General features: G+C 37.5%; 1 protein-coding gene across 11 annotated transcripts; it reads right to left on the minus strand.

The window, feature by feature from the left end:
• Window positions 1-380: 380 nt before the first annotated feature.
• On the minus strand, window positions 381-55,942 carry myo18aa (myosin XVIIIAa). Of its 11 annotated transcripts, none has more exons than XM_051120755.1 (47): window positions 39,652-39,862; window positions 38,803-39,002; window positions 37,163-37,200; window positions 34,974-35,888; window positions 34,422-34,499; window positions 34,202-34,234; window positions 33,970-34,035; window positions 33,356-33,443; window positions 33,161-33,267; window positions 32,905-33,081; window positions 32,093-32,303; window positions 31,099-31,241; window positions 30,915-31,015; window positions 30,472-30,535; window positions 30,243-30,387; window positions 29,657-29,668; window positions 29,216-29,380; window positions 29,044-29,134; window positions 28,763-28,955; window positions 26,896-26,982; window positions 26,420-26,561; window positions 26,176-26,335; window positions 25,356-25,542; window positions 25,070-25,265; window positions 24,882-24,991; window positions 22,556-22,621; window positions 21,120-21,248; window positions 18,746-18,889; window positions 18,245-18,334; window positions 17,886-18,005; window positions 15,706-15,823; window positions 15,370-15,497; window positions 15,083-15,237; window positions 12,121-12,244; window positions 11,791-11,991; window positions 11,234-11,344; window positions 11,030-11,134; window positions 10,800-10,946; window positions 10,579-10,692; window positions 8,045-8,161; window positions 7,851-7,934; window positions 7,471-7,608; window positions 6,482-6,667; window positions 6,105-6,244; window positions 5,844-5,888; window positions 4,735-4,857; window positions 381-1,339 (listed from the first exon to the last, which is right to left on the minus strand). In XM_051120755.1, the coding sequence occupies exons 2-47, from the start codon at window positions 38,840-38,842 to the stop codon at window positions 1,204-1,206; spliced, it is 6,270 nt and encodes a 2,089-aa protein (XP_050976712.1). In that variant the 5' UTR covers window positions 38,843-39,002; window positions 39,652-39,862; the 3' UTR covers window positions 381-1,203. The 11 variants fall into 11 exon arrangements, with proteins under 11 accessions (XP_050976712.1, XP_050976713.1, XP_050976704.1 ...); XM_051120747.1 differs by lacking the exon at window positions 381-1,339 and adding an exon at window positions 1,365-3,632 and having other exon boundaries at window positions 39,652-39,976; XM_051120756.1 differs by lacking the exon at window positions 5,844-5,888.
• Between the last annotated feature and the right edge of the window lie 2,201 nt (window positions 55,943-58,143).

The raw sequence follows: 58,143 nt of genomic DNA on the forward strand, positions 1-58,143 counted from the left end.
GTGTTTGCACATTGCGTTCCTTCTAGTCTACTAGGACAGATGTTCTTTTAAACCTTGAAAAGTATGACACATTCTCAACACCAAATAGTAACCCAATAAATTTGCACTGTTGTTATTAGGGCAGCTGAGGATAATATATACACAAACAAGTTTTATTAATATAATATAATATAATATAGCATTTCAACCTTTTTCTCAGGATCAGATGGCACACCTCAAAACTACCCATTGTGGATTTAGTAGCAGTTTGTTGCATATGTCACAAAAATGATACGAGCTGGCTCAGTCGCCTGGCTATCTTCAGATTCCAGATATAAGGACTGAAACTAACTTACTGACACTCTTTACTCATCATCTGTCAGAAATCAAGTTCACAGCCATAAAAATGGATCAACATATTTTATTTACAATAAAACAAAAGCAAAACTCTTTCTTATATATATATTGCTTTTATATACCATTGCTTTTACTGCATAAGCCACTGAACACAAACAGTCTCGTTTGCATGTATTTTCATAATAAAAGTCTTATTTAATGCATAGAAAAACAGGGGAGGACACACACATACACACATGCACACACCACGCTTACCCACAGACACATCAGAAATTATTAGACTCCCATCATTAATTAAATTTGGCAGAGTTAATTATATAATACTAAATTATCTTAAATTAAGAGTTATAAATGTCATTTAAGGCCCAAATATGAAGCACCCCCAAGAAAATAAACTGAATCATAAAGGTTTAGAATTAAAATGCTGCCATTCAGTAAACCAGTGCTAAATTAACTTCCTCTGGTTAAACAGTAGTTCACCAGCTCATAAAGAAACAAAGGAGAGAAAGATAAATATCTTATTTCATTAACTGTGAACTACAGAAAAGCTGTGCTACACAGTTCACTCAAGCAAATCCAAAGCAATGAAGCAGACACTCTAACCAAACAAAATAAACATACATTAGATAATATATTACTTCATTTTCTTGGAGGGGTTGTTGATGGAGACATGTGAGATCTAAATAAATACAGGTGCAACGCAGCTGCAAAAAAAATAAAAAAATCTAAAACACATTGTATATGTAGACCAGTGGTGATAAACTTTACTTCCATTGTAGGCTATGAAGAAACCAAAGTGAATCAGTACTAGGGTAGATGAGAGGTAAACAGAGGCACTTTTCAGTGCATGTGAGCAGTAGATCAGGTCTATGCGGCGCTTTCCGAAGGTTGGCCATCACCATTACTGTCTTTCAGGATAGTACTTTCTGTTTGTGTAGTGTCTTTCACTGGTCCAGTGTTGTCTTCATCATGTGGCACTGAGTGTGGTCTGTAGAGAGGGGGGGCTAAAAACAAAACAAAAAAGACAAAAGATTTTTTTAGAAACAGGAAGAGAAGGTTATAGTCACACCTTCAAACTTATCCCTTGCAAGAGGTCACACGGGCAAAATGCCATGCAGAGATCGATAGCAGGACAAAAGTCAAGAGTGAATTGTCCCTGACTGGTCAAAAATAGACATCTACAGTAGTTCCCAAAGCGTCCACTCTGTTTGCAATAAGGTCTTGCTGAATTATCAATTTAAACTACTCCAGTATCTCTAACGCTTTGTGTACAATAACTGTTTTTCCTAAAACATCTTTTGTTGGTTCTGGAACAAAAATCCAATAAAAAACCATAAGCTTTGAGAACGGAAAGGACTTTTATGAAAAGGAAAGGACCGGAATTCGTGCTCTGCATTTAACCCATCCAAGTACACACACACACAGAGTAGTGAACGCACACCCGGAGCAGTGGGCAACCATACTGCTGCAGTGCCCGGGGAGCAGTTGGGGGTGCAGTGCCTTTCTGAAGGGTCAAGGTCGCTGATCATTCACTTCCCCCACCGACAATCTGACTGATAATTTATTGTTCCAGAACCAATAATAAATGCTCTACTTAACAAAATCAAGATAAGTATTTGTGTTAGTACAGTTCTCTGTGTGGCCACACTTTGAAACTCTGTGTCCAAACCCAAAACCATGTTCAGGCAACAGTGTCATGGCATGCTTTTTCAGTGATACAAAGGAGGTCATTAATGTTTTTACATTATTTAGAGTTTAACACACAGGAGAACACATCATGCGTTTAGAGAGAAGCTTCTTGAAAACATCAATCCTCAATCTGGCCCATTCAGGGGTCACCTGTTAATGATCCTTAATCACTGTCGGGCTTGTAGAGATACTTCATAACCAGACTGTCCACCTTCTTCTTCTGTTTCTTCATTTCTTTTCTGCTGGAGGGTCGTTCCTCGTCAGGACTTTCCAGACCCCCGTCTGAGGCTTTCTGTGCTGGGGTTCTCTTCACGCTGTTTGAGCTACGGTATGAAACTGTTGATGCAGAGCTTGAAGATGATGATTCAGAGTCAGATTCTGATTTGGACGATCCAGAGTCTTTCTTTCTTGAGCTTCTCGATCGTCTCTTTTCTTTCTGCCTTGAATGCCGCCTAGTACGACCCTCATCTGAGCTGTCAGACTCAGAGCGCCTGTTCTTTTTCTTGTTCTTCTTCTTGCTGCTCTTGGAGCTGAAGGAACTTAGCGAGCTTCCAGAGCGTCCAGAATCTACAGCAGAACCTGAAGCTGAGCGTCTTAGAGTAGACCCGCTGAGGCCTAGACCTTCATCATCCTTGTCTTGCAATAATAAACCTTTGATGCTCTTCCTGTCTTCTTCCTCTCCTGCACCGCCACCTCCTTCCTCTTCTTCATCGGAGTCTTCTAAGCTGCGGCGTTTGAATTTAATTGGCTTGAAGCTCAACACTTCATTGATCGCTTTTTCCAGCTCAGGGTCCAGGTAGTTGCGGTGGCTCACAGGCTTAACGTCAGAGGCGTCCAGTGGGTTCTCAGAGGAGCGTAGCTGGGCAGGCGTGGACAGACTACGGCCCACCGAGCGTGGACTGTATGCGGCCACGCTCACTGAGTCAACATCATCATCGTCATCAACCTCATCATTATTCAAACGAACACCAAATTCGCTAAGTCGGGTGCTGCGGGCCAGGGAGATTCGTGAGCCGACGCTGGTGCTTCCAGGACTGCGGCTTCTAGATCGTTGGCTCGTGGTACTTGTTGGCCCAAAATCGCTGTGGCTGTCATCCATCCAAGAAGTACTACGTCGCAAGCTGAAGCTACTTACACCAGAAAGAGCATCATCATCTTGCTCCATCCCGCGGCGTGTGGAAGCTCGGCTCGGGGCAACCGAAGACACAATGGACTCCTTGTCAAATTCTGGACTGCTTTTGGTCCACCGACGGTCTAGGCCTTTCCTGGCCCGAGAGTAAGCCTCAGAGTAAGCCTGGGAGATCACTGAACCCCGGTCATCCAGGTCATCACCAGTCTGAGGCCTGTCTGCGGATTTGCTTTTAGCTTTGCGCAACAACACTCGGTCAGGCATGTCCGGCTGCTCCCGAAGGGCACTGAAGAGAGAACTGTCATCCCCTGCACCTCCATTCCAGTCCTTCTGATGGGAGCGTTTCCTGTAGCTGAGCGAGCTCATCACAGACACTGGACGGCTCTCGTCTGAATCTTTCTTTACTTCCTCCTTCCCCTCTTTTCCCTCTTTCCCTTCTTTTATATCTTTCACATCTGCATTAGCAGCATTGGTGTGTCTGAGGCGGACAGAAAACACATTAAAAGCGGCAGAATTGCAGATGTCAGTGAATGAAACAGGATGATACCCGTGACAGAGATAAACATGAATTCAAAGAACGGAAGAGATTTGAGAGGTAATTTAGGAGCATATTTTACACCAACCCCAGAAATAAACTTAAAAGGATTAAACTCCTAATGGCAGTTATGTAACCGCACCGTACTAATACTACCGAGGAACAGAACAGTAGCAGCAGCTCCCGGTGAGACAGTCATGAATCCAGTGCCATCAAATGCTGTCTTGAGCTTATTAGCAGATGGAGAGGACATATGTATGTCTTGGCTCTTACTCTAGTAAACCACATCAGTAGCGCCCCCAATGTTTTTATCCTTTAAATTTAGCTACAAAAGCTGCCTATACACTTTGAACGATTGTTTAATCAGCTCTCCACAGAAACTTCACTAGCTTAAAGATTAGAACACTACAATTCACAAAACTATGTTTTCAAATGATCTCCTTATCAAAATAATTTATACTTGCAGAAAAAAACATACATTTTAACGTAAACAAACTCATCATTTATTTACTAGTTTCCTAACAATTTTAAGTGTGGTTTTATTTCTCCATTCTACATTTTTCTGGGGATTGTTAAAAAAAAAGTCATAAGACGTACAGGCATTTTTGTAGCAATAGCCAGCAATACATTGTATGGGTCAAAATGATAGTTTTTTCTTTTATGCCAAAATCATTGGGATATTAAGTAAAGATCATGTTCCATGAAGATAATTTGTAAATTTCCTACCGTAAACATATCAAAACGTAATCTTTGATTATTAATATGCATTGCTAAGAACTTCATTTGGACAACTTTAAAGGCGATTGTCTCAATATTTTGATTTTTTTGCACCCTCAGATTCCAGATTTTCAAATAGTTGTATCTCGGCCAAATATTGTCCTAACGAAAAATACAATGATGAAAAGCTTATTTATTCAGCTTTCAGATTATGTATAAATGTCAATTTAAAAAAACTGACCCTTATGACTGGTTTTGTGGTTCAGGGTCACAAATGATCTCAGTCCTTGAAACGCCTAGTATGCAACAAAAGAGATTCCCTACTGACCTGGTGGTCTTCTGGGTGCCCTCATCAGAGAGTGTCTTGACGGATACTTTGCTCTTGGACAGCAATGACTTCACCCCATCCACACGGTCCTCCACCTCAGAGTCCATATCTGATTCATCTCCACTGTCAACAAGAGAAGCTCAATCAAATATGGCAGCTGACTTAAAGGTCATTTTGGCTGGTCAAGGCAAGAGGGTTATATTTCAGTTAGTTGTTAGTACCACAACAACAAGCGGGTTCAGTAAAAAAAAATAAAGGAAACGAGGATTTCAATCCATTCCATTCCAAGAAGATAGCAGAGAGAAACATGTTGAATACTGAAGTCAGATCTTTTACTGCATTCTCTCTGTGGAGATGTCATATTCCAATGAGCTTCTGCAGATACTATTATGGTTTATATCAAGCTTTGATATTAGCAATATACATAAAAGCTTACACAAGCATATATCTGTCCACAAAATTTGCACAAACGCACAATCAAGGATGCCATGAGTTACAGTGGATTGAGGCTACAGATGTTTCCAGAGAATTTCAACTTACTGTCACACAATTTAAAAATTAAGCACACACACAGATCACATTCAAATGCTAATCGACTGTGACAATCTGCTTCTATTAGTTGCATATCGCAGTTCCACCCAATTACAGCAAATCAACCAAACGCAATTGATTCCCCTCTTTCCAAATCCAAGCAGTTACACTTGCACAACAACACACATGAACACAATACAACTTGCTGAGTAGATAAGTAGCAAGACGCACTAGAAATTCAGAGAACTCTTGGGGAACTTTATGCGGAAATTTAAAAAGTGAAAAATTATTTTCATATTTTTGTAGGTGTATAAATGGCTCTGATGAAAAAGATGGCTGGTGTAATGGGTAAAAACAGATGCGCAACACATAATTGTTAAACATGTTAAGCACATGCTTATGAAGTGAAATGAATGAAATGCTGCTGTATTAAATTAGATTTGGACTAATATTTCTTCCCATTTCAGTTGTTGGACTGCAGATTAATACAACAGCATTCTCACGTTCTTACAAATGAATCGCATTACAACCTCAAATCAACAAACAGATGAGAAACAAACACTATTTAGTATTCTCACGTTTTGTTCTTTCTTTTCTGATACTTTGTCACCATGTCTTGTAAACTGCCAAAAATAAAAAAATAGATAAAAATAGAGGGGGAAGGGAAAAAGAGATCATATTAAAATGGAGACGAGAAACAAAAGAAGAAGAAGTAGAAAAACAAAAGAACTTAAAAAGGGTCTATGTAAACGATAGTAACATGCAGTGGTCATCCTGATCAACTTCAGAGAATTGTTGCCATGGGAACAGTGGCACTGACAGGAGACTAATCCTCATACCTGTTGATGAGGTCATCATCATCATCCGTCTCCATTTCATCTTCCATAGCAGCCTGCAGGTCCCCAATCCGCTTAAAGGCCAACTTCAAATCTGCTTGTAAGCTCTGATTGGCTGCTTCCAGACTTTCAATATCCATTTCCTGTTTAAAGTCCAACCAAAGTTTGAAAAATGACCATCATTTTAAAACAGTAACCATAGTGTTTTTATGCAGTACCATTACATTTACCTGATAAGCCATCTATGGTTATACTATGGTTACTATGCAAGAACTATGTCACTTTTTATAAAAGATTCTTTGCTGCAGTTTCCCGTCATTATAGTTGCTATAGCAATGCTAAGAGAATCTTCATCCAGCAGGAGGCACTCTAGAACTCACCAGCTCGTGTTTTTTGCGACTGGCTTCTGCCTCTTTCTTAGACAGTTCAGTCATCTCCTCCTTTATGTCCCGGATCTGCCGTTGCATGCGCTTGTTTTGATCCTTCTCCCGGTTTTCGCTGGCAATACGCTGGTCTCTTTCCTCAGTCATCTTCTCCAGGTTTTCCTTCAGCCGTGTTACAAGAGACTGGAGGATGAACATGGACAGATGGAAAAGCCAAAGATTTAGAGCTCATAAAAAAAGACAGACAGAAACACACAATCTGCTGTAAATGAACTGTAGTTGTTTATCTGCAAGCGCCATGAATGTTGTTTTAGCAGCCAGTATACGAAAATAATTGTGCATGGAATAATCTTTGTGCTCTGTTATTGGATAGAAACAAAAACTATACTAAAATGAAATAAAAACTACTAAAACTATACTGAAATGAAATAAAACCACTAAAACTATATTGAAATGAAATAAAAACTATTAACATTAAAAGGATTGTTCACCCAAAAATGAAAATTCTGTCATTAATTACTCACCCTCATGTCATTTCAAATGCGTAAGACATTTGTTCATCTTCTGGACACAAATTAAGATATTTTTGATGAAATCCAAGAGCTTTCTGACCCTGCTTAGACAGCAATGCAGCTGAAATGTTCCCGGGCCCAGAAATGTAGTAAGGACATCAGTAAAACATACCATGTGACATCAGTGATGCATCAGAAAGCTCTCGAATTTCAATAAAAATATCTTAATTTGTGTTCCCAAGATCAACAAAGGTCTTATGGGTTTGGAACAAAATGAGGGCAAGTAATTATGACAGAATTTTCATTTTTGGGTGAACTATCCCTTTAAAACAAAATAAAACTAACTTGAAATGTACAACTAAAATACAAAATCTAATAAAAATCTAATATTTTTCTAAACTGTCACCCTGCTTTAGTTTCTTGCTATTAGTGCATCGTATTTGTATAAGCAGTATAGGCAGTCACATGACTCACCTCCAGACGTTTAGTCTGGGTCCTCTCATATTCTAGTTTGGTCTCCAGTTCACGGATTTTGGCTTCCTGACGGCTGACCAGCGATTTCTCCACCATAGACTGTTCCTGAAATTCAAGCTGTGACTGCAGGGAGTGAAGCTGTCAAAAAAATATAAACACACAGGTCACTCTGAGGTCATGTTTAAGACTGACTCATGTTTCAGACCACATTCGACCAGCCCTCTGCACCTCTCTCACTGCATGGGCCCTAACCATCTACAAATCCACCATATACTGTAGAAAATAATGATTGAGGGGATAGGAGGCAATTTTGGGTTCCTGCAAAGAATAAAGAGAGCATCTGCCTTTTTAGTGCATTTATTAGGGGATTTTTTTGATACCTTGTCCAGGATCTCTTGCTTTTCCTTCATGGCCTCCTCCACCTGGGCTTGCAGGTCACTGATCTGCGCCAGATCTCTTGTAGACTAAACACACACACACACACATATATATAATATAATATACATATAATTTGTGCTAGTGGGTATTTTAAATGACCTCATATATATATATATATATATATATATAAAGTCACCTGAGCCACTGCAGCTTTGTGTTTCTTCATGAGTTCGTTCATGTCCTCCTGATCCTCCTCAAAGCGAGACTGCAGGTCGTTCTTCTCTCTCTGCAGACGACTTATCTGTTCCTCCAACTGAGGGAGACAGAACAGACAGGGTTGAATGAGTACCTTGAATAGTTTTATTCATGGTTTTCGAGGATGAGGAAATGTCACGAAACCTGTTCATGTTGGGATCTGTCTGATTTGGCAGCTTTTTTACCATGTGGCAGATGAATAGCACACCAAAATACTGCAGAGTTTGATTGGATGCACAGAGTTTGACATCAGCAACCAAAAATGATTTCTCATTCTTTCTTAAAACTACCAAAACTACAAATATATAGCTATATCTAATAGTTGCATTTTATAATTTGCATTGTTTTTCTCTGTTCTCCATGACTAAACTGTCTAAATAACCCAAAAAGCATAACAGAACACATCCCATAATACAGCCACAGCAGCACTGCAGTGTTCTAACAACTATGTTCCTGGCATTTTAGAGTAAGAGTTTAGAGTAACATTTCAGAGTGGGACTAAAACACTGTCATTACACACAGTAATTGCATATTTCTAGTTGAGGCTGTGACGAGGAGATTATACCCTTAAACTCCTGTATTTGACATCGTCTCTTCTTCTTCATAAATAATAAATCAAATGCACACCCTAAGTGAACCATTTAAATCTGAGTACCATATTTTTGGAGTCCTGAAAGGGGCTGTAGTGTGAATGGGGGAGGAATCAGAAAAGAGTAGCTGCACTGCTTTTCATTTTATCTTCATCCTTTTTTTCTGTCGTCAGTGAGGTAAAATGTGAAATGACAAAATCAGAATATATTTAAGATATAAAATTCTGTGTGGATTAGGATTTGTGTCAATAGGATTTTACTGTGGGTGGAGCTAGACAGCATGACGCTGCAGGAATAAAAACCAAGCAAGTGTCAAAATGTCTTGTCGGCTGTCACAGTCACAGTCAGTTAGGACAAAAACTCAGATAAACATGGAAGAGACAGGATTTAACGCTTTACCGCGTCATGCTTGGTTAAGATACCATGATTCAGGGTTTCTGTATGTGACTCTGGAGGTTTAAATTTTGTCCCTCTGGAATATTTATTCTAAATGGTTTTTCCATCAGTCTGAGCAGGAAAATGATTGAATTGTGAGCACTTTATTTCTCTTTACCCAGCGGTTTGAGTGAATCTTGACATTTATTGCTCTGTTCATCTCAAAAGATGAATTTTGGACTCAAAACTAACACTTAACCACAAAAGCTCTGACAAATCAGGTGGACAAATTGAAAAATATTTAAAGGAATGGCAAAGTCTATCTGTTGTAAACTTCAAACTAAGGACCATAATAGAACTTCTTAAACAACAGCAAATAAAAGACGATAATCAGACAGTAACCAGACCATAAACTAACATCTTAATTAATCCGACTGTAAACGAACATCTTAAACAACTAAACAGCAAAACTAAAGATGATAATCAGACAGTAATCCGACTGTAAACGAACATCTTAAACAACTAAACAGCAAATAAAAGACGATAATCAGACAGTAACCAGACCATAAACTAACATCTTAATTAATCCGACTGTAAACGAACATCTTAAACAACTAAACAGCAAAACTAAAGATGATAATCAGACAGTAATCCGACTGTAAACGAACATCTTAAACAACTAAACAGCAAACAAAAGATGATAATCAGACAGAAATCCGACTGTAAATGAACATCTTAAACAACTAAACAGCAAACTAAAGATGATAATCGGACAGTAATCAGACCATAAACGAACATCTTAAACAACTAAACAGAAAAAAAAGATGATATCCAGACAGTAAACGAACATCTTAGACAACTAAACAGCAAACAAAAGATTATAATCAGACAGTAATCAGACCATAAACAAACATCTTAAACAACTAAACTGAAAAAATAAAAGACGATAACCAGACAGTAAACAAACATCTTAAACAACTAAACAGAAAACTAAAGATGATAATCAGACAGTAATCAGACCATTAACGAACATCTTAAATAACTTAACAGCAAATAAAAGATGATAATCAGACAGTAATCAGACCATAAATGAACATCTTAAACAACTAAACAGAAAAAATGAAAGACGATAACCAGACAGTAAACAAACATCTTAAACAACTAAACAGCAAGCAAAAGGTGATAATCAGACAGTAATCCGACTGTAAACGAACATCTTAAACAACTAAAGAGCAAACAAAAGATAATAATCAGACAGTCATCAGATGGTAAACGTACATCTTAAACAACTAAACAGCAAACAAAAGACGAATATAAGACAGTAAACAAACAACTAAAGGACAAACAAAAGACGATTATCAGACAGTTAACAAACATCTTAACTATAGGACAAACAAAAACATAAACACTCAAAAAACAAACAAGCTAACAGAAAATGCCCAACAATCAAGTATAAATAAACAATTTATGACCACTGAATGTTTTTCAAATTAAACAGAATTCAACTCACAGCCATCTTGGCTTTGGTGATGTCATCCATCTGGATATGAAGGTCTTCAATTTCCAGCTCCATAGACTTGCGTGCTTTTACTGCGGCTGTGCAGGCAAACTCTGACTCCTCCAACTAAACAAAATACACATACGCTCACATGAAGCAATTAGTCCTATTTGATTTATCGATCCAGTGGGGGATATTAATTGTCATTTCTACAGCTCTGATTGTGATTATACCTTATTTTTGAGTGCGGTGATCTCTCTTTTGCTGGGCACATTACTCTTTAGGTGGTCTAGCATCATTTGGGCATCAGCCAGAAGAACTTTTGTGCGCTTCAGATCCTTCCTGAGACGTTTCTCTGTCTCTACATCCTTTTGACCAACCTGTTATATGGTAATTCTGTTACATTTTGTTGAGTGTAGTATTGTGTGCTATCTGCAATATTTGTGTTTTGTTGTGTTAGTACCTGTTCCTGTGCCATCATCAGTTTGGACTCCATGTCTCTCTTTTCTCTCAGAACTCTCTGTTTATCATCATATTCCTCCTCTAACTGCACTTCCATCTGCTTCAGCTACACACACACACACACATTTCATAAGAGCCATTAGGAAACATGGAGGTATTAAATTGTGCGATTCAAACAACTGATAGAGTGTTCCTGTTTATTCACCTTTTTACTGCAGGACAGTCGGATCTCCTCCACTTCTTCATCTTTACTGTCCAGCTCTTTAGAGTGCGTTTGTTTCAATCTTTCCATCTCCATTTCCAAACGGAGTTTAGCCTAAATCACATATACACACAGATCAGATGAGGTTAACTGTTGATAATATCCTCAATAAGTTTTATTTTTCCTCTCTTTTGCAATAAACAATGTTATTTTAATATTGTTTACAGACTGTTATAGAATTCATTAATATTTTAAACTCGCTTTTATTTTTCAGTTTTAGTTTAGGTTTTAGTCATTTAATGTTTTTTTTTTTATCATTTTGTTTTTATATATTTATTTCTGTTTAATTTTATTTTTATTTTTGTTTCCATTATTTGGTAATTGTAGAACTTTAGCTTATTTTCAGTTACATTTTCATTTAAGATTTTAACAAACCTTTGTTTCAATTATTGAAAATGATTTTTTTTAAGTTTTAGATAACAATAACAATGGCACTGAAGAGAACAGAGCATAATCCAGAGTGGCTATCCATCTTCGATTATGCCGTTTTTAGCTTGTACCTGTTCCAGCATCTGAATGGTTCCGGCCTGTTCGTCAAGCTCCTCCTCTTGATCCTTGACCTTTGCTTCCAGGTCACGCAGTTGCTTTTTAACCTTCGCGAGTGAAGCCTCATCTTTCGACTCCTGAGAGGAGAGATCCTGGAGCTCGGATTCCAGCTGCTCTATTTTCAGATTGACCGTGCACAGCTCTGTGTCCTTCTCCTGTTTGTTAAATTATGAATTTGTCATTAGCTGATGTTTTTATCCAAAGCAATATACCATAGACTTATTACAGAAACAGTGTTGTGCTTCAAGAGGGAGCAACACACACTCTTCTATCTTTAGTCTCACCTGTAGCTGTTGTCTGATTGTAAACACCTCGCCAGTTAGCATATCTCTTTCTCTGCCCAGTTTCTCCCGTTGGTTCCTCTCCTTCTGTAGCTCCTCGTGAAACTGGTTCTTCTCCACATCAAACCTGCAAGAAATGTCAGAAGATAGACAGGTTTTGAGACACGTAATTTCAACCACAGTATGACAAGAGCAACATAATAATCTGCTTAAATCTACAATAGGCATATACTATCAAACTATGGAAGCCTACTACTACTACTACTGTTTCCACCACTAAATAAAAAATAAAAAAGGTAATTGCGACTTCTCACCTCACAATTCTGACATTTTTTCTCAGATTTGTGATAGAAACTCGCCATTCTGACTTTTATTTTTTTAATTGTGTGATATGAACTCACAATTGCAAGAAATAAAGACAGAATTGTGAGATAAAAACTTCTTTCTCACAAATGCAAGTTTGTATCTCACAATTCTGACTTTATTTCTGAGAATGGTGGGTTTATTTCTCAGAATTGCAAGTTTGTATCTCTCAATTCTTAGAAAAAAGTCAGCATTGCGGGATATAAATTCGCAATTGCAAGAAAAAAGTTTTGAGGGGGAAAAGACTGATATGTTCTCAGAATTTCTAAATTTATATAATTTATAGAGTTTATATTTGACCATTCTGACTTAATAACTCACAATTGCAGGTTTATATCTTACAGTTCTTAGAAAAAAAGTCAGAATTGTGAGTTTATATTTTGCTATTTTGATTTTATTTCTCAGAATTGCAAGTTTATATCTCACAATTCTGACTTTTTTCTCTTAATTCTGACTTTTTTATAAACAAGATTGCGAGTTTTATAAACTTGCAATTGCGAGTCATAAAGTCCAATTTTGATGGGAAAATTAAAATTAATTTCTCAGAATTGAGACTTTATAACTTGCAATTGCAATGTTTATATCGCAATTCTGAGAAAAAAGAGAATTGTTGGGGTTTTTTTTGTTCAGTGGAGGAAATGGGCTTCCATATGAAACACAAACTTCAGTCAGTAGGCATTCTAGCAAACATTTTCTCATCTGCTTCTGAGTTTGTCGATTTTCAGATCGCAAAATGTTAATCTGCATTGTTAGTAGAACATGGTTGGATTTGTGAGTTTTAAGTAAGCCTCTTTTTCCTTTTTCAGTGCTCCAGATGCTGGTAATTCTCTGAGCAAAATGAAGCCTATGCACTGAGGTTACTCATGAATTTTCAAGCATATTGAGATTTAGTTCTAGCTCTGATCTGCTTCAGTTTTTTAGCTATGAGCAACATCAGCCAAATACACACACACATACAAAAATAAAAAGAGTCCAGCAATAAACAAACCCAAACCCAAGCTCAAACAATCAGACAGTAAACAAATAACAAAACACTCAAACAGTAAACAAACAGCCCAAACAATCAGACAGTAAAAATACAGTGTAAACAACAAACAGTAAACCACCAAACAGTAAAGAAAGAGCTCAAATACAGATGAATCATACAATAAACAATATATTGAAATGTCTAGGAATAAACAATGAGTAAACAAACAGCCCAAACTATAAATGAACAGCCTAACTAATTTGAAAGTAAACGAACTGATGAAACAACTAAACAGCAAACAAAAGACAGTAAACAAACAGCCTTACTAAACCGCACACAAATAACAGTAAACAAACAGCTTAAACAACTAAATAACAAACAAAAGACAAAACAACTTAAAGGAAAAGTCCACTTCCAGAACAACAATTTACAGATAATGTACTTACCCCGTTGTCATCCAAGATGTTCATGTCTTTCTTTCTTCATTCGTAAGGAAATTGTGTTTTTTGAGGAAAACATTTCACGGATTTTCTTCATATGATGGACTGATATGGTGCCCCGAGTTTGAGCTTCCAAAATGTAGTTTAAATGCAGCTTCAAACGATCCCAAATGCAGTTGTAAATGATCCCAGCCGAGGAAGAAGGGTCTTATCTAGCGAAAGGGTTGGATATTTTCATAAAAATAATACAGTTTATATACTTTTTAATGTCAAACGCTCGTCTTGTCTAACTCTGCGTGGACTGTTTTTTTCCGGTTCATGACAGTTAGGGTATGTCGAAAAACTCCCATCTCATGTTCTCCCTCAACTTCAAAATCGTCCTATATCGCTGTTTTACCTTTTTTTGTTAAGGGTGTTTGATCTTCTTTGCATGTTTACTTTGCAAAGACTGGGTCGATGTTTCTGCAGCGACGTAGGATGATTTTGAAATGATTTTTGAAGTTGAGGCAGAAAATACAATCTGAATTTTTCGACATACCCTAACTGTCTTGAACCATAATACACAGATGTCAGGGAGAGCAAGACAAGACAAGCGTTTGAGATTAAAAATATTTAAATTGTATTATTTTTAATGAAAATAACCAATCGTTTCGCAAGATAAGACCCTTCTTCCTCGGCTGGGATCGTTTGAAGCTGCATTTTGGATCGTTTGAAGCCGCATTTAAACTGTAGTTTGGAAATTCAAACTCAGGGCACCATAGCAGTCCATTATATGGAGAAAAATGCTGAAATGTTTTCCTTAAAAAACATAATTTCTTTACGACTGAAGAAAGAAAGACATGAACATCTTGGATGACAAGGGGGTGAGTACATTATCTGTAAATTGTTGTTCTGGAAGTGGACTTCTCCTTTAAACAAACAGTAAAGAAAGAGCCCAAACAATCGTACAGTAATCAAACAAATTCAATTGTTTACTGTACTGTATGATTGAACAAACTCTATGATTAAACAATGAGTAAACGAACAGTCCAAACAGTAAAGTAAACAAATCACTGAAACAATCAAACAGTAAATATATGGCTCAAACAACCACAGAGTAAACAACAATCAGAAAACTCATCAGACCCCAGCAGGTAACCAGGCAGGGGACTGAAGACACAGACTGAATGTTTGTGTGTGTGTGATTGGCTCTTACTTCCTCTGCTTTCTCTCCAGCTCATGGTTGCGTCCCTCTTGATTTTCCAGGTGCAGTTTGGTGTCTTGCAGTTCAGCTGCCAGCCGCTGGCATTTCTTCTTCAGCTGCTGGACTGATCGCTGGGACTCCTCTTGGTCAGCCTGCAAGTCCGCTAACTACACAGAGAAAAAGATAGGAAGGTGAAGTTTATAAAAGTCTAAAGATGCTGAAGTGTTGCTGGTCAACGTCAGAGTATGAATTCGAATACATTTCACAGTGTGTGTGTGTGTTTACTGTGCTATACTAACTTTTCTCTCCAAGTGTCTCTTGTTCTGTTGTTCTGTCTCCAACTTGTCATCCATCTCCTGCTGGAGTTTTTTCTTTGTGAATTCTGTGTCTCTGATGGCACGTTCATATTTCAGCCTCCATTCACCTCCTGACATGCACAAACACACAGAAACAGACAGATTTTTTTCTGAGTTGTTGTTTTGTTGAGTTGTTTGTGTGTGTGTGTATGTATGTGTGTGTGTTGAGCATTTTTTGACAAAACCAGTCCTCTTTTTATCCCAGTGCCCAAAAAATGCATTTTCATAATCAGCTTGAAGTGCTGTCTGATTGTGTTGTTGTTTTTTTTGTTTTTTTACCAGAATCATCGCCATCATTGTCCATCTCGCCGTTGAGTTCTGATGCATGGAGGAGTCTGGCCTCCATGATCTCCATCTCCATGGACTCCATCTGTTTCTTCACAGCGTCAAACTTCACCTGAGTTTCGGAAACAGAAAAGAACAAGTGTGTTCTACAGCAGCCCACTCACAAAATACACTCCTACCACAACTTCGACAGATTATAAAAGAAAGTTTATGAACTGTAAAAGTCTCTCCATCAAATTTTCACCACAACTTTTAGTCAATCCATGAAACAAGCTACTCATAATTTAAAGTAGTTAAACTACAGTAAATGTACAGTTATGAAAAAGTTAGCTACGCTGCAGTCTACTAAAATGATGCAATATTGTTTACCATATTAATTTTTAAAATGTTTTTTTTTTTTGATTTTCCTAAATATTTTGAACTATTACTAAACAGCACCATTTTACTAAATATTGTGGAAACAAGACATGAAATGTTATCTTTTTTGTAACAGTTACATATTTCCAATTTCTATGATTTAAATCCAAATTATTATTGATCTGAACAAACTAGTTTACTAATACACTATGAATCAGACTTCCAATCTATACATGTTGAAGGAGAAATCCACTTCCAGAACAACAATTTACAGATAATGTACTCACCCCCTTGTCATCCAAGATGTTCATGTTTTTCTTTCTTCAGTCTTAAAGAAATTGTGTTTTTTGAGGAAAACATTTCAGGATTTTTCTCCATATAATGGTCTGATGTGGTGCCCCGATTTTGAACTTCCAAAATGTAGTTTAAATGCGGCTTCCAATGCGGTTGTAAACAATCCCAGCCGAGGAAGAAGGGTTATATCTAGCGAAGCAATTGGTTATTTTCATTTAAAAAATCCAATTTAAAAACCTTTTAATCTCAAACACTCGTCTTGTCTTGCTCTCCCTGAACTCCAATCGTATTTTCTCATTTCAAAATCATCCTACATCGCTGCAGAAAACAGCGATATAGGACGATTTTGAAGTTGAGGGAGAACATGAGATGGGAGTTTTTCGACATACCCTAACTGTCATGAACCGGAACAAAAACAGGTCGGGAAGAGCAAGACAAGACGAGCGTTTGACATTAAAAAGTATATAAGTTTATTATTTTTATGAAAATAACCGATCGTTTTGCTAGATAAGACCCTTCTTCCTCAGCTGGGATCATTTACAACTGCGTTTGGGTTCATTTGTAGTCTCATTTAAACTGCATTTTGGAAGTTCAAACTCGGGGCACCATATCAGTCCATTATATGGAGAAAAATCCTGAAATGTTTTCCTCAAAAAACATAATTTCAGACATGAACATCTTGAATGACAAGGGGGTGAGTACATTATCTGTAAATTGTTGTTCTGGAAGTGGACTTCTGCTTCAAAGACATTTTAGTTGAATGTGTTTGATTCTTAACTCTTGGAAGTTTGCTTGGAAGTAAAACTGCATATGCAATATAATGTGACAAAATACAGTGATGCAGTGTTTTGTAACACTAAACCGCTGGAAAAAATATACTATTTTACTAAATTATGTTACTAAAAGGCCTAGTTCGCTGATAATCTACTCACGTCCATCTCATCCAAGATGTTCATGTCTTAATTTCCTCAGGCGAAAAGAAATTAAAGTTTCTAAGTTAAATATTCCAGGATTTTTCTCCATATAGTGGACTTCAATAGGAGTATAACAGGTTCAAGGTCCAAAATTCCCTTTTACTGCAGCTTCAAAGGGCTCTACACAATCCCATTTTTTTAGACGATCATTTGTGGTTAAAAAGTACATACATTTTAATTTTGTTTTTAAGAAAATGACTGATCGTTTGGCTACATAAGACCCTCATTCCTAGGCTGGGATCGTGTAAATCCCCTTGAAGCTGCATTGAAACTGCAATTTGGACCTTCAACCCGTTGGCCACCATTAAAGTTCACTACATGGAAAAAAAATCCTGGAATGTTTTCCTCAAAAACCTACATTTCGTTTCGACTGAAGAAAGAAAGACATGAACATCTTGGATGACATTAGGGTAAGTAAATTATAAGGAATTTTTTTATTCTGGAAGTGAACTAATCCTTTTAAAAGTTAACCTAGTGTCTATTTTTTATTTAGTAACTCCCCATTGCTGTTGAATACCGATTAAAACAGGATTGATGGAGTTCATGTACCTGCATGTCCTTCATGTCCTTCTCCAAACGCAGTCTTTCACTTGTTTCCGTCTCCAGCAGCTGGGACGTTGACTCTGCAGAATTTCTCTCATCTGAAAGCTCTGCCGTCAGCTCTGTGATCTACATAAATAAACAAATGCGCTTGTTTTTCTAATTCAGATTTTATCAGTATGAATAAAAGTAAATTTAATATTCACAGAAACCTTTCTGCATTGTTACATTTTCATTTCAGGTTTATTGTCTATCCTAATAGAAAAAAACCTTTGCTTTCTTGACTTCTCTCCAGCTTTCTCAAAATGGGTGGTAAAATAAGGACCTGCTTTGTGTTTTAAATCAAATAAGATGTTTGCATCTCTTACTCGGCTCTCCAAGCGATCCGAGGTCAGCCGTAGCTCATTTCTTTCCTTCTCCACCTTCTCCAGTTTCAACTTCAGATGCATGATCTCCTCCTACAAGCCAAAACAACAGTTTTATCACTGGCAAAAGACAATAGTGAATATTTCAATAAGAACGAGACAATCTTCAGCCTGAGGCTTGTTGAGCTAATATTATATGATCTGATGGTCTTTTGATCAGGCGAGATCTTTCTGCCTTTAGGTGAGTTCAGGAAGGGGCCAGACGGCAATGTTGCATTTCTAAAGCAAATGCTTTGAGCTTGGATTGAGATGCGATGGCAGCGGGAATCAAAGAAAAGTCTCGGCTCTAACGCTGATGCAACAAAAGCCCTTAGATCGTGTCATCTTGAAGGCAAACGCGTCCACACACAAAGATAAACCTTCAAGCTCTACTGTAAACTGACATGAGCTTTGCATTGCGAGCAAACAAGGGCATGAAATAGAGAGGGAGATGGAAAGACTCACGTCTTTTCCTCGAATTTGTTCTTCGGTGAGCTGAACCTCTACTAGAGGTCGTACGGTGGTGAAGAGCTTCCACCAGGGCCAGTCCTTCACACCACGATTCTTCTTAATGTTCTTCTGGACGCAACGGATGGCCAAATCCTGGATCTGAGAGACAGAGAGATTTTTTTTAGGTGATTTTATAGGAAAGTTTACCTGAAAATGAAAATTCTGTCATCATTTACTATATAGTCATAATTCAGAACTTTTATGCAGCTTCAGTCTTCATTCATTTCATTATATTAAATAGAGCGGCCCATATATTCATCACTTTCATGATTCAGGGAAATAAAAAAGCCATAGAGGTTTTGAACGACACAAGGATGACAGAATATTCATTTTGACTACACAGTTTCTTTAATTTCTGCATTATGTGGGTTTAGAGCATGCTGTTGATACAGATCTCAATCTGTGAATAACATGACAGTTGCATTAACAGCGCAGCGAGAAATGATTAATGTTGCTTTGCAAACACAAACATAAAAGCCACAGTATGACTTTGATATGACATTTTTTAAAAAGTACAGAAAGATTTGCAAATTAAAACTGTAAATCCGACTGGAATTAACTAAATGCACATTATGAAGAAATGAGAAGATTTTATTTAGAGGCTTGACTGCATGCCGTGATCTGAAAGAGTTCAGAGGAGCCTTTATTAATTAGAGATTTTTTAATGACTAATAATTCCAGGGAGACAAAACGGGAGAGCACTTAAGAGAAGAATGTTTTTTTTTTGTATTAAAATACTTTCTACTACAATTTATTATACAGAGAAAAGTAAGAAATTTGTAGGTTAAAAGTGTAAAAACCTTATTCTGTGGTGCTTTCAAAACATTCTTTGGTTTGTTTGAGCTGCACAACAACAGCAACAGTGGCTCAACCAATGAACTGAGTTCGGGGCAAAACTATTTGTTTGGCTGACCAATGGGGGATTTTTCATCTGCAGTTCTGCTCAGTGACACTAGTGTTGCAGAAATTACACACTTCAGCCTAGTCACATGCTGTTTTTTTAAAGTATTAAGACTTGTATGGCTTTATAAAACATAAATGTTGTCTCTTGCCAAAATATAGAGGAGAAAACCCATGAAAGATTTACATTATTTAAAAAATCCACATTGTTTTATACATATTTTGGACTATGGGGGGCACCATTATTTCGTTTACATGAAATCGTTGCACTCTGTGAATTATTTTTACCGCAACAACTCGGAATACACAACTCAGAAAATAAAATACTGATGCGAAGCCACATTGTGCAACGTTTTGTTGTTATTTGGATGTAAGTCTTCACTGCTTTCCTTGCGATAAGAAGAGAAGAAGAACGGAAAGATGTCTGTGGACGAATAAAACATCCTAAAGACCAGCGTCTTTGTTCTCTCAACTTTAGCCCTGATGCATTTGAGGTTAGACCACAGCTACTGGAAGAGCTTACAAATGGCAGAGACAAGAAACGGTAGATGCCATCCTGACAGGATGTAAACATGCTGATGCTTGTTATGATGCCACAGCCACTGAAGGAGTTTCTCAGTACGGATTTAACTCAATATCCCGGGGGGGGGGGGGAATCGATGGTACAGCATTTTGTTTAAGCCTATCCTTATATCCATCGCCACCTGTAGGCTCTTTTAGTAGCTGTGGTCATTGTATCAGTATTTTATTTTCCGAGTTGTGTATTTTGAGTTAAAAATAGCAAAAGGTAGCACCAGTTGCTCATCAAATGCAACCATTTATCATAATGGCACCCCCCATAGTCCAAAATATGTAAACAAAAAAAAAAAAAAAAATCAAAAAAAAAAAAAAAACATGATGTGGTTTTTAAATTATATAAGCCTTCCATGGGTTTTCTACTACATATTTCAGTAAGAGATGTAATTTACATTATATTAAGCCATACAAGTCTTAATACCCAGGTTTCCCTTTAAACTTTGTATTCATCAAAGCACCTTGACAAAAAATGTATCACCGTTTCCACAAAAACTTATGTACTAAATATTCAATATTCAACACTGATAAAAATAAGAAATGTTTCTTGAGCACCAAATCAGCATATAAGAATGATTTCTGAAGGAGCATGTGACACTATGGTAAATTCTGCTTTGCCACCACAGGAATAAATTACATTTTAAAATACATTAAAATTGTTTTTTAATTGCTATTTTAAATTGATATGATATTAGTGTTTTTACTGTATTTTTGATCAAATAATAGCAGTTTTTGGTGAGCAAAAACTTACCGACCCCAAACTTTTGAACAGTAGTGTAAGAGAAATAAATATTTCTGATTAAATGACACTGCAGTTTAAGCTCAAGACTGAAACAAAATGGAAAATTGACTTTACCTTCCTCTTTTTGAAGGCTTGTCGAGACAAAAAGCCCCTGCAGGCGGCCTGAAACAGCGTGATGTTCTGTCTGGTGTGTTCATCCCTCTGTCCCTCTAGTTTAGCCACTGTTCCAGCCCTAAAGAACACCTAATAGACATATACACAAAAAACAGCAAAGAGAGCATGTTAAAAGTGCATCGTCTTAGTAGAATCAAAAAGACACAAATAAACTCATAGCAAGTCATATTTTCAGACAGAGACAACTTTTATCTATAATATAAGCTTCATAAGCATATGGATGTTTTTTGTAAATAATTACCAAAATGTCACAGAATCAACTGCAATTTAAACTTAACAAGAGGTGGCTTTTCTTTACACTACAGTATTAGTTTTCTTCTATTTATTATTCGGTGAAGAAATAAATATTTAATTATTAGCATGTTTTATTATGTTTAATATATATATACTGTATTCTGTAAAATATTTGAAATTTTATTTAAACTATATTTAGTTTTTATTGTTTATTTCTATATATTTTTATTATAAAATTCCATTTTAATTTACATGTATTCATTTAGTAGATGCTTTTATCCCTTCATATCTATCTGATCTGATGCACATAGTCACAAAATCGGATGAAATTTAATCATAAGACATGCATTTGAGAAACAGCAGGTGTAAACCGCAATCTGTCTCACCTGAGATGGATGTTAATATAGATACAAACAACCTGAGAGTTTGAAGAGCAAAAATAAAGAAAAATCTGAAATCGCTACATGTTATTAAACTCATGCAATAATTTTATCTGGCGTCATATTCAAAAAAAGAACATCTGACCACAACAATCTGAACGCCTCAAGTGAATCATTGTTTTTTTATTGCACATTTGGTTTATTTTTCATTGCAAGTATCCGTAACAACGCAAGATGAGCAGAATTGACAGGAGATGCTGGTTGAATTTTGTTTGTTCGAATCCTTCGTTAAGGGGCCCTGACATTGTAATCCATTTTTGAGCGCAGTTCAGCCTTCACGAACCTTGATGCCAATTGCAGCTGCCACAAAATAATTACTAACTATTCCAACTTATAATACGGTCCAATAAATCTCCATTCTTCTGGGAATGCGCCAGGCGGAGCTTGTTTACACACGCCGCCTTTTTTTTTTTTTGGCTCGCCGTGCTTTTCCAGCTGATGGGATTAAACTGTTGAGCGCCAGCGTCTGTTCACACTGATTAGGACGGCATGAAGAACCAGGAAAGACACAAACAAACAAAGCAGCTCACGCCGAGATGATAGTTTCCTATGTCCAACCGATGGACCATGCAGTAGCGGACAGAAAAACACACATGTAATATTATCCGCTGCATACAATGCAAAATGACTTACCTGCATCCTTTGACGGACTCAAAGTGACAAAACATACAGTAACTTCTGTGTGTGTGTGTTGTTACTCACCCTGCTCAGGCCCATGTGATAGCTGGTCTTCTCTAGTTCCAGAGACTCCAAAAGCTCCTCTACTGCCTGCAATGACAAACACACTGTCATGTCTAGTTCACACAGTGTACATTACAAAAACACTGCTGACCCCTGTGTAGGCCTTCTGGACACACACACACTGGTTATTCTCTGCTGTACAGTCACAAACCGTCCAGACGACCATCAGCCCTCACCGTGACACTGACACTGTCTTTCTCATGCGGAAAGGTCTTGAGAACTCGATCTATGTGAAAGGGCCCATCTAGATTACAGCACTAAAGGGGGTGCTGGCCCCCGACAACTAAAGGGCCATTGTTTGAATCGCTTCACAAAAACTTGTCCTCTGAGACACTGTTCTGCCTCCCCGTCTTTTTCTTTCTCTCTGCGTCTCTGTAGATTTCCCGTTTTGCATCGTTTCAACTTCCTCTGGTACTTGAAACGCGACTGACCTTCTCCACTGTGTCACCAAAAGAGGACGGTCATCTTTCTGTAGTCTTTATACTCTGAAAAGCTGGTGGTCTAAAATTGATTTTTGCCACTCCTGTCAATTTACCAACAATCAATATTTCAAACTGGCCTTTAAACTTTATTTTGCATTATTAACTGTTAGGGTTAGGGATAATGTGGTTATTTAACTGTTTATTATTTACAGCACAGGTTTGTACAAGTCAAGAACATGAAAAAAATAGTAAGTAGTCTCGTAGTGGTTTTAGATTTCACAATATGAATTTATTTCACACAATATGACTATATCTTACAGCTGTGACTTCATTTCTTATAGCTGATTGTCTCTATGGTCTATCTCACAATTATGACTACAGTTTATCAAAATATACTTTATTTGTCACAAATTGTGAAACTGTGACTTAATTTCTCAAAATTGTGATTTTATATCTCACAGTTCTCATATTTGTGATTTTATATCTTACAATTTTGACATATTTCTCATAATTATCACAATTGTGGCTACAGTTGATCAAAATAGGACTTTTTGCATTTCACGAAATCACTTTATATCTCACAGTTGTAATTTAATTTCTCATAATTGTGTTTTTATATCTCACAATTATGACTACAATTTATCAAAATATGACTTTTTTCACAAAATGGCTATATCTCACAAATACAATTTAATTTCTCATAATTGAGATTTTATATCTCACAACTGTGACTACAGTATATTAAAATATGACTGTTTTTTACTAAATTACTTTGTATCTCACAATTGTGACTTAATTTTTCATAGACATGATTTTATGTCTCACAATTGTGACTACAGTTTATCAAAATATGACTTTGTTTTTCACTAAATGACTATATCTCACAATTGTGACTTAATTGCTCATAATTATGATTTTATATCTCACAATTTTGACCACAGTTTATCAAAATATGACTATTTTTCACTAAGTGAATTTGTATTTCATGACTGTCACTACACTTTATCAAAAAATTGTTATTTGTCAATAAACGACTTTATATCTCACAGTTGTTACTTCATGTGATTTTAAATCTCACAGTTGTGACTATATTTGATCAAAATATGACTGTGTTCACTAAATGACTGTATATCTCACAATTGTTACTGATTTTCTCATAATTGTGATTTTATCTCACCATTGCGACTATATCTCACAATTTTACATATATATCTCTTTATATCTCACAATTGTGACTTAATTTCTCACAATTGCAACTGTATCTCACAATCTGACGTTACATCTCCAAATATTACTTTATATTTACAGTAATTGTGGCTTATTACAATTTTGTGTAATATCTCCTCATATGTATTATGCTGCATTTCCTACTGAAGCTTCCATTTAACTCATGAATAACTCAATTTCATTTACTTGGCAAAGCCAATTTTTACTTGCATTTGGCACTGACGAGTGTTCATTTTGGACCCTGTCTGTCATGTACTTGCCCAGGGCCACAGTGCAAAGGTTTTGTATAAAACTCTCCTTTCCCCTCGGCTAATCGCAGGGCCAAAACGAGATTAGGAGACCCCTGGACGGAGACATTTTTCTAGCTGATAATTACAGCACATTTGGGCATTTAGTAAGCACTAAAACCCAGAGCAATTACTACATTTTTCCTGTCTGCTCTGCGTATTGATTCAAGTCAGAGACCCAGCTGGGGTTTCTTGATTAAGCCATCACAATAACCCTGATTACCCAGAGTTCATTCTGTCTTGGACTCACAGCACACAAGAGTGAGAGGAGCCCAAAACTTCATTTCAGTCATTTCTAAAGCTTTTGTTCAATTGTTTTCATGCTCATTATTGTCTTAAATAGCTACTCACTCGTTTTTCATCCTTCACAATGTAGTTTCGGCCCAGTTTCTTGGTCAGGTGAGGGGCCAAAACATCAAAGCGTCTTCTGAACTCAGAGAACACCATGTGGTCAGGGTACCCTGCAAAAAGCATGCGGATATTCAGCAGGAAATAATGGAGAAGACTTGATTTTATCTATTTGATTGGATCTTTCTCACCTTGTCGGTAAATCCTCAAGCTGTCCAGCAGTTTGAAGCCACGGATCTGAGCCCTGAGTAAAGCCACATCCATCTGCATGAGTCCAGGATCACAGCTGTCCTCTGGGGACCCCGTGGCCCTAGGAACCTCCGCTCGGGGTAACAGACAGTGGACAAAGTGAACCCTGGATCTGCGCACGGTGTCCATCAGTGCATCCTGATCAAAAGAGAAATACATAATGTGTATTTTTAGCAATTTCTTTTTTTGACAACTAGTGTTCTGTGTTGGACGCTCTTGAAAACCCACCACTTGGAGTTTAATCTGAAGACAGAGAGACTTCTTTTTGACAGCCGCCATGCCTGTGGTGAAGGTCTTCCTCATGCTGGTGGCCCGCCGCATAGCAAGCTGAGAGACGCCCTCTAGTCCGGCGATGGAGCCGGTCAGAACCGCAGCACTACTAGAGCGGCCCACAAACATCCCGCTGATGCTCTTCCTGAAGGAACATAAGTGAAAACTTGAGTCTGATGTTAGGGGTGTGCAATATGTATAGTGTGCAATAATAGCCAGTTTATTATTATTACCTTTGTGCGAGCTGACATATCAACTTGTGTCATATCAAAAACATTTTAAGTTACATTTTAGACAATATTGTCAATATTTTGTTTTTGCTTTATTTTGTCAAGAAAGATGTGTGTCTGAGTAACATTTAAGTTGCTTTATTACAGAATAAATCACATTTTGAACAAGTTGATTCAGGAGTCCGAAAGAATCGTATGAATGACCCAATCACTCAACTCATTAAATGGTTAGTTCACCCAAACATGAAAATTCTGTCATTAATTACTCACCCTCATGTCGTTACAAACGAAATTAAATTACGGGTTAAACCACTGATGTCACATGGACTATTTTAATGATGTCCTTACTGCCTTTCTGGGCCTTGAACATGTCAGTTGCACTGAAAGCTTTTGGATTGTATCAAAAATATCTTAATTATGTTCTGAAGAAGAATGACGGTCTTAAAGGGTTTGGAACATAAAGGTGAGTAATTAATAACAGAATTTTCATTTTTTGGGTGAACTGCCTTTTTAAGTGACAAGGGCAATGGGTCGTGAGTGGGTCTTACTTCTGGGAGTTCTGCAGCAGATTGGCTGCGTTCTGGGGGGTGGGATTTAGCCTGGCTAGGTTCAGCCATCCATGTGTGTCATATTCCACCCAATCTGTCCCGTGACTGTGGCCGAGCAGGAAGTGATGTGTGTTTTCACTTTTAAGCACCACTGTGTGACCTGCAGAAAAACAATGCATAAATGGATCTAGGGCAGAATGTCAGCGTGTGAGTTTGTGTGTTTATACATGTATGTCTGTGTAACCTGTGCTTTCTCCCTCTGCAGGGCCGTAGTAACTGAAGAGTCGCTGCAGGAGTGTTTCCTCGGACCCTCCCGGCTGCAAAACCTCCTCCTCCATCATCCAAAACAAACCTCTGGCCTCATCTGTCCGGGACAGAGTACGTACCTGAAAAACAGACATGAATATCCACAGTCAGTTTCTTTTCCTTAGGATCTCTCTCTCTCTCTCTTCTTATACTTAAACACAATTTAAAAAGACTGCAGTATATATATAACCATGACTGGCCAACTAATTATCTTTAATACAGGATTAAATCTGCCCTATATTGACAATCTGTCATTTCCAGTTTCCAGTCTTCAAAAGTTAAATCTTTTATATAAACACAAATGCAGAGATGGAAATAAAATTAAGTAATTATCTACAGAGCTCTTATTAAAATAATCAGACAAACAAACTTTCAACATCAGCAGTTTTGGCTGGATTAGAAAGTGCATCTCACCAGGGTCTGACTGGAAGACTGATCAACCACAGCTACTGAGCGAGAAGGGCTTGGCTCAAGGTCATCCAGTGTAATCTCAATGTTTTCCTGTGGAAACACAGAGACCGTTTTTAAAAAAAAATGTAATATTTTTAAAAGAAAATATTTTTTAGCAAAGATGCAAATTGATCAAATATAAAAGTAGAAAGCATTTTTAATATTTTTATTTCAAAAAATGCTTTTTTCTTTTGAACTTTCTATTCATCAAAAAATGTGGAAAATGAATGATTACAATGATTTCTGAAGGATAATGTGACACTGAAATCTGGAGTAATGATGCTGAAATTTCAGCTTTGATCACTGGAATAAAGTACATTTTAAAACATATTAAAATAGAAAACAGTAAAAATATTTCAAAATGTTACTGTATTTTCAAATAAATATAGCCTTGGTGAGAATAAGAGACTTACATTTAACATAAAAAAAACAATCTTATGATAATCTTACCTTCATAATATAATTTTTGATAGTATAGTGTATAGTGTCACATAGACACATGGTCATTTTTAGCATCACATATGAAAAAAGACATTATTTAGTAATCCTATCCGAATCCAAAAGCCGATCTCCTTAAAATTTTGCATGCTTGTTTAGAATCACCTTTCGCATGTGTTCAGCAAGTTTCGTGAAGTTTTGAGTTTTCCTTTAGGCTTTATGGGCTTTTAGGGAATTTATTGACAGGTCCCTTTTCTAGCTTCTCCAAAGGTAAATTTCAAAATTTCTTTGATAATTACTGACCTAAAGAGTCCAGAAAATTGTACTGCAGTGGTTTTTTTTCAGACTGAGTGAAAAACCTAGGATTAGTTTGCAAAAGTAGGCTTTTTACATCTTCTCCATCATTTAACAAACGATTTGATTGACAGCAGTGGTTCTAAGGACAAAGTTGTCCTGAATGAGGAGATCATAAGATACGAATATTGCATGTATGTTTGAAAAAACATGCAATGTACAATCATTTATCGCCCTTGAAAAATATGATTTCTTTCAAATTTCTCAGACCTTTGGGGCCTTGAGTCAAACAGGTCTGCCGAGTTTTGTTCTGATCGGCCTTCGTTAATCTTGTCTAATAGGTGGCCAAAACTTATCAGCCAATGGCAGCCATGTTTTTGGCGATGCGCAAATGTCCTTATAGACACTTGTGGCACTTTGGACCAAGACCGTGCACAGCAATTGTTATGTTGATAGGACAAGCTACATAGCTGTAGCATTTTTATGTCTTATCCTCTGTTTTAGCACCACCAAATGGCCAAGCTCCATGATTTTTGTCCTGTTACCCTCAGATTGAGCTCTTACATAAGTGTTCTGAGTTTGGCGAAGGTATCTCATTCCGTTCAGGAGTTACACTTTTGAACCTTTTGGCATCCATTTGCGACGGTGATCTGAAAGTTTAACTTTTTTTTGATAATTATTGATATTCACTTTCCAGAGAATCTCTGCAGTGGTTTGGTTCCAATCAGGCGAAAACCTAGGACTAGTTCGCAAAAGTAGGTTTTTCAAAAAATCCAAAATATCTGAAAATTCACCCGGCTCACGATCAAATCGGAGGCATGCATTTTGGCCGTCATGAGCCAAGGATTCCAACGACATAAGACATTTGATCTGTACGACTTACAGTTTGGTCTGCACGATCGGTTTTACGTGGAGATTGCTAATCCTTGGCCAGTCTAACAATTACAATAGGGTTCCAACGCTATGCGCTTGAACCCCTAAAAGGTACAAAATGAAATTAAGTAGTGGTAAATTAACATCCATATAATTTAGTGTTTTAATATAAATTGTGAGAACAAGTTGTAGACTTTTGGGTGTTGGTTATGGGTGTTTTGCACACCTCTTTGTAACGCTCCAGTTCCCGTACGAATGTTCGCTCCTGGAACAGCGTCTGCAGACGTTCCTGAGCATAATTATGGCAGAGCTCCTCAAACGTGGCGCCCCGCTGGTTCTTCACCTGACGAGGGTTCTGGAACCCCGGTGTGTCCACAATCAGCAGAGAACAGAGAGAATGCTGACTGGACTTCAGCGCTCTGAAAGTAGAAAAGCATATCTGAATGCATCTCTTATTTGATCAGTCGAGTTCCTTTAGGTAATCACCAGTTACCGGTTATCGATTACCTGTTGATGAGAGAGATAATGAGCGTGAAAAGCTCAGAGTATAAACCAGAGGCCATAAACTCCAAACACTCAGCTGCTGTTGCTTTAGACACTGAAATGCACACGTTAAGATATAAAATATGGAAGCGTTTATATATATAGATATTTAAGAATGTCACAAAAAAAGCAAAACCTGAGTTATCCGTATCATCTGCACTCTGCCGGACACTTGAGGAGCGGGGAAGGGTGCCCTTGCCCTGTGTTTTAAAGATGGCGGATGACAGCTCTTCGAGCGTGCAGCCCAAAAGATACGCTGCTTTTTGTGCCCACTCATGCCTGGCGAACTGCTTTCGGCCCGCTGAGGGTTCAGAAAGCCACATTGTCGAAAGAAAAGCAGCGTTACCACAAAACATCTGTCACATTATGGTGAACTACAATAGACAGTCAAGTGTCCAGAGAACAAGGAGAAACTTTCATCTCCTGGATTGATGATCAAAGAGAACAAACATTTTCATTCTGGCATTCGACATCAGAGAGTGGAAACAAGCACAAAGGCAGATGAAAGATGGGCACACAGTTCTGTTAAGATGCTAAATCAAATAAAACAGAAAGAGAGAGAGAGACCTGCATTTACCTGCATCGGTTTCTGTGTTATGATGGGGGCAGCATGCAACATCAATATGCAATAAAACACATGTTTACAATGGTTAAAACAACTGTTATACACAAAGAGATGTGATTAAAGGGATTGTCTTGATCCTGTCATCATTTACTTCCATTTATTACTTTCTTTCTTCAGTTGAACTTAAAAGATATTTTGAACCACTGGTTTCCATTGGCTTTCATTGTATGGACAAAAAATACAATGGAATCAATGGGAACTACAACTGTTCGGTTATCAACATCCTTCAAAATGTTGGTTTTCGCTGAAAAAAGAAATGCATACAGGTTTGGAATGACATGAGGGTGAATAAATGATGACTGAATTTACATTTTGGGGTGGACGATCCCTTTAAATACTGAAGATAACTGACAAATGCTTTTAGACATTAAACACACACACTAAAGTCTAGACAGCCAAACATTTTCTCAGTTACATGACTGGAAAGACTCTACTGACTCTTAGTGGACAGATTTTAAAATACACTCTGTGCAATCTGTGTTCTCACACATTCAGATGTTAGTGTTGGTTTAGACACTGTTGGAGCTGGTAGCTTTACCTTTGGTGGCCCCAGCGGCCCCGAGGTGGTATATGGCCCCTATGATCAGCCACACGGTTTTCTGTTCTTCAGCAGAGATGCCCAGGACCTTCATGGCAGCCTGTAGCTTAGTGAACTGCTGAGCGGATTTCTGCTTGTCCTCGGGCTACAGAGCATTTGATATGACACAGTGTATACAGATAAATAGATAAAGTGTGTGTCTAATGATGGCACATGTGGCTTTTCTTACCTTTGAGTGAGGGAGGAGCCCAAATGAGCTGTTCTCAGCAAAGTGATTAAAATGTAGTTCAGTCCTGAAAGGCATAATATTGCATTAGCTGATCAACTTTAATCTGTACATTTCCTGCTATGGTCTCAATTCGCATGCTGTATTTGCTGTTTAGCATGCCAGAATATTATAAAATAGCATGCCAAAGGTGGCTGGATAAATTTATGCTAGATGTATGCATGCTTTTTAGGTTAATACACTGAAAAAAATGATATGATAAGTAAGTCAGGTCAACAATGATACAAAAATGAACTAATTTTTAAAATTCAGTTTAATATAATCTAAGTCGAAGTAACTTGTACAGCCAGTTTGATTATACTTAAAAAAACCTAAAGGCAAAAACTGAACTTAAGTTTTTAAACTGAAGTAGATGGAATTTTTTTACAGTGTAATAGTCACTTTACTTTAGAGCTGCGTCTACTCCAGCCATCAGATAGTAAAACACATTGAAGCTTGATTCAGTTTCTGGTCGTCTGGTCACTCTGAACTTCTCCAGCAACATGGTCTGTATGCAAGACATAAGGAAATCAGAGATAAATCATTTGATGTCTTTCGAAATTACAAGTAATTGCCCTCGCTGCAGCCTACCTGAACAGAGGCAGAGGCCACCTGTCCTGCCTGGTCGAAGTCAAGAGAGACTATGTGTGAAAAGCGACTGGCGTTCCCATTCATAGCTGTACTGCAGTTGCCGAAAGCCTCCAAAACCGTGTAGACTGCCTGCCATTTCTCAGCTGTGGGGGAGGACAGTTAATTACATTATATAAAAATCATAGTATTTAATTCAAATAAAAAAAATAATAATTAAATTTAATTTAAATAAAATGTAAACTTAAATGATGTTTTTGGTAATTAAAATAAAATAAAATATGCATATTAAATGAATAACTTGACTAAAAAAAACTCAACTGAGTTCAGTGTAATAGAATATAAATTTACAATTCAATATAATATACACTGCCTTTCAAAAGATTGGGATCAGTATGGTTTTTTAATGTTTTTAATAAAGTTTCTTATGCTCATTAAGGCTGCATTTATTTGATTGAAAATACAGAAAAAACAGTAAGTGAAATATTATTTCACTGTAAAATTGTTTTTTTCCTATATGAATATATTCTTCCAAAAAATATTAAGCAGCACAACTTCCAAGTTTCCAACATTGATAATAAAAGTAATAAATCAGCATATTAGAATGATTTCTGAAAGATCATGTGACATTGAAGACTGGAGTAATGGCTGATGAAAACTGAGCTTTGTATCCCAGGAATAAATTATATTTTTAAATAAATTAAAATAGAAAACCATTACTTTAAACTGTAATAAAAATGCAGCCTTGATGAACTTAAAAGAATTCTTTAAAAAACATTAAAAATCTTACAGATCCCAAAGTTTTGAATGGCAATGTAAAACAACTTAATGTAATACAGAAGTATTTGTAATTAATTATTAAAGAACCAACTTAAAGGCTTAAGAAACACAAACGATTCAAATAGAACAAAGTGACTTACAGCCACTGCTCAGTAACTTACTATATTCAGAAGTGAAAATGAACTTTATATTGGGTGCTCCTCCTAGTCTTCCTTACCTGAGTACACCTTTCCACTGCCGGCTGCGATGGTGACCAGGTACTGCAGCAGGTGCTGGCAGTTAGTGGTCTTTCCGCTGCCACTCTTGCCCAGAAGCACAATGCTCTGATCTTGACGTGTGGTCAGCAGCTGATGATATGCCGACTGAGCGACAGCGAAAATATGAGGGGCTGTTTCCTCCCTCCGGCAGCCCTTAAACATCTGCATCACCTGATATAAACAAACCATGTCACTCCATCACTCTGTCATAAATCTGAGGAAACTTAAAGGGATAGTTCACCCCAAAATGAATTCTGTCATTAATTACTCTCTCTCATGTCGTTCCAAACCCGTAAGACCTTCATTCATCTTCGGAGCATGAATTAATTTAGCTTTGATGAAATCCAAGAGCTTTCTGACCCTGCATAGACAGCAATATAATTAGCATGTTTAAGGCCAAGAAAGGTAGTAAGGACATCGTTAAAATAGTCCATGTGACATTAGTGGTTCAACCGTAATGTTATGAAGCTACAAGAATGGTACCCTCGTAAACACATGAGCGTAGCTTCATTAAATTACGGTTGATTCGCTGATGTCACGTGAACTATTTTAACGATTTTTTACTACTTTTCTGGGCCTTGAACGTGGTAATTACATTGCTGTCTATGCAGGATCAGAAAGCTTTCGGATTTCATCAAAAATATCTTAACTTATGTTCTAAAGATGAATGAAGGCCTTACAGGTTTGGAATGATATGAGGGTGAGTAAATAATGACAGAATTTTCATTTTTGGGTGAACTATCCCTTTAAAGGCCTTTTGTGAAGTTTTTACCTTCTCTGAGTATAAGGCAGGGGTGCTGAGAGGATTGATCACCAGCAGGTTTGGCCCAGCGTAGCTGTGAATGAGGTTTCCACCATAGCGCTGACGAAGGGTGTGAAGGATGCTGGACTCGTTCAGGTACAGAAGAGAGGAAAGATCCTCCACTCGATCATATGATAGAGGATTTGCCTGACAGACAGATAGATGAGGGTAATCAAACAGGTTTCTTGGCTTTTGCCTGAGTAATGTCACATATTTACATCCACACCTTCTCCACATCATCCTCATCCACTTCCAGTACTGTCCCATCATGTTCCAGTCTGACCTTGACTTTCCCCTCTGGGAGAGAACCCATTTCCGTCTTGAGCTGTGTAGCTATACAAACAAAATGAACACTTATTTACTTAAACTAGATATGAGTACTCCAAACATAATAGGAGTAATGAACTATGACTTCACTAACCCAAAGAGAAGCCATCTTTATGGACAAGCCAGACTTTCTCAGTGTTGTACCAGGCCTTCTCTGCAGCAAGCTGCTCCTCCGTCTTCACCTATAGCAGAAAGTGAGAGAGCTTGTCATACATATGCTAGTCACAGAGCATAAAACACTATAGGCTTCCAGCACATGGACTGAAAGTGATTAATTTCAGATTTTCAGTCCGTTTGAGATTAACTGTGACAGATAACTGTGTAACTTTAGAAGTGGATGCTGCAAAAAAGATATGAGATATAAATTAAACACACAATACGAAGCATTTATACACAACAAAACTGCTATAGTCACATACAATACAAACTAACAAACACATTCAACATAAAAATAAACATAACAGCAATGTACCTCAGGAAGTTTATACACTAGCTATGGAAAGCTAATCAATATTCTCTTCAGACACCACAAAGAAAACTATAACGCACAGAAAACTGCAAATAAACTCAATTGTCAAACATGCACACATACACCAAAGAAGAATTTGAATGGGAAATGTGCTTTGGTTCAAACACGAGCACTGAGGTGATACTCTACAAAGCTTTACATATAAGCAGAATTACACACAGGCAATGCAGTAGCCAGACCTTAGACAGACTGGCAGCTTCATGTGCAGCCTGCAGGAGAGCCACAGGATCTTCAGCTGCCTTGGCCTGAAAAGGGCCGGGAAAAGCAAGAGAGCAGAAATCAGAAAGTCAGAAATACACAAGTCCTCACAGGACTTAATAGAAATCAAAAGAAGAGTAAAACGCTTCATCTAAGAACTGTGAAAACACGACAGAAAGAAAGAAAGAAAGGTTAAGGGGGGCATTTCTGCACCTGATTCCCTTGAGTTGGCATCACTGGAGATCCCTACAGATGGAATCAAAAAGATCAGTGAAGAGTCCAAGTGGCCCTGACTAGGATAAGCAGTGTGATTATAATCAAACCACCTAATGCTAACATTGAAACCAATGCAAGACCAAGCCTGACACAATAGTATAACCGCTAACAACTCTCACAGCTGAACACCAAACATCTTGGCAGTTGCGGGACACACCTGTTGGTTGGCGATAGTGAAAATCTGGGATGGAAGTTTTCCTGCAGGAGCCGCTGAAGGTTTTGACACCCCGTTCACCTTCACAGACAAGGTACTTGTCAGTACGACGCAGTATGCGAGCAGACGTCTACAATCATGCCAAAAACTAGCGAGATCGGAACCATCACAATACAACTCTACAAGAAGTCTGCAACTGACGTGGTCAGCACTAATGCAATATTAGTCCGATAAGTGGTCACGGCTGCAGCCAACAACAATTTTTACCTCACCTTGCTGTTAAAGCTAAAGTTAAAGTTATTGCAAGATCATAAAAGTCACTTCCAGCACCATTAGTTGACATGCTGAATTCTTGCAGGCGTCTGCTGGTTTCAGAGTTACTGCTTCAAACAACTTCAGAGGGTTAAAGTAGCACAGCAGTCAAAGCCTTTACGCAAGGGTGAGAAAAAGCATTTGACATGAGATATTGCAAAATATTAGTTCTCCGGAGAGATGCAACTCCATGCAGAATTTCACGACATGCATTACTAAAGCGTTCAGAAACACATGCTGTACCTCTGGCTTTCGCACAGCGGTGGTCCGTGGTACAGGAATAAAGCCTGCAGGTGGTGCTAATGGGTCAACCTTGGGCTTGGGGATAAATCCTGTCACCGGGGCAAAAGGGTCTCGCTTTGGGGTGGGAACGAATCCTACTGGCGGTGCCAGAGGATCAGGTTTGGGCATAAGCTGAGTGGAAGAGTTTGGTTTAGGAGCCGGTATGAATCCCGCCGGTGGTGCCAAAGGATCAGTCTTGGGTGTAGTTTCAGTGGAAATGTTTGGTTTAGGAGCTGGTATGAATCCTGACGGTGGTGCCAGGGGATCAGGTTTGGGTGTAGGTTGTGCAGAAGGATTTGGTTTAGGAGCCGGAATGAAACCAGCTGGTGGAGCCAGTGGATCAGGCTTGGCCACTGGATTCAGCTTAGAAGGTAAAAAGCCAACTGGAGGGGCAAGAGGGTCAGGTCTAGGAGGTGGACTGATTGCAGAGGTGGATGGTTGGGGTCCTTCTGAGGGCGTCTGAATTTCACCAATCTTTTCTTTGCTTTCCTCCTGGGGTTCTCTGCGCTCGGCAGCTCTTGAGCGAGAGCGATGCTCTTTAGTCCTTGCGCGGCCCATTAGGCTGGTCAACCCAGCTGAGAGGGCATCTCCATCCCCAGAGCTGCCAGCTTTCAGGGGACGACTTGTTTTGGGAACCGACGTGGCTGTCGAAGGCTTTTCCTCTGACCCTGCTTTGGGTGCCAAGTTCAGTCCTCTCCTCGCCAATGCGTCAGACTCAATGCTGCCATGTCGCCCATTCATGGAGTCTCTGCTTCTCTGGTCTACAGTCAGTGGAATGACTGCTGGATTCACCACTGTTGATGGTTCACCTTGGCGTCGCTCGGTTGAGCCACTTACTGCTGTCTGAGACTGGCTCATACTGTTCTCACTGTCCGACTGTTCACATAACCCAGAACACACACAAAAAGAAATTATACTCCAGCAGCAAGACCCATGTAACCTACAATAGTACTATTGCGAGGTTCATGACGTAATTCCACAAGCAACAACCTTTCAGAGTTTCCTGAACTCCCCAAATAATGACAGATAGGTGTTGTTCTGAATATCAGAAGGTCTTCACACTCTCCAGCTCTGCAGAAAGTACTGAAAGTTCATCTGAATTGCTTTCCCCCACATGGCCAGGCACTTTGCAGTTCTTTTCTCTGCACAGTCAAGCAGGTTAACAGACAAACCCAGTAATTAAGGTCACTGCAGTGCAACACTGGCTCACAGCCCTGAAACACAACTCTGCAGGATCAACCGCACGGCTTTTGTAAGCTCTCTCTCACACTATACACAATTCAGAACCTGGAGTATTGTAAAGACCTCACAATCAGCTCACACTGTAAAATATCAGATTAAAGTGCACATTTAGTGATAAGATACTAGGAATGAGCTCTAATGTGAAGACAGACCTTCATGTCTATCCTGAAGGTGATGATACTGGTGCTCTTCCAGCTGTGCACGTCATTCTGTGGGACACTGAATGTGACAGCAGCACTTTGAGAGCGCTGGACAGGCCTCCAGCCCGGTGCCTCCATGATGACTTGCAAACCTCTAACACATTTACAGGCACACACAATCTTAGCTCAGCATCCTTCTCATGCTCCTTCCCTCTCTTTCTTCCTCCAGCTGCCCCTCCCACTACAGCAGTGATTGGAGGACAAAAAGGGCAGAACGTGATGTCAACAGGCCCCGCCCACTAGAGTACAGCAGCAGTACAGTTTTGAACAAACATCCACATACAATCACTCTCACCTTCTTCTGCAAAATTATCTTATAATATTCACATTCAAGCGTTTAGGACTCTATAGTTCAGAAAGTTACTTCTACTCACCCTGTGTCTATTAAAATGCTATTCTACTAAATTTAATCTGGATGAAAAGAAGAAACAGATGAACTGCTTTCATACAGTAATTACAGACAAAAGTGTGGGGCTGGACGCAAACAGCAGTCCTAAAAGAAAAAGACCACCATTTTCTGAACAAACCCCATCTTTAGCACCTCCTGATGATATATGTGAAGTAAACAAACAGGATGTGTTTTAAAGTCAACCACAGCCACAATAACAAATGCAGAGTGCTGGGAGACGTAATCCCTTCTGATCTCAGAACAGACACCCATCCGAAATCCGAGTCATGCAGTAATGACGACGCTGCACAAACACTTACATTTGTGCTTTTTGCACCCGGGACATTTTCATCTTTCACCTGAAGATAGAGACAGGAAAGTTTAACCAGAGATCAGACCCTCTAACCTGAGACATTGTGCTGGATGTGACATCTGACCCTGGTCTGTCTGTTCACTCGATCAGACAGTTCATTATCCCTCTGTCAGACTGAAGATTAACCTCTGTCTTTCTCAGTTACCAAAGACCAGTACAGATAAACTCTCATATACGTGCACCTAACACTAATTAGAAAGCTACTAAATGTGGAAAAGGGAGAAAAGCAATACTAAGAGAACACAATTCTGAGACAATGCAAAATGCATATGCAAAGCTATTTAGTGGAATCCGACACTTTTGAGAGAGTATGCAAATGTTTGGTGAGCAAGCTCAAAAGCAGTGAAATGCAGCTGAAGTCAAAAGTGTACATGCACGTTGTAAAATCTGCGAAATGTTAATTATTTTACCAAAATAAGAGGGATCATACAAACTGCATGTTATTTTTTATTTAGTACTGACCTGAATATGATTTCACATATAGTCCACAAGAGAAAATAATAGCTGAATTTATAAAAATGACCCTGTTCAAAAGTTTTCATACACTTGATTCTTAATACTGTTTTGTGACCTAAATGATCCACAGCTATTTTTGTTGTCGTTGTTTGTTTGTTTAGTGATATTTGTTCATCCCTTGTTTGTCCTGAACAGTTAAACTGAGCACAACTGAGGAACTCATATGCAATTATTACAGAAGGTTCAAATGCTCACTGATGCTTCAGAATGAAAAACAATGCATTAAGAGCTAGGCGTTTAAACTTTTAAACAAGGATGTGTACATCCTTTTTGAATGAGGATGTGTACATTTTTCTTATTTTGAATAAATATCATATTTTTTTATTTAGTACTGCCCTTCAGAAGATACTTACATGTTCCCCAGAAGACAAAATAAAGTAATTCAAATCTTCAAATTGAAAAGTATTCACCCCCCAGCTCTTAATGCATCATTTTTTCCTTCTGAAGCATCAGTGAGCATTTAAATTGTCTGTAATAGTTGCATATGAGTTCCTCAGTTGCCCTCATTGTGAAAAGTTGGATCTCAAAATCATATAGTCATTGTTGGAAAGAGTTCAAATACACAAAAATGCTGAAAAACCAAATAATCTGTGGGACTTTTCTGAAGAACAGTGGGTAGTTTAACTATTCAGGACAAACAAGGGACTCATGAACAACTATCACCAAACAAAACAAAACAAAAAAAAACAGCTGTGGATCCTACAGGTAACAACAAAGTATTAAGAATCAAGTGTATGTAAACTTTTGAACAGGGTCATTTTTATAAATTCAGTATTTTCTCTTGTGGACAATATGTAAACGTCTTTATTGTAATTTTTTTATTTAGGACAGTAATAATAAAAATGCATTTAGTATGATCCCTCTTATTTATATTAACATTTTGCAGATTCTGCAAGGTGTGTGCAAACTTTTGACCTCAACTGCATATTCTTTCCTTCACATGTCCTCTTAAGGGCTCTGTAAGATATTGACCAAACAATCATTCATCTTAATTTGGAGAAAGATCTGGTTCTATTTCATCTGTCCTGAACAGATATGAATTCATGAGCAAACAGCAGAAAACAGTACTTCCCTTTTTCTCCCAAAATGAGAAACGAGATGAGAATGCCATGATGAAAAAGACAGTTCAGGAGAAGAGAGGGAAGGAATGGAGAGGAGAGGATAGCTTGCTTGCGGAGAGACAGAATGCAGGATCGGTGAAATGCAGGCAGTCTTTCCAGTTGAGGTTTTGGGGGTACAAGGACCCTGCGGTGAACGGGTAGAATGAAAAGCTACAAAAGAAGAAGGAAGGATTAACATCTAATCTGTTAAATGGAGCAAACGTAAAGCGGGAGCATCATTTAGGCTTTCAGAATGACACTCAGTGAAAACACAAGGCATAAATGACTCAGCACTCCATTGCTGAATTGTACTTTCTGAAAGTACACCTAAAAATGAAAATTCTGTCATTGTGTACTCATTCTCATGATGTTCAAAACTTGTTTTGGTCACTCCTCAATATCAATATAATGAACGTCAATGACAAGTGGGGCTGTCAGTTTCCAAAATGATAATAGAAAGTGGTTTATATGACTCATGCGTTATATTCCAAGTGTTCTAAAGACTGAAAATGAAGTTATTTGGAACAACATGAGGGTGAGTAAATGATGACGAATGAGAGAGCTAGAACACAAACTGTACGGCAGTATAAAGATAAAATATAGGAAATCAATCAAATCAATGCTGATAGAGATTTGTAATGCAAAAACGACCAGTCTGAAAGTGAAAGTGCAGTTTAAGGCAACAAGAATGAGCTTTCATGACACACCAGAACATTCACTATAAATAGAGCACATGTGAAGAGGCCACACTGTGAAGTAACCAGCACACACACACACACAACACGGCTGTTCGGCAGGCTTTAAACACTGATTCTTGTACCTGTCAGACACAAAGTAGACACATCGGATTCCCTCTGTTATGTTAAGCAGGTGGTCAGGTAGACATCCATGGGTAGACGTCTTGAGTGGGGCTCAACGTGGGGCAGGACGTTACGACAGAAACGTCAAGCAAGAGTTCGGGCTTGGGAGGGGACATAACAGCTGCTTGAGGACACTAAGGATATAAATAACCATGCAGACCCCAGTACCCCCTGACCACACATATACACACACACGCACACACATATACACAAACAAAACAAACTGGATAACAATAGCTTGACTGTTCTTTCAGAAAATCCAGCCAAACTCAATTCACAAACTTTGCCAACAGAGACAACATGTTCAAATCCCACCACAAGGGGGCAACAACATGTGTGAATAAACCAAATGCTGCTGTTTCTCACAGATCCACCAGAGGGTGATGTTGTGCACATCTCTTGATAAGTTTTTTCCTATTGGCCTGACTTAGGCCTAATTAGTGTTAGTTTTTTAACAAATGGTCAACCCTAAGGGTTATAAGCTTTGCTGTGTAATTCATCCCAAACTGTCCCATCAAATCTAGAGATCAGAATATCATCACTGAGCTCTTTTAACTTGCATGAGTACACAACACCCTAGCAACTACACAGCAACATGCTAAAAATACTCAAAACACACCGCCCACATCATAGCTTGGTGATAGCAACATGTTTTGCTTCAGAAAATGTGCAAATCCATTTAATTAGCAAGTTTCACTTTGTTCACTTCAGCTTAGAAGTAAACAATTCATACTGGTGAAACTTATTAAATGAATATTATAGAGCTACAGTAAGCCTCTGTGATTGGTCAGAGTTGATAACAGGGTGATTGCTGATTGGCTGTGCTGCATCTGACTGGTGGAAAAAAAGAAGTGGAGTCCACTACATACATATGTACATACATATATTGTTTTACAAGTAATTTTATAGATCTATCACTCAGCCCTGTTCATAATTCACACAATATTAATAATTAAATACCTCATACAAACCCACCGTTAGGTTTATATTCTGGTGATATTGTAGGCCAGTCCAGGCCTGTCATATCATATCATATCAGTGCTACCAAGCAGGACACAAACAGACTAGCATTGTCTATGAAGGACACAGTGGGTTTCTTAATCTGATTAGCTCCCCATAAAGATGGATCCCATGTCTCTGTGTGGTCTTTCTAAGAAAATCCTAAAGGATCAGTCATTTTTCTTGTCTTATCAGCTGTTTTCACTGAAAGCAATTCTGCATTTAGCGCACAGTACTCATGCTATAAAATTGACACACAATGAAAGGCTGATGTGAACCTTATCAAACTTTCTTTCATTTCTTAACTATAACAACTGATTAGAGAAACTATAAACAGAAGGCGTGACTATACTGCATACATCACTCACATGCGCTAACACATACACATATCAAAACTTACATTACTAGTATGATGAAGTGTGGATAGGTGGGTCTTCAAGTACACAGTGTCACATGGTGGGAGGTCTAAAGACTTTTTAAGCCCCACATAGTAGCGTAGACGTTGCTAGGGTAATGAAATGTGGCACCTCCTTCCTTCAAAGCCTGATTATTCTTAGCTGTTCTTGCTAATCCAATGTTTGCTAATACCAAGTGCTAATGGAGCAGAAAACTGTCCATTTCATTTGCTTTTAAATACACATGTGCTTTTTAGTCATGTATAATACAGGCTATACATGACGGATTTGATCAAATCTAGGATAAAAGCATCAAGCTAGCATAGAGAAGATTAGCATAGCATGATTTGATCTCTGAGGGGAATCCAGGTCATAAGTTAAAGTATATAACATTTTTACAATATGTTGTATCATTAGGTTACAATCGAAGGGAACCCCGGCTATTAAGACTTGTATGGCTTAATATAACATGAATTATCTCTCTTCGTCTCTTACTGAAATATGTAGTTGAAACCCATGAAAGAGTTACTTTATTTAAAAAAGGGCGCCATTATTTAGATGATGTGAAATGGCTGCACTCGGTAAACTATTATTGGTGCTACTTGCTGCTATTTTTACCACAACTTTGGAAAATAAAATACTGATGCAATACCACATTGTGCAGCTTTTGGTTGTAATTTTCAGTCGAAGGGCAAAGGAGAAGCACTGTAAGAGGAGAAAAGAATGGGAAGATGCCTCTGGATGAATAAAACTTCCTAAAGACCAGCATCTTTGTTCTCTCCACTTTAGCCCTGATGCCCTCGAAGCTTTTAGTAGACCACAGCTACCTGGCAGGATATAAACATGCCGAAGCTTGTCATGATGCCGCAGCCACTCAAGGAGCTTATCAGCGTGTGTTTCACTCGTTATTTGGGGAATTTAGAGTCCTTGTGAGGAAAAATCAATAGTACGGCATTTCAGTAAGAACCGTCATTTACCCATATTAAGCCATGTAAGTCTTAATATCTGGGGTTACCTTTCAAAATAACATCTTTTAACAAATTTCTAGTGTACAAAAGACATGGAAAACACAAGAAGAGGTAAGGACATTCTTCTACAGCCTGATTAAAACACCTGCTCCACAAACTCATAAAGTATTGCACAAAGATGTAAAAAAAACAGATGTTTTTCTCATTCAGAAGCATCCTAAGGGCACAAACCCTGTGGACAGATAACAGCAGCATGTCTGGTCTTGCTGCTACTCTCCATATAGTGATTTACATAACATTTACGTTATGGAAAAAGTACTCATATGATGTAAGAATACAAGTCTCATGTTAAACGTAGGCATGAAAATCTTAAGCAAATGATACAAGAAACTCTTAATAGCTTGGCAGGTTTGGTTTGATTAAAACAAACTCTGATCCGACTGCTCTGTTCTGTGCAGTTCACTTAAATAAGTGTGCCATCCGGCATTCAAAATGCATTAAGACAGTAAATGTGATGTTGGACCACAAATCCAGTCGTATTTAGCAGGGGTATATTTGTAGCATTAGCTAACAATACATTGTATGGGTCAAAATTATTGTTTTTTCTTTTATGGCAAAAATCTTTAGGATATTAAGTAAAGATCACGTTCCGTGAAGATATTTTGTAAATTTCCTACTGTAAATATATCAAAACTTACGTTTTGATTAGTAATATGCCTTGCTAAGAGCTTCATTTGGATAACTATAAAGATGATTTTCTCAATATTTTGATTTGTTTGCACCCACAGATTCCAGATTTTCAAACAGTTGTATCTCGACCAAAAACCATACAGCAATGGAAAGCTTATTTATTCAGCTTTCAAAAAGCTGACCCTTATGACTTGTTTTGTGGTCCCGGGTCACATATGGTAATTTTTTTATTCTATGCAGTGTGTCATATTCTGAGGATGTGAATGGCCAGCAGGTACAGTTACTGACTAATCAACTGCTTCCGTTAACCAAGTAACATTTAGCTGTCTGGTAAACTGTCAGAGCTAGAATCATCCAGCTATGCCAACATGCTCACAGTTAGAGCGCGAATACTGGAGAGCTTCACACAGTCCCACTGCCAAATACCAGTGAAAATCAGCCCAGAAACCACAGCTGGTCGTCACACTGACCCGGCGATCCAGACCAGGATAATTATCAGCCTTACTAAAGCCACTTCCTGGACCCCTGTGTCCCCTGACCAGCATCAATGTTTAGGCCCTCTCGATCTCACGATAGCACTGGGGCAACACTGACAGCTCAAGAAAGACTTCTGGGTCATTGGCCAGGAAGCGTTGGTGGAGACATAAAGAGAGATTTGACAGAGAGGACGGAGGGACAGCAAACACTGATGACAGACGAAAGACACTTCCTGTATTCAGTGCCTGATGTGCAGCCAAGTTAATCCATTACATAATCTAATCTGATACTAGTTAATGAAGCCATTCACGGACAGATTGTTTCAGAGCAGTCAAAGGACATTCATAGTCCACAGGCTGTTGAACCCTCACAGGGCAGACGAAAAAAAAGAGAGCCATTGAGCCCAAAGAAATAATACAGGATAGTGTTCTCAAAAACGTAGCGGGGGTTGTTTAGAATAGTATTGCAAATATTGACTGACGTAGACATGCAGGGACTGTTGGTTTGTTCTTAAAACACAATTTTAAAAAAGTTTGGGGTCTGTAAGATATTTTGTTTTACAAGAAGTCTCTTATTCTTACCAAGCCTGCATTTATTTGATAAAAAAACACAGTAAAATCATTAATATTGTGAAATATTATTACAATTCAAAATAACTGTTTTAGATTTTACTATATTTTAAAATGTACTTTATTCATGTGATGGAAAAGCTGAATTTTCTTTAGTGTCATATGATTCTTCAGAAATCATTCTAATATGCTGAATTACTGCTCAAGAAACATTTCTTATTACTATTAAAAATTCCACTTCCAGAACAAATATTTACAGATAATGTACTCACCCACTTGTCATTCAAGATGTTCATGTCTTTCTTTCTTCAGTTGTAAAGTAATTACATTTTTTGAGGAAAACAGGATTTTTCTCCATATAATGGACTGATATGGTGCCCCAATTTTGAACTTCCAAAATATAGTTTAAATGTGGCTTCAAACGATCCCACATGTGTTTGTAAATAATCCCAACCGAGGAAGAAGGGTCTTATCTAGCGAAACGATCAGTTATTTTTATAAAAATAATACAATATATACTTTTTAATTTCAAACGCTCATCTTGTCTTGCTCTGCCTGAACTGTTTTTTCCGGTTCATGACAGTTAGGGTATGTCAAAAAAATCCCATCTCATGTTCTCCCTCAACTTCAAAATCATCCTATATCACTGTTTTACATTTTTTGTTAAGGGTGTTTGATCTTCTTTGCAAGTTCACTTTGCAAAAACTGGGTTGGTGTTTCTGCAGTGACGTAGGATGATTTTGAAATGATTTTTGAAGTTGTGGGAGAAAATACGATGGGAGTTTTTCAACATACCCTAACTGTCTTGAGTCAGAATACACAGAGTTCAGGGAGAGCAAGACAAGACGAGCGTTTGAGATTAATTTTTTTTAATGAAAATGATCAATCATTTCGCTAAATAAGACCCTTCTTCCTCGGCTGGGATCGTTTACAACCGCATTTGGGATCGTTTGAAGCCACATTTAAACAGCATTTTGGAAGTTCAAACTCGGGGCACCATAGCAGTCCATTATATGGAGAAAAATGCTGAAATGTTTTCCTCAAGAAGCATAATATTTTTACAACTGAAGAAAGAATGACATGAACATCTTGGATGACAAAGGTATACATTATCTGTAAATTTTTGTTCTGGAAGTGGACTTCTCCTTTAATGTTAAAAACAGTGCTGCTTGAAGGAGAAGTTCACTTACAGAACAAAAATTTACAGATAATTTACTCACCGCTTTGTCTTTCTTTCTTCAGTAGAAACATTCAATTGTAAAATCGTCCTACGTCGCTGTTTTACCTTTTTTGTAAAAGGCATTTCACTTCCTTCCATTTCACCTTCTTTGCACGTTCACTTTGTAAACACTGGGTCGGTACTTCTGCAGCGATGCAGGATGATTTTGAAGTTGGAGGAGAAAATAAGATGGGAGTTTTTCGACATACCCTAACTGTATTGAACCGGAGTGCACAGAGTACGCATACGCATCGCAGAGCTAGACAAGATGAGCATTTGAGGTTATAAATTGTTCCTTTTTTTAGAAAATAACCAATCATTTCATTAGATAAGACGGGTCTTGGCTGGGATCATTTAGAGCCCTTTGAAGCTGCATTTAAACTGCATTTTGGATGTTCAAACTCGCAGGCACCATAGAAGTCCACTATATGGAGAAAATTCCTGAAATGTTTTCCTCAAAAAACATAATTTTGTTTACGACTGAAGAAAGAAAGGCATGAACATCTTGGATGATGAAATTATCTGTAACTTTTAGTTCTGGAAGTGAACTAATCCTTTAATATTTTTGTCAAAACTGTGATACTTTTTTCAGGGTAACTTCAAAGAAAAGCATTTATTTGAAATAGATTTTTTTGTAACATTATACATGTATTTACTGTCACTTTAGATAAATTTATTGTGTCTTTGCTAAATAAAAGTTTTCAAATACTTCTGACCACTGAATCATCACAGCTTACTGCCAATAGTGCATTGCTGTAACCAAAATATTAACCAGCATAATATACACAAAAATGACTAAGTGAACCTTTAAGACTACGTGTACTGTACGTGTCAATCATCTTGGTTATGGCTGACTAACCTTTGCGTATCAGCATTGTTCGCATTGTCGTTCATCAGGACAGGCCAAGTTGCTGAATACTGAATAGGTGTTGAAAGCATGGGTGGTTTTAAGTTAGCAAGCACTGCATTGTAAACTCTAAAGATTTCTACATAGTACACTGAACTGAACTGTACTTCAAAAGAACAAAGAAAACCTTTTGTAAACATGCTCAGGTAGTCAAAAAAGCCCTAAATACATTTGTGTGTTCAGATTTTCCAACAGATTCAACAGTCCTACACAAAAGCCTGATTAGAGCATGTTGATTCATTCATTCACAGGCCAATCCTTCAGCTAAGAAGACTGGAGAGGGCGTGAGGAGATCGTGTGTGTTAAAGTGTAGTTCTTCTCGCTACAGTAATGCAGGTGAAACCTGTCTGTCAGGTAACTATCAATGCAAACAATCAAACCTGTCAAACAAAATCACATGCGTTTCCTGTCACGTTCACAGACACACCACGATTGAACAAATACCTGACATTCTTCTGGAATCAAGCCATACATGCTGCATGACATAAGAGTATCTGCCTTACATTTCAGTTTTGGTACTGAAGCTACAGCACTATTTTAGCATCTAATTCAAAGGAACTGCATATCAGGTTACGGTGTGAACGGGAACAAAGGTTTTGCTGTATTTTCGCTTTTCAAAAAGGTCAAGGTAGTCAAAGGTCAAAAGTTTTTCTGAATAAATAATCGACACTGATCCTAATTTGCATAGAAAGGCATGTTTGAGAATGACAATGACCGCAGCACTATTACGACACATTTAGCCTTTGTTAAACTTAATTGCAAGTGTTTAGAAGCAGGTGGAAAAACAGTTTGCACTGAGCCACAAACCAAAGTGTGCAACTGTCTACATTTTACTATATTTTTCATCAAGCACTTTCACCCTGCAGCTCTCCACAGTGGCATAGTCTAGATTTCCGTATCACAGTCTTTATATAGAATAGCCGCTTCTAGGCCAATCCCAAATGTGTCATGTCTTATTCTGTACTTGGCTTAAAGTGGGCCAATAAAAACCCCGGTGGGAGTCCTGCCCCCTGCAGGCTGGGTGAGACTGGCCACTTTATCACAAAGGGTGTAGTTTTTTACAGCGGCTGATTTCACATTAACTAAGCCGATAAAATAATCATTTGGGACGCACGGTATGAGGATGAACGTTTTGTGTCATTATCGTAAAATAGAATATTGTGGTATTCCGTAACAGGAACTGGGAAGAAACCTGGTCAACATAACTTCAATGTCCTAGATTCTCAGCATCTCTTCTGATTGATGTGCTCTGGTTTTTCAGCATTATTGGGGCAATCTGGGGCATCTAGACTGCATGAATGTCTATGCATATATGGTATGCATTGTTTGAAGGGATCATCGGATGCAAAGTTTACTTTTTCATGTTGTTTGAACATTAATGTGTGTTGGCAGTGTATGTACAAATCTACCCTATAATGATAAAAATCCATGCAGTGGTTTTTAATTAATCTGCGGAGTAGCGATGTAAGTTAGACAAGAATATCTCCGTTTGAGCGATTGAGGTGTTGTGTTGCTGGATGTAATAATGAACATAGTGGTCATCATTTACTCCCGACATCTGAGCCGCTGAAGATGCAGTGGATTATGTTTGTTTGTGAAGGGAATGCACCTCCCGATCTACATATATCCATCTATGTTCGCGCGAATCATTCATGCTCCAGCTTCACTTACAGCAGAAGTGAGTATAAGGGTTTTTTTTATGAATCTCTACAATCACCTTTCCTAGTAATATGCTAGTTAGCAAGTTTAGCGGGCTCGTAAACAGGCTCGTCACTCCACAGAGAGAAGAGAGGGGCAGGGCGAGCAGAGCTCATTTGCATTTAAAGGAACCATCCCTCAGAATGGGATGATTTTTGCAGAGCTGATTTTGACAAGGTAAAAAGGGTGTTGTTTTACACAACCATTGAAAATTTTTAACCAATGTATATTATAGACTTTTCATTAAGACCCTAAAGAAGACCCCCTCAGCTCCCTTTGTCCTTCTAGAAGGGACAAAAATAAGTATTAGTTGAACTTGTTTGGGTACAACATACTTTAAATACTTTAAAATTCAAGTTTTTTGGGTTTGTCATCCAAGTCTTTTATCTCTGGCGCCAGCTATATGCTAATGTACTCCTAAACGTTAAAAGAATTCACTTTAAAACAGTATATTTAAGATGTAGTCTCTTTTCGGGAAAACGGCCCAACAATATTGTTGACATATTTTTGACTAGTAAAAGCGCTGGAATTGGAATGCCTTAAGTACCACCCCCCAAATGAAGTTTATTGGCTAGTTAAACAAAGAGTGCTTCGATGTACCCCGCCTTTCACGTATGTTAGCCAATCATAAAAAATGTAGGTGGGTCTTAGGCAGCCTCGACCAATGACATGAGTTTGGGAGAGGGATTAGCTGGAAGATCGGGTGCAGTGTTGCCAAGTCCATGGTTTTTTCCGTGGAAATGGGCTAGTTTAACACTGTTGCCGTGGGTTGTTTTTCATGTCTGTGGGTTGAAGTAACCCCCAAAAAACTTAATATTTAGCCCCTGGGATGCAAATTGTACTAGGGGAACCCTGCCAAAAAAATGTGTATTTCCCCCCCGGAATGTGATTTTTTTTTTAATGGGGCTTGGGCTACGTTTGAGTAGCAATTGGGTGGGTTTTGTTGTGAAAACCTGGCAACCGTGATCGGTTGTGTTTGAGAAACCTGTTTGGAAACTATAAGCAAACCAAGTAAAAAAGTAAAAAAGCAAGGTATTTGTGACTTTTTACCTCACAATTCTTCCTGTAATTCTGAGGAAAAAAAGTAATAATTTCTAATTAAAACCTTCAGAAATATAAAAGAAAGTCAGAATTGGAAGATCTTTTTCTCGCAATTTTGACTTTTTTTCTCTAAATTTTGAGTAACTCAAAGTCTTTTTGTTTCCACCACATATCAGAATAAAATTCTGACATTTTTCTTGTAACTGCAAGTTTATATCTTACATTTCTTTTCAGAACTGTGAGTTTATGTCTCACATTTCTGAGCTTGTATCTCTCAGTTCTGAGTTTATATCAGAACTGCAAGAAAAAAGTCTGAATTATGATATACTGTACACTACCAGTCAAACGTTTTTGAACAGTAAGATTTTTAATGTTTTTTTTAAAAAAAAATCTCTTCTGCTCACCATGCCTACATTTATTTGATCCAAAATACAGCAAAAGCCGTAATATTGTGGAATATTTTTACTATTTAAAATAACTGATTTCTATTTGAATATCTTTTAAAATGAAATTTATTCCTGTGGTCAAAAAAAAATTCTGCATCATTCAGTGTCACATGATCCTTCAGAAATTATTCTAATATGCTGATTTGCTGTTAAATTGATCAATAGTGATGATAAAGACCTTTCTAATGTTACAAAATTTCTATTTCAGATATTTCTTCTGAACTTTCTATTCATCAAAGAAACCTGAAAAAATTCTACTCAGCTGCTTTCAACATTTTAATAATAATAAATGTTTTTTAAAGCAAATCAAAATATTAGAATGATTTGTGAAGGATCATGTAACTGGAGTATTGATGCTAACAATTCAGCTTTGAAATCACAGGAATAAATTACATTTCAAAATATATTCAAATAGAAAACAGTTCACAATCACCTCTTATGTTTTATTCCAGTGGAAACAAGGTTCCATAGACGTAGACCCACAGTTACCTATATACATAATGCAGTCAATTTAATGTTTCTAATGAAAGTTATTAGACAGTTTTTACAAGAAATACTGCCTTTTTTACACTGGGTTGGCTACAAAACATTTCTAATGGTCTGACATGCTTTAATACTGATGGTGTTCCAAAATAACACTCAGACTTTGACACTGAGATTTCACTGGTTATCCATTAGCAGAAGGCATGTAAAGCACCAAGTTCTCTCCACACACACTCCTATTCAAACACAAGCAAACCAACATGCCAACATGTTCAGCAGGAGTGACTGCTGACTCATGAGATCCACACCACCTCATTTGATTAGCTTGACCAAAACATTCTTTTCAAACACCTGTTTCTTCCTTCCTCTTTCACTCTATTAGATGAAATGCTGTTTGTGTGAAGAGCTGCTCTGTCAGATCAGGCCAGATGCTCTCAGCTGCTCTAGGATAAACCTCTTATGGTTCAAAAGACCAAATATTACAGCACAAAAACACAGTATTCTAGAATTTGACCTCCCCCATGTTATTCTACACAACACAAATAAATCACTCAATGCATTTTAATCTCTTCTGAGCTCTGGTTTCGTGCTGAGCCAGATCAAATTAACATATCAGAGTTTGGACATCAACCTAAACTGAGCGTCATTTTTTGTCAATTTGTTAAAATTGTTTGCAAAATTATTTGCAGTCACATTGGAAATATGTTGGAAAATATAAGAAGTTTCTATAAAAATGTGTCCCAGATCTTCTGTGACATTGATCCTACTAGAATAAGTTGAAAATGATGTTATCATTAGTCAAAACAACCCTATATAAATTAGTTTGTCAAATTAGAATGCAAAGGACAGTTCAGTTTTGAATAAAAATGTGTAAAAACGTTCCAAACAGTTTAAATAATACAAAACCTGTCACCTTATATCACATTTAATGGTTTACCAAAAATTGACATATATACACCTACATATTTTTTAAGACAGCTGAACTTAAAATTTGTACTATTTATGCATAAATATCAAGCATCTAATAATAACAGGGAAATGTGATCACTGTGACTTCCTACGTGACTTTGAGCTTGTCGCATTTTTCGTCTGAGACAAGGACAAGGACAACTGACATTTGAAATATCTGACGAATCACGATGACAGATGATTGCAGAAACAAACACAGCTGACATCACATCTGCTTTCACCCGGAACACCTGACCTTCAGACTGACTACAGAATTCACAGAAATGTTCGCTTTTAGTGTTTCCTCTCTGTTATCAAAAGATCCATCAATGCTTTACGACACAAGACTAAAATATGCTATAAGTGCTATCAGGCCAACAGACTCGCCCACATTCTGAAACAGGGCCGTTCACTCAGCTGTACCAGAATACAGAGATGAAAATGTGTCAGCGAGCAGCTGGGGAATACAGCAAAGCCAAGAGAGCAGACAAGTAAAAATCTCTAATTCTGCAGCAAACATTGAAACAAAGATCTCAGAAGATATGATTAGACCTTCAGGAATCATTTCGAATCCATTTCTATATCCAAATTCTATATATGTGACCCTGGACCACGAAACTAGCCATAAGTAACATGGGTATATTTGTAGCAATAGCCAACAATACATTGTATAGGTCAAAATTATAATTTTTTTAATGCAAAAATCATTAGGATATTAAGTAAAGATCATGTTCCATGAAGATATTTTGTAAATTTCCTACCATAAATATATCAAAACGTAATTTTTGATTAGTGATAGCATTGCTAAGAACTTCATTTGGACAACTTTAAAGGTGATTTTCTCAATATTTCAATTTTTTTGCACCCTCACATTCCAGATTTTCAAATAGTTGTCATATCAATGGAAAGCTTATTCATTCAGCTTTCAGATGATGTATAAATCTCGATTTCAAAAAATGGACCCTTATGACCTGTTTTGTGGTCCAGGGTCGCATTTATGCAATTCACAGATGCTTTTATCCAAAGTATACAGTTATCAGTATATCAGTTCATGCATTCCCTAGGAATCGAACCCATGCCATTGGTGTTGCTAGCGCCATGCTCTATTGTTTGGGCTAAAGGATAGATTTCTAAAGTTAAAAAATAAAAAATGTCCTTGCTCTTCAAAGCTTTATAATGGCAGTGAATGGGATTAAGATGTTGAAGCCCAAAAAACTGCATCCATACATCATAAAAAGTACTCCACATGGCTTCAGGGGGTTAATAAAGGCCTTCTGAAGTGAATCAATGCATTTGTGTAAGAAATCCATATTTAAAACTTTACAAACTGCAATATCTAGCATAAGGCATAGTGTAATATTCTCTGGTGAGAATATGCTAGTCTTGCAAGAACCAAATTTTGTTTACAGCAAAGGAAAACCAGTCTCCTTTTGATTTATATTGAATCCTCTGTCTGTTTTTTTTTTTGTTTTTTTTTTTACAAATCCTTGTTTTGTACTTCTAGTTTGTGTTTTTGGTGGTTTTGCACTCTCTGCGATTCCTCGTTCTCGCCAGAGCTTGTGCTTTGCCTACATCCTACGTCATCCGCTGGAACGCAACTATCTTATTAACATACGTACGACAATTAAAGGAAGCTTTAAATATGGATATTTTTATTACACAAACGCATCAGTTCACCTCAGAAGACCTTTATTAACCCACCGAAGCTGTGTGGATCACTTTTTATCATGGATGGATGCATTGTATTGGACGTCAAAATCAGCCATTCACTGCCATTATAAACCTTGGACGAGCCAGGAAATTTTTTAATATAACTCTGATTGTATTCATCTTAAAGACGAAAGTCATATACACCTAGAATGACTTGAGGGTGAGTAATTTTCAATTTGGCCTGAACTGTCCCTTTAACAGTGCATTTTAGATAACAATATGGACTTTTTCTACTTTTTTGCCATTTGTTCCACTCAGATGGTACTCTACACAAATACAGATGCATTATGGGTGAGTGACAAAAACGCATCAGACAGGTTATTAACCCCCCTGAGCTGTCTCACTGAAACTGGTGACTTCACCAACAGCTCTCTGCACAACGGTCTTTTCAGATGTCAACAGAAACACTCATATTGCTCTCAATTCACAGAATACCTTAAGGCTGTAACTGATCTTCCATCTGAAAAGTTGCTGAAACATACAGTATGTACCCTCAAACTGTATTGGTTTCCTGAGAAATGTCAAATTGCACTTTTAGCTAAAAACACTATTTGACACAAATGAATTGGGTTTTAATTGGAAGACAACAGAACATGATGACTTGCCACTCACATTGGCTTCACTTCACTATGTGATTCAACACATCACAACCATGACACATAAGCTTGCATATCTCACCTCGTAAACATCACGGTACGGGCCTCTGGTGTTCTTCAACCACCATCGGCTCAGCTCGCTCAACTCCACGATGGGCTGCACCTTCAGACGTACCGTGTCTCCAGACTGCCTGATCATCTCCACGATCTCATCCCTGCTTTTATTTTCCACATTCCTCCCGTTGATCTCTACCAAACGGTCACCTGGTACCAGCCCTAGAGTCAGGTCTTTATTCCCAGCACCGGGCTCGGCAAAGTGGACCATCTTTCGGTAGGGCGACCCATCGGGCCACTGATCCACCATGGTGGTACGGCGAAGCGAAAAGCCAAAATCGCCCGTATTGCGGCGCTGAATTTCCAACTCTCTTGGTGCAGGAATCTGCGGAGGTGCCACAGCAGGCAAGCGCAGGTCTACTGGGAACGTTCGGTCTACTATCTCTGGGACCTGGACGATCTTTGCAGGGCTGGTGGGATGGTGAGGTGAATACAGAGGTGGGGGATTGAATACCTTGACCTCTACCTGAGGTGAGGGAATGGTGGAGTTCTGGCCTGATGGTGCTGTCGACCCTGAAGGGCTTTTCTCTCTGTTCTGCTGTGAGAAAGAAAACCGCTTTAAGATTTGTTCGACTTGGGAGCTCTGCCTTGTCATGATTGGCTGTTCTTTGATGGATGACCGGCGGACTTCTTGGTCAAGCTTAATGTCATCGCTGGAGCTCGTGGGTGTTATGGTACCCTGAGTGTAGAGTTTCCTGAGGTCCGCGTCTGTCAGGCTGAGCTCTGTGTTTCGGACGACCTTGATGGGAATAGGGCTGGAAATCTCTAGTTTCCCTTTCGGCTCCCGTTTAGAGCTGCTTCGATGAAGATGAAAGAAACCTCTCCTCACACTCATTTCCTCTAGGCTCTTCAGCTCGGCTTGGGACATTCGCTCTTTTTTGTCTTTCTTCTCCTTTTTGTCCTTTTTGGTTCCATCCTTCTCCTTGTCTTTATCTTTCTTGATCAAGTTGAACATGGTTGGGTCCAAACGTGGAATCCACCAGATGTTGATCTTCACAGCATGTAGATCAATGTTGGCATTCAGTCATGACCAGCACCGGTTTCACAGCACCAAGGGCTCCTCTGCAACAGGTGAAGCCCTTCTCTAAAACAACAGGTGGACAGACAGAACACATTGTTTTATGTTTCCTCCCTTCTGGAATGACTGTAGTAGACGTGGAGTTTAAAATGCAAATTATTTTTTTTATCTTTAAATAAAGTGAAATGATCTAAATAATAATATGTTATATACACACTACCAGTCAAAAGTTTTTGGACAGTAAGATTTTAATGTTTTTTAAATCTAAAATTCAGCAACAGCAGTAATATTGTTAAAATATTTTTTTACTATTTAAAGCAATTGCTTTCTTTTTGAATATACTTTAAAATTTAATTTATTCCTGTGATCAAAGCTACATTTTCAGCATCATTACTCCAGTCTTTAGTGTCAAATGATCCTTCAGAAATCATTCTAATATGCCGATTTGCTGCTCAAGAAACATTATTATCATTATTATTATTATTATCAATATTTAAAACAGCAATTATAGAAATCAATACTTTTATTTAGCAAGGATGCTTTGATCAAAAGTGATGACATAAATAAATGCTGTTCTTCTGAATTTCCTATTCATAGAAAACTAAAAAATTCTACTCAGCTGTTTTCAACATAATAATAATAATAAATGTTTTTGAGCAAATCAGAATATTAGAATGATTTCTAAAGGATCATGTGACTGGAGTAATGATGCTAAAATTCAGCTTTGAAATCTCAGTAATAAATGACATTTTTAATATTTTAAAATAGAAAACAATTATTTAAAATAGTAACATTTTCCTTTTTTGCTGTATTTTGGATCAAATAAATGAAGGCTTGGCAAGCACTTCTTTAAAAAAAAACATTTAAAAATCTTACTGTCCAAAAACTTTTGACTGGTAGTGTGTATATAAAATGTACACATTTATATATACCATAAAAAATATTATATATAAAATATATAAAAATGTTAGGCCTATGTTTGTACATTTTGGACATAATGACTAAAAGCAGACTAAATAATATAATATAATAAATAACTCAATAATATAATGCACCGAACAACGTTCGAGTCAGTCATGGGTTAACACCGCTTAAAAAGAACTCACATAATTTATTAATCAAAAGAGTATAGAAAGTGTCCACGTGACGGTAGACCCCTATGTGACGTCGCACACTCTCATTGGCTGTTCTTACCTTTCCTGACAGGTACAAAAAATCAGTAAGAGATCCGTACAGCTTTTCTCATCGACAGCAATTATAAAATGCATAAATCAATGACATAAACATTACACAGACACAGCGACATAAATTAGTGCTGATGTTAAAACGATCAGTGTTGACGATTATCCAAACAAAACGAGTAGAATGAATCACTTCCTGAAACTCTTCATCTCATCGCCCCCTGAACGCTTTCTATTCGAATACTCTATTTTTTGGAATCTCAAATCTTCAATATTTATGCTACGAAATCACTTGACCTCACCCGCAGAAACATGTATATTGTGTAAAGTTAGATCAACTACCGGCAGAACTATTGATTCAGCGCTTGATGTAAATCTAGGAGGCTTTTAAAAATGAAAGTCTTTGTGCTTTTAATATATTACTTATTAACGCAGTAGACCCTATACTTATATCCTGCATCTATATGCAGTAATTTCTTTTAACATGTATATCATGGTTTTAAGGTGAATGTTTTGGTGCGCGTAATGCGCTTCTCTAAGCCTATTTATTTCGCATCAACGCAAACAGGCAGTCCTTTCACCTGTATAGTGAAGTAAACACAAATGCCGCGAAAGATAAACAAACTTACCGTTGAAATCCTGCTGAAATAGTCTGGCGATGTCCGGTGCGCACTGAACTGCAGCACCGGTCCTGTGGAAACGCGTCTAGAGCGTTTGACGGTCAGTGGGACGCGCGCACCAGCTGAGCGCGCTCCCGGATCACTGAGCCCTGCTGGATATGATCCCCTCAAGAACAACTGAACTCATCAGTTCATCCCTTATGCACGACTAAGAGACTTTGAAACCTAGAGAGTTTTAAATGCTCTAAGTTCAAAGTTTAGTTTGTCTGATGCGCAACACAGTCTAGTGCTTAAAAACGCAACCAGTTAAACTAAAATAAAAATAGATACGTTAAGATAATCATTTGTATTATTCAATCATTTTTGTATGAATAATAGCTAAAGATATCAATCAGTTAGCCTTATAGGAATAATTAATAATAATAACAAGAATAAGAATAACAAGAATAAGTAGAACAGGAATAGACTGGTGTGCACACTATTGACATTTTAAATTTGAAAAGCAATAAAAATGTAAGATCAATTAAATAGAAGTAAAGAATTAAATAGAAAGAATTAAAGAATTATATAGAAAAAAATAAATTGATTAAATTGATTTTGCGCACAAAAACAAAATGTGATTGCAATATTCCAGTGTTGTATTGATTGTGGTTCAAACGGTGGTTGAGTTTCTTTTGAATGGGCATAGCGCCCTCCTCTGGACCAACTCTGTGACAACACTAATCCCTCTTTATGTATGTTTTTAGAATTCACCAGTTACGCAATAATCTTTAAAATCCCCATCTGTTGCACATTTGTGATGTATTTATCTTATTTTCATATTAATACAACATCTCTTGTTCTGGTTTTGGAACCTGAATGAGCACAAACCTTTAGATATTTAGAAGGTTTAGTGGCATAAATGGCATTAAAACTAAAATTAAAGTGGGTCCATTTAAAGTCCTCTAGTCAAAGGAAATAAAATATCAAATCCATATTAAATATTTAAAATAAGTTTAACCAATTAATTTAAAATTAGTTTATCCAACCATTAATTGAAACAAATCTTCTAAACCCAATATAAAACATATGTTCTTGGCTTTGTTGTTTTGATAGAAAATCTTCATACATATGGAAAGTGTTTGTCACATAATGTAAATCTTTGGTTACACTTTATTTTAAGGTGTCCTTGTTACAGTGTAATTATACATTTAAGTACTGCGTAATATTAAGTAACTACATGTACTTACTACATGGTTAGAGTTGGGATTATGGTTTGGCTTAGGGTTACTTATGTACGTATGTATTTATGCATAATTAATTGTTATTGTAATAGTAAGTACATGTAACGTGTAACAAACCCTACACAAACTCACTTTCTTTAACTAATCAAACATTATCTGTACTCCCCTCTCTGTTTAGGTTTTTAGACAATTTTGTGCCAAACATAAACTATTTAAAAAGTGCTTTACAGGGTCACCACAGAGGATTTTTAAACTGGCCACATTTCATATCACATTCACCACAAGAACATACTGTACAAATCAGGTCCTGATGCAACCACAGTGTCATAGCTGGAAAAATTTAAAAGACGCTTTACAGCTCTGTGCACAGAACATTTCTTCACTCATAATGCTAATTCTTGTTGTGCTCAGAAAAAAAAACATGAAGAATACCAGAACATGGAACTGTAATAAAAGTAAAACATGTCATTAATATGCACTGCCACTCAAAAGTAAGATTTTTAATGTTTTTTTAAAGAACTTGCTAATTATCTGAGCCAAAATACAGCAAAAAACAGTAACATTTGTAAATATTTTTATGGTTTAAAATAACAGTTTTTTATTATAATATATTTTAAATTGTAATTTATTCCTGTGATTTCAAAGCTGAATTTTTAGCATCATTACTTCAGTCACATGATCCTTCAAATATCATTCTAATGTTCTGATTTGCTTTTATCTGAAATAGGAATCTTTTGTAACATTATAAGCTGTCATCACTTTTGATCAATTTAAAGCATCCTTGCTAAATAAAAGTATTAATTTCTATAGTTTATTTTCCATATATATTGACCCCAAGCTTTTGAATAGTATAGTGTTTAATGTTACACATGCTGATCTTTGGATCTTTCTGTTCATCAAAAAATCCTGGAAAAAAAGTACTCAACTGTTTAAATATTGGTAATAATAATAATAATAATGTAAAATGTTTGGCATATTAGAATGATTTTTGAAGGATCATGTGACTGGAGTAATGATGCTGAAAATTTAGATTTGATCACAGAAATAAATTATATTTTAAAATATATTTAAATAGAAAACAATTTTCAACAAGTTTTTTAAAATAGTAAAAATATTCCCGAAATCTTAACTGAAGTCCTAATTACAAGCT

The sequence above is a fragment of the Labeo rohita genome, chromosome 10 (genome assembly GCF_022985175.1).
Source record: "Labeo rohita strain BAU-BD-2019 chromosome 10, IGBB_LRoh.1.0, whole genome shotgun sequence".
Classification (NCBI taxonomy): Eukaryota; Metazoa; Chordata; class Actinopteri; order Cypriniformes; family Cyprinidae; genus Labeo; species Labeo rohita.

Bases quoted from the DNA above. Each gene is read 5' to 3' on its own strand.
- myo18aa (XM_051120747.1), bottom strand. From the start codon at position 38,842: ATGGCATTCTCATCTCGTTTCTCATTTTGGGAGAAAAAGG. The intron at 26,983-28,762 runs GTGTGCAAAACA...GTGTTTCCACAG, and splicing joins AACTGGAGCGTTACAAAGAG to GAAAACATTGAGATTACACT. The intron at 15,498-15,705 runs GTAAAAAAACAA...TGTGCATGTCAG, and splicing joins CAATGATGGCGATGATTCTG to GAGGTGAATGGAGGCTGAAA.